We start from the raw sequence: 72,089 nt of genomic DNA, 5'->3' as shown, positions 1-72,089 counted from the left end.
AATATTCATCAAGAGACACCCTATGCATTGTCTAAATATATTACATATGACAATATATCACCTAAATATAAAGATTATACAATAACTATCTCTTCAACCATAGAGCCTACAAGCTATTCAGGCTATCAAGGATCCTAGATTGATAAAAGCAATGAAAGCTGAAATTAAAGCATTACAAGACAACCATACATGGGACATAGTCAACCTACCAGAAGGCAAATATCCAATAGGATGCAAATGGATCTATAAAATTAAATATAAAACTTCAGGGGAAATTGAAAGATCCAAAGCCAGGTTAGTAGCAAAAGGATTTAGCCAACACGATGTCATTGATTATCAAGAAACTTTCAGCCCAGTAGTTAAAATGAAGACAGCCAGAATAATACTTGCTATTGCTGCCCAAAAAATAGTGGCCTATACATCAAATAGATGTATACAATGCCTTTCTACAAGGGGATCTCTATGATAAAATTTACGTGTGAATGCCACAAGGATTTACTAGTCAGGGGGAGAAAACATTAGCATGCCGACTTGGTAAATCCTTATATGGTTTGAAACAGGCTCCGAGACAATGGAATGCTAAGTTAACAGAGACTTATTGGGGTATGCATTTTAGCAAAGTCAGTTTGATCATTCTCTTTTCTTCAAGAAGACTTCAGAAGGCATCACTATAGTGTTAGTGTATGTTGATGATATGCTTATCATAGGAGACAATCTCAATTTGATACAAAATACCAAAACTGCTCTACATAAGGCTTTCAAAATGAAAGACTTAGGTGAGCTAAAGTATTCTTAGGCATTGAAGTTACGAGGTCTAAGCAAGGAATCCTAATGCACCAAAGGAAATATGCACTAGAGCTTATTTCTGAAACTGGACTAGGATCTGCTAAACCTGCTATCACATCTCTAGATTACAATATAAAGCTCACATTAAAGGAATATGATGATTGTATAAAGATGTCTGAATCAGACACATTTACTAATGATAAAGAACTGGAGGATCACACTCCTTATCAAAGATTGATAGGTAAGTTGTTGTACATTATCATGACTCGACCTGATAAATTTTTTAGTGTTCAGACTCTCAGTCAATTCCTTCAAAATCCTAAAAGGTCTCACATAGAAGTTGCACTTAGAATTGTAAGATATTTGAAAAAATAGCCTGGCCAAGGAATTCAACTATCTAATAACATCAGCAATACAGTCATGGGATTTTGTGATGCTGATTGGGCTTCCTGACCACATACAAGAAAATTTGTTATAGGTTATATGATTAAACTTGGAGATTCTTTAGTTTCCTGGAAATCTAAGAAGCAAACAACTGTGTCAAAAAGCTCAGCAAAAGCAGAATATAGAAGCATTGCTTCCACAGTTGCAGAACTAATCTGGATGATTGGCTTACTAAAAGAAGTTGATTTTCAGATCAAACTACCTGTTGATATTTACAGTGATAGAAAAGTTGCTATGCAGATTGCAGCCAATACGGTATATCATGAGAGAACCAAACACATCGAAATTGATTGGCACTTCATTAGAGAGAAAATACTACAATGACTGATCACAACTAAGTACATTCCAACCAAAGAACAACCAGCAGACCTTTTAACTAAAGGGCTCAACAAAGTCCAACATGAATACCTTAGCTCCAAGCTAGGAGTGTACAATATTTTTGCACTACCTAGCTTGAGGGGAGTGTAGAAAAAGGTATTACATAACAAGGAAGAATGGGTTAGTTTAGTCATTTCTTATTGTATCCGTTAGTGTTAATGAGTTAATTATAAGTTATTTAGGGTGTTAAGTAGTAGTTAATTCCTCTCTCGGTACATATAGACTTTATATATAGAACTTGTACTCTCATTTTCTTTTTTCAAGATGAATAACAGAAGATCAACTCCTTCGTCCTCTATGTCTTCTTCTTTCTTCTATCTTTGTAAAGTCTACTGCATTTCTCTGTAATTGCATAAACAATTTCATAGATTAATATGGCATCATTCAAAATCTCGGAACTATGAAGTCAAGTTAAGTTACTATTTAGCAAAGGATTTGGCGGGTAAGGCTATTGGGAATTCGGAAGCCCATGCGAGTTATCATTCTTTTCCTAAAAGCTTCTGTGATTCTTTGTGGAACTTAGAAATTAAAAATATATTTAAACATTTTCTAAGGAAGTGTGTGATTAACTCTTTACCCGTTAATGCTACCTTAGCTAAAACATTGCAGAACGTGGATAGCATGTGTAAGATTTGTGGTTTTGAAAGTGAATATATCGAACATATGCTATTTAGATGTCCTCAGTCTCAGCTTGTATGGAAACAAAGTCCTATTAATTGGCATGATATTGAAAAAATAACTCACTTTTCTGTTTGGTGTACAACTTATTTTTAACCGCTAAGCATTTTCATGAATATGTAGAATTGTTACATTTGAGTGTTAATATTATGTGACAAATTTGGAAAGGTAGGAATGCTTGGTGCTTTAATCAGGAAATGTTAGAACCAACTGATATTATTTCTAAAGATCTTTTTGAGTATGAAGAATATAAAGATATATTAACTAATTGCCTCGTAGTCCGGTCTTCAACTGGAAATCAACATCCGGCTAAACTAACAAATTTTCAAGATGGTACTTTACTATTTACCGATGCAGGATTACGGTGTGATGATAGATTTGTGAGTATTGATTTTGCGTCTTTCAATAGCCTTGAAAAACTACATCATGCCCATGGATCCCCAATTCATTATGTTGGAAAAATCATGACTGCTGAAGCGATTGCTATAAGAAAGGCTCTTGAATGTGCTATTACTCATGGATGGGAAAATGTGAACAAATTAAAGTAGCTCATAGTTTAGCTAGATTTTCTATTTCTTTGTTGAAGGACATCTCTTGAGAAAAGTTTTTCCCAAGTTGGATTGTCCTGAACTTTGTTGTTCGTTGATGCAGTAATATGAAGTCATTTGTTTTAGGACAAAAAAAATCACCAGAAATATTCTGTCCTACTAGCACCCTAGCTCCCAGTCCCTCGCAAAGAAAGGGAAAGGTGGGTGCGTGGGGGGGATGAATTAGTTAGTTGATGCATCTGCATTTTTTTGCAATTTTTTTATTTTAAGTACTAATAGCATAGCTTAATACACTAGAAAGCACATGCATTCGCTTATTCAGGGATTGAACAACTTTAACCTTTTCAATTATAGAGGGTAAAAATAGCTATCATGTTTATTTCCGTCACATTTGTTTTTGAATTCTTTTAAAGTCAAAAACATGTTCAATCCTTGTTAATTCCAATTACAAAAGAAAATGAATTAATTGGATGGAACTCTCTTATTCTATAACTCATCTACACGGGGTTGGGGGTAGGGGCAGATCCACCCCTTTACAATGGAGTGGCATGGCACCCGCTAAGATGATAAATTTTTTATATATTTATGTTAGAAATTTTCTTAAATTAGGTTAAATATCTGATCCTACCACCCGCAGCCGTAAATTAGACAAATGTGCCATGACTGGTAGATCTTTTTGAAAGCTTTTCTCACGTGTAAAATTCAAGCTGGAAATTATCTTGAAACTTGCCTGACTTTTCCTTTTCGTGTGCTTTTTATTTCTTTTTGTCCCAGTCATTTTCCTTTTTGGCTACCTCCCAATTTTTTATTTATCATTTCATTATTTTTTGTATGTTTCTTTTCTTTGTTCTATTATTTGTATGTGGTCTCTAACCAGAATACTCAAAAAAGAGACTCTGAAATTATAAAATTCTATAAAATAAATATTCCTCTTAATCTCAAATTTATGAGTTTTCTTCTTTCATATCCAAAAAATATTAGTCTTAATGGGAATTTCGATTGAGATCAAATTTTTTCATCCTTTTTTATTATATCATAAAAATTTGTGTTATTCTATGGTTATTAAATATAATTTAAATCACTTTACTATTAAATTATGACAAAAATTTCGTAAGCATTGCTTAAAAAATATGAGATTTATGATTTTGATTTTTGAGAACTTGTAGTTTATTAAATTCTATACTTGTGGGGTATAATTTAATCTATTGAAGATATTTTTAAAAAAATTCTTATTCTGATTGATGATTCCCTTATTGAAGATGTTATCTTACTTGTATAAATTTATTTTAGCATACAAAAAAAAAAGATGTAATTTCTTAGTGAAAATGTTGATTTTACTTGTGTTGTTATAATAAAGGTATGATTCCTTATTTAAAATGCTAATTACGTCTATTTTTTAATATCTGAGAAATAATTTTTGTATTTGCAATTAAAAATACATATTAAGTTGACACGAATAAACTCAAAAAAATTGAATAAACATTCATAACAAATTTCATATTAGTCATTACAAGGTATACATTAAAAAATATTATGGCACCCGCCACCTTCAAATTCTAGATCCACCTCTCGGTGGGGGAGTAAAAAAAAAAAACTCATCTACATATGCGATTACATACTACTAGAACTATACTTGCGTATTTTGAAAGGATTACATCGAACATAATGTTAATGAGATAATAGTGCAAAAATCAAAGTAACCTCTTACTAATTTTTAAGGGGCCAAGCAAATACTCTAAATGATAACTAACATGTATTAAAAAAGTAATTTAACACATACTATTTGTATACAGTCGAAGTCGAGCTCGACTTCAACTTGGTAGATTAGGTTTGGAACATGGCGACCACGGACTGAAGATCGACCTCGAGTTTCATCGAGCTAGAACTCGAGGTCGGAAAACTAACCTTCGAGGAAAATTGAGTCTGGTGTCGACCTTAGCCTCGAATGAGCTCGATGATAACTAACAGAAGACCGAAATATCCGCGACCGGATGAATATTACGGCGAGAATCTCGGCACATATCAGTAAGGAACTGATAATCAGCAAATTAAGAGATTTTTACCTTTTATAAAAATATACCTAGAATAAGACTCCTCTACTATATAAAGGGAGTTAGATAATTCATTAAAAATACTGTAACATGCATCCCTAAGCAATATATTGTTATTCCTAGTTCTTATTATCTCATCATTCTGTTCCGGTATCGATTCAAGCATTTTTGACTCAAAGGTGATCAACCTTCAAGGCTAAGATTGTTCAACTTGTGTGGTTTGCATTTACCTTTTCATCGTTGATTTTAATATTAATCTGATTTCTCATTTTTGTATCAAGTTAGAACACGTATCCTTAAAACTACGTATAAATTTAATTGTTATCCGATTTTGAGGTAAATAGTTTGGCGCCCACCGTGGGGCTAAGGATAATAGTGGCTATTTGATACGAATTTCCATAAGACACACTACTTTACACTTGCGCTTTGAAGTGTCTTTGATTCCAAGCTAAAATACAAAATGTCGAACTCTCAATCAGCACTCCTGCATGTTGACAACGAGTCCGGTCATCAAGGTGAAAATAACAACATAGCGTCCGGAAACAAGGTACCACCTGCTGATCCCATTAGAGTTCCGATCGCAGACCCGATTGAAGCTAATTCATATGTGGCTATCGATGCAAACTTGCCTACCGACCCCGAAAATAACGTTCGTGAGGGAGCTCGATCGGCAACTAGAAACACAGAAAACGTTGAAGGAGACGGGATTGGTCTACAGTTGATCTTCAAAATGCTACAGGCTGAACAAGCGGTATTAGCTCAATTACACAACCAGAGCCATGCAACGAGCAGGATCGAGCCCGATCCGCCCCGGGAAGTCACCCGTAGGGATGAACCGGTCATAGAAAGGTCAAATGAACATGAATCAGGGGCTAACCCCGAGATTATAAAGATGCTCGAGGAGCTGACAAAACGGATAGAATCAGGGTAGAAGAAAATCGAAGCTAACAACAAGAGGGTGGAGACCTATAACTCCAAGGTAGACCAAATACCAGGAGCACCTCCTATATTGAAAGGACTGGATTCCAGGAAGTTCGTGCAAAAACCTTTTTCTTCGAGTGCGGCTCCGAAGCCGATCCCCAAAAAATTTCGTATGCCCGAAATACGTAAGTATAATAGAACGGCCGACCCAAACGAGCATGTGACCTGTTATACATATTTCATCAAAGGGAACGACTTGGAGGACGACGAAATCAAGTCTGGTCTATTGAAAATATTTGGGGAGACCCTGTCAAAGGGAGCTATAATATAGTATCACAATTTACCTCCTAATTCTAGTGACTCATTTGCTATGCTTGCAGACTCTTTCGTAAAAGCACATGTTGGTGCCATCAAGGTCGATACTAGGAAATCAGACCTTTTCAAAGTTAAACAGAGGGATAACGAGATGCTCAAGGAATTTATGTCCCGTTTTCAAATGGAACGAATGGATTTGCCACCGGTCGCTGATGACTGAGCTGTTCAAGCTTTCACTTAGGGACTCAATATATAAAGCTCGGTGGCTTCACAGCAGCTGAAGAAGAACCTGATAGAATACCCAGACATTACATGGGACAATGTGCATAACCAGTATCAATCGAAAATTAGAGTCGAAGATGATCAACCCGAGGCCCCTTCGGGGTCTGTTTATCCCGCCAGAACCCTCGACAGCGTCAAGAGAGACATCGATCGTGAACCAAGGCTAAATAGGGATCGGTACCAGCCATATAATGTAGATCGGAGACGTAGTGGGTATGGGCGGAACTCCATAAGAAATGACCGAGGTCAATGAAACCGAGGACTCATGACCAAAAATGGCTTCGACAGGTCCGTCGGGCATAAGGAAGCACCAAGGCTATTAGAATATAACTTTAATGTCGATGATGCCGCCATTGTATCAGCTATCGGGCGCATCAAAGATACCAAATGGCCTCGACCTCTATAGTCCGATCCAACCCAAAGGGATCCTAACCAGATGTGTAAATATCATGGCACTCACGGTCATAGAACGGAAGATTGTCGACAGCTGAGAGTTAAAGTATCCAGTCTATTCAACAATAGGCACCTTCGAGAATTCTTGAGCGACCAAGCCAGGAATCATTTCAGGAACATGGATTCTAACAAATAGGAAGAACAAGAAGAACCTCAACACGTCATTAATATGATCATCGGTGGGGTTGATACCCCACAAGGGCCGACGTTGAAACGCACCAAAGTATCCATCACTAGGGAGAAACGAACTCGAGACTAAATACCGGAAGGAACTTTATTCTTCAATGACGAGGATGTGGAAGGGATCGTGCAACCCCACAATGATGCACTGGTACTATCTGTACTCGTAAATAAAATTCAGCTTAAACGTGTGTTAATTGATCGAGGTAGCTCAACCAACATCATTCTATCAAGGGTCGTGGAGCAGCTCGGTCTACAAGACCAAATCGTACATGCAGTCCGAGTTCTAAATGGGTTTAACATGGCATGTGAGACCACTAAGGGCGAAATAACGTTTCCAGTAAACACTGATGGGACTATCCAGGAGACTAAATTTTATGCTATCAAAGGAGACATGAGGTACACTGCTTTATTTGGAAGGCCATGGATCCACAACATGAGGGCAGTTCCCTTGACACTGCACCAGGCATTGAAATTCCCAACACCTGACGGAGTCAAAATAGTCTATGGTGAATAACCGACTGCAAAGGAAATGTTCGCGGTCAAGGAGGTGATACCGGCATCTACAATTTCAACACCGAAGGATCCGAATCAGATGGTAAAAAAACGGGGCCAAATAGCAATCACTGATACCATCCTCGACAGATTCGGACAAACAAAGGGAAACCGAGGATGATGATTATGGGGTTCCCAGATCTTTTATAGCCCCCGATGATTTCAACGCCACTAAATCGACGGTCGAAGACCTGGAATAAGTCATACTGTGAAAACGCTTGCCCGATCGAAAGGTATACCTGGGCACAGGGTTAAGCTCCGAGCTCAGGGAAACACTCATTCGATTTCTTATAACTAACAAAGATTATTTTACTTGGTCCCACCTTGACATGATAGGGATCCCACCGGATATAACCACTTACAAGCTAAGCTTGGACCCGAAGTTTTACCCGGTCAAATAGAAGAGGAGACCCCAGTCCGAGATCAAGCATGCTTTCATCAAGGACGAGGTATCTAAACTTCTTAAAATAGGGTATATTAGAGGTTAAATACCTGGATTGGTTATCAAACGTAGTGGTAGTCCCTAAAAAGGGAATAAACTAAGAATGTATGTAGGCTACAAATATTTGAATAAGGCATGTCCCAAAGACACCTTTCCTTTACTATATGGTCAATGCTACGGCCGGACACAAGATCCTCAATTTTCTCGATGCCTATTCCGTGTACAACCAAAAACGGATGGACCCGGGTGATCAGGAAAAAACTATCTTCATCACTAAATATGGCACATATTGTTATAACGTAATCCCGTTTAGATTAAAAAATGTCGGTGCCACATACCAATGTGTAGTAAATCGGATGTTTGAGGAACAAATAGGAAAATCAATGGAAGTTTACATTGACGACATGTTAGTTAAGTCCCTGCGAGCAGAGGACCATTTAAAACATTTACAGAAAACCTTCAGCATACTAAAGCAATACAATATGAAGCTGAACCCGAAAAAATATGCGTTTGGAGTTAGGTCGGGTAAGTTCCTCGGATTCATGGTATCCAATCGGGAAATCGAGATCAATCCCGATAATATCAAAGCCATCAAAGAAATCACGGTCATGGACAATGTGAAGGTCGTGCAAAGGTTAACCGGACACATAGTCGCCCTGGGGCGATTTATTTCAAGGTCATCCGACAAGAGTCACCGATTCTTCGCACTATTGAAGAAGAGAATAACTTCTCATGGACCCCGGAATGCCAACGAGCTTTGGAGGAACTCAAGAGGTACTTATCGAGCCCACCACTACTTCACACACTAAAATCAGATGAACAATTGTACTTGTACTTGGCGGTCTCGAAGATAGCGGTAAGTGGAGTCCTAGTTCGAGAAGAGCAAGGTACGCAATTTCCAATTTACTATGTTAGTAGAACCTTAGGTGAGGCCGAAACTAGGCACCCTCACCTAGAAAAACTGGCGCTCGCTTTACTAAGCGCCTCTAGGAAGCTAAAACTGTACTTCCGGTGTCACCCCATATGTGTCGTAACTACTTACCCGTTGAGAAACATTGTGCATAAGCCCGAACTCTCTGACCGGTTGGCCAAATAGGCCGTAGAAATAAGTGGGTACGATATTGAATACCGACCTCGGACCGCCATCAAGTCTCAAATTTTGGCAGACTTTGTGGTGGACTTTACGCTGGCCCTAATACCCGAGGTCGAAAGAGAACTATTGGTTAACTCAGGAACTTCCTCGAGAATGTGGACCCTCTTTACAGATGGAACCTCAAATGAAAAAGGGTACGAACATGGCATCGTACTAAATCCACCAACAGATAATATAATTAGAAAATCTATTAAGACTGTGAAATTGACTAACAACGAGGCCGAATATGAGGGCATGATTGCAGGCCTTGAACTAGCCAAACGCTTGGGGGCAGAGGTGATAGAAGCCAAGTGGGACTCCCTCCTCGTGGTAAACCAAGTTAATGGGACATTCGAGGTTAGAGAAGAATGAGTGCAAAAATACTTGGATAAGTTACAAGTGACATTATATCGGTTCAAGGAATGGACTCTACAACATGTACCTCGGGATCAAAACAGCGAGGCCGATGCCCTTGCTAGCTTGGGGTCGTCGATCGAAGATGACGAGTTCAACTCAGGAGAAGTCATACAACTCATGAGATTGGTGGTGGAAGAAGGCCATGCCAAGATCAACTCAACGAGCCTAACTTGCGACTGGAGGAATAAGCACGTGGAATATCTAAGAACTAGTAAACTGCCCTGGGATCCAAAAGAATTGAGGGCCCTGCGTACAAAGGCAGCCCGATTTAGCATGTCAGAAGAAGGAACTATGTTCAGAAGAACGTTCGATGACCCACTTGTAATTTGTCTAAGGCCGGGTGATACTGAGTACGTTTTGAGGGAAATCCACGAAGGCACATGTGGAAATCACTCGGGAGCCGAATAGTCCGTCCGAAAAATAGTCAGATACTACTGGATCGACATGGAAAAAGATGCGAAGGAGTTCGTTCGAAAATGTGATAAATGCCAAAGACACGCTTCGATGATTCATCAACCCGGGGAGATGCTGCATTCGGTTTTGTCGCCATGACCGTTCATGAAGCGGGGAATGGACATCGTTGACCCCCTCCCATAGGCACACGGTAAGGCTAAATTTATATTGTTTATGACTGATTATTTTTCTAAATGGGTGGAAGCCTAGGCGTACGAGAAGGTCAGGGAGAAGGAAGCCATTGATTTCATTTGGGACCACATCATATGACGATTCGGAATGCTGGTCGAGATTGTATGCGATAATGGGAAATAATTCGTCGGCAACAAAGTAACCAAATTCCTTGAAGACCACAATATCAAAAAGATCCTATCAACACCTTATATCCCTAATGGGAATGTACAAGCTGAATCTACCAACAAAACCATACTCCAAAACCTCAAAAAGAGGTTAACGAATGCCAAAGGAAGATGGAAGGAAGTGCTACCCGAAGTCCTATGGGCATACCATACGAGCTCGAAGTCCAGTACCGGGGCTACCCCGTTCTCTTTGGTTTATGGCGCCGAAGCTTTGATACCGATAGAGGTCGGAGAACCAAGTATCATATTCCGATATGCAGCAAAGGAATCAAACAACGAGGCTATGAGTACGAGCCTGGAACTATTAGATGAAAGGCGTGAAGTCGCCCTTGTCCGGTTGGCCGCAAAAGAATAGCGGATCGAAAGGTATTACAATAGAAGGGCCAACCTTCGACACTTCAATACCGGGGACTTGGTACTAAGAAAGGTCACACTAAACACCCAGAATCCGAACTGAGGGAAATTGGGACCGAACTGGGAAGGACAATTCCAAATTATCGAGATCACTAGAAAAGGATCCTACAAACTCGGAACAATGAACGATGAGCAACTACCGAACTGTCACGACCCAACTGGAGGGTCATGACTAGCACCCGGGCCATACTTGCCGAGCACCAACGTACATTTTATCTAACCTTCCTTATTATCTTTAAGGGCCGACAAGATCAATATAAATAGTAGACATGGATCATGAACATCCAACAATGAAATATAATGTCATGAACATACATAACATGGGACGACAAGACTGTCAAGAAACTATATATAAGGTACGAGCTATCAGGATGCCATGAAAGACTATACAACAAAAACCAGCCGAAAAGGCATTCTAAACCATACATAAGTCGACACCTGTCTATGAGCCTCTAAAAGAACATAAGTGCTACAACATTGCCGGAACAGGGCCCCGACATACCCATAAGGTCTATAACAAAAATGCATACCAAGACCACGGCAAGTCCGGAGAAGGGATCTCGCCAATAACTGCTGAACTGGACAGCCTACTGTGGTGGGGGAGCTACGTCTACCTGTCTATCAGGACCTGCAGCACGACATGCAGCGTCCACAAATAAAAAGGACGTCAGTACGAATAAAGTACTGAGTATGTGAGGCAAGAAAGCATAAGTAAGAACAGTAATGTAAACATGGATAGAGAATATACAACCTGTGACATCTGGGTACCTCTGAGGGCTACTGACATGAAATACATGATACATACATATATATACATAAACTTTTAAAACATACGCCTTTGTGGGCATCACCATCATCATATCGTACCCGGCCATAATAGGCTCGGTAAAACGTACCCGGCCATCATAGGGCTCGGTAGAATCGTACCCGGCCACGTGGAGCTCGGTAAAACCCAACTGATCAGTGGTTGCACAATAGGTGCCATACCCGGCCAACTATAGCGCGGCTCGGTAGAGTAAAATAAATACATATATATGATGCATGTTGGACTCATTGGAATCATATTTTGAACCTTTCGGAGTGACGTAAGGTCAGTATCCTTCGTACACGTTATTAGGATTAACTCTTCGTCAAGAAACTTATAAGAATTAGGAACTACCAACAACATTGATAATATAAGAATAAGAGAAGTAACATCAATACCAATCGTTTCATAAGAAGGGCAGCAATGTAAGTACTGCTAGCTTCTAAGAGTAGAGTATCTTTGGGAGCTCGTTCATTACATTATGTACAATCGGAGTCGTACAAAAGAATGAAGGGGATAGACTCACATACCTTGTATATACTGCCCAACCTCAAGCTATGCAAATATCACGACTCCTTAGTCTACAATAAGACAAATGACACTATCATTATCGTTTAAGCGTCGTAACTATTATGTATCGACCACAACCTATTTTACGATGAAACGGACAGCACCTCCCCTATTTATATGACTTCCCACAAGTCAATACAATCACCAAACAGCCCAAACAACATCATTAATAATCATATTGAGCCTCCAAAACAGTCCACCAACCAACAACATTACTACCAAGCTTTTCGATATATATTTCACAAGTTCTAGCTTCAACGACTTAGCTGCAACTTGGATAATCTTAAATATATATATAGAGTAAGAGGTTACTTACCTTTAAACAGAAAGAACAACTCCAATTTGACCTTAATTTTCCACGAAATATCCCTTCAATTCTGCCACAAGAACAAGGAAGCGAAACTAGCAATTAATTCGGGTTTTTCGGCACTAGAATTACTTTAGAAGACTTGAAATCACCTAGGGTTGATATTAAAAACTTGAAGGTGTATTTACAGGACATAAAACACTTAAAACAACCTCCCACACGAGCTGGAACAACACAAAAATCAGCAACAACAAGAAGAACAAGAAACTTACTAGCGCCACGGGATTCCCGACATTTGATTTGTGTTGTTTGCCCTTTGTTTGGGTCTTGGATCATGAGAGAACCTTGAGAGACTGTTTTTAGGGTTATAAGGTCTGAATATACTGAAAAATAATGACTTAAAACGGGGTTGAGGTATCTTATATATGTCCATATGTCTTAAACCGCCTTTGTGGGCCCCATAGAGAGCAGCTTGGCGCACTCTCGCGAAAACGCGAATATCTCTCTATTCCGAGATTGTATCAACGAACGGTTTAATGCGTTGGAAACTAGACTCATAGATCTTCAATTTGATAGGTAGATCACCCCATAATTCCAAGCACATTGGGAGAAAAATGCAGTAACATTTGACCTAAAGTTTAAGTAAAATTATAAACCTAAGTTGCGACAACTTTTATCAACTTTTGTTTCATAACTCGCTTGACTTCAAGACTTATGATGCGGATATTATATGATTCAAATACATTAAAACAAGACCTCTTGGGACAGTTAATCACCTCTAGTGTTACCCGAAAATACGGGTTATAACATCCTTGATTCGTTTAACTTCTAATATTTGTTAACCACTCTTATACACCCTTGTATCGTTTAAGACCAATAGGATTAACTTCTTATCATCTCAAAGATAATCTCTTCTTGGATTTACATCGACTAACTTACGACGTGATCTATGGTATGCGAATTTGGGTTGTAACACCCTCTCCCCCTTAGGAACATTCGTCCTCGAATGTAAGGGTTTATGGGGTGTCTAACTCATCGTGGATTCCGACGGAGATTTCCGGCTGAGTTTCCCCCATAAAATGGACACTAGCCAAACTTGCAAGCAGTTAAACCCAACCTATGGCCTTACAAGACTATACAAAGCATTATGGATATGTACATTATCTGCATATCACCATTTTGTATTAAAAAAAAGAGTATTCACAAGCTATTGCTTACCTCATAGAGCCGTTTCACCTTATAATGCGTCCTTCTTTCCCCCGGCATCCTCGTTATCTTCACTCTGGAATAGGTAAGGGTATTTAGACTTCATCTCCTCTTCTGCTTCCCATGTCATTTCTTCTATATTCTTGTTCCTCCATAATACTTTCACGGAAGCTACATCCTTTGTTCTCAGCTTGCGGACTTGTCGATCTAATATAGCCACTGGCACTTCATCATATGATAGATCCTTTGTAACTTGTACATCTTTGATAGGGACGACCCGAGAAGGGTCTCCAATACATTTCCTCAACATAGATACATGGAATACCGGGTGGACAAATTCCAATTCAGATGGCAATTCTAACTCGTAAGCAACCTGTCCAATTCGTCGAAGAATTTTGTACGGCCCAATATACCGTGGACTCAACTTACCCTTCTTCCCAAAACGCATAACACCCTTCAATCGGCGAGATCTTCAGGAAAACCCAATCACCAACCTCAAATTCCAGATCACGACGTCGGACGTCGGAATAAGACTTTTGCCTACTTTGTGCCATCCTCAGTCGCTCTTGTATCACTTTCACCTTCTCAATGGCTTGGTGAATCAAATCTGGCCCATATAATTCTGTCTCACCGACTTCGAACCATCCAACTGGTGATCTACATCTCCTCCCGTACAGTGCCTCATACGGGGCCATTTTAATACTGGAATGGTAGCTATTATTGTAGGCAAATTCTATAAGTGCCAGATGGTCATCCCAATTCCCCTTGAAATCTAGAACACATGCTCGTAGCATATCTTCAAGCGTCTGGATGGTACGTTCAGCCTGTCCGTCAGTCTGCGGATGGAATGCAGTGCTGAGATTTACTTGTGTGCCTAAACCCTTCTGAAAAGACCTCCAAAAGTTAGCCGTAAATTGAGCTCCTCGGTCTGATATAATAGATACCGGCACACCATGAAGCCTAACAATCTCCTTGATATACAACTTCGCATAATCTTCAGCCGTGTAAGTTGTCTTAACTGGCAGAAAATGGGCAGATTTTGTAAGTCGATCAACTATCACCCAGATGGAGTCAAACTTATGATAAGAGCGAGGTAATCCAATAATGAAGTCCATATTAATCACCTCCCATTTCCAGGTCGGAATCTCTATATTCTGAATCAATCCACTAGGTTTCTGATGCTCGATCTTTACTTGTTGACAATTAGGACACTGGGCTACAAATTCTGCAATAGACTTCTTCATGTTATCCCACCAATATTGCTCCTTAACGTCATGATACATCTTTGTCGAGCCAGGATGGATAGAATATCGGGACTGGTGAATCTCAATCATAATCTTCTCTCGCAACCCTGCCACACTAGGTACACATAATCGGCCCTGGTATCTCAGTGTCCCATCTCCTCCGATCTTGAAAGCTGTAATCTTACACTGCTGAATTCCCTCTCTCAATCTTACTAAGGTAGGATCTTCATATTGCCGTGCTTTTACCTCGGCTACCAAAGATGATTCTGCTGTATTCTGTACAGTAACACCTCCGTCATCAGAGTCCAACAATCTGATTCTCATATTGGCCAGCTGGTGAAGCTCTTTGGTCAACCCTTGTCTACCTGCCTCAATATGTATTAAGCTTCCCATTGACTTACGGCTGAGAGCATCTGCCACAACATTAGCTTTACCGGGATGGTACAATATCTCGACATCGTAGTCTTTCAGTAATTCAAGCCACCTACGCTGCCTCAAATTCAACTCCTTCTGCTTGAAGATGTATTGTAAACTCTTGTGATCTATGTAGATGTCAACATGGACGCCGTATAAGTAGTGCCGCCATATCTTCAAAGCATATATTACTGCAGCCAATTCCAAATCATGAGTCGGGTAATTCTTTTCATGCTTCTTCAATTGTCTTGATGCATAAGCAATCACCTTCTCACGTTGCATCAATACGCACCCCAAACCTATACCTGAGGCATCACAATATACCACATAACCTTCTGTTCCTTCTGGGAGAGTGAGCACTGGCGCGGATGTCAATCGATTCTTTAGCTCCTGAAAACTATGTTCACAAGCATCAGACCACTGGAACTTGGTAGCTTTCTGTGTTAACTTAGTCAATGGTGCTGATATAGAGGAAAACCCTTCTACAAACCGCCTATAATATCCTGCTAGCCCCAGGAAGCTGCGGACTTCTGACGGTGTTGTAGGTCTCGGCCAATTCTTCACTGCATCGATCTTCTGAGTGTCGACACTAATACCCGCATCAGATATCACATGGCCAAGGAATGCTACTGAGTTCAGCCAGAATTCACATTTAGAGAGCTTAGCATATAACTTATGATCCTGAAGGGTCTGTAATACTATCCGCAAGTGGCCCGCATGTTCCGCCTCCGAACGAGAATACACCAGAATGTCATCAATGAATACGATCACGAACACATCAAGATAGGGCCTGAATACACTATTCATGAGATCCATAAAAGCTGCTGGGGCATTTGTTAGCCCGAACGACATCACCAAGAACTCAAAATGCCCATATCTTGTCCGGAAGGCCGTCTTTGGAATATCCTTCTCCTTAACCCTCACCTGATGATACCCTGAACGCAAGTCAATCTTGGAGAAATACTTGGCACCCTGGAGTTGGTCAAACATGTCATCAATTCTTGGAAGTGGATACTTGTTCTTTATTGTAAACTTATTCAACTGTCGATAATCGATACACATCCTTAACGACCCATCTTTTTTCCGCACGAACAAGACTGGCGCACCCCAAGGTGAAGTGCTAGGCCTAATGAAACCCTTATCCAGCAAGTCCTTCAACTGTGCCTTCAACTCTCGCAACTCTGCCGGGGCCATCCTGTATGGAGGGATAGAGATCGGTTGAGTGTCAGGCAATGCATCAATGCTAAACTCAATCTCCCTTTCAGGAGGAAGGCCTGGGAGTTCATCTGGGAAAACATCTGGAAATTCATTGACCATGGGGATTAATTGTAGAGTAGGCGGCTTCGCCTCCGCATCCCTAACGCGAACAAGATGATAAATGTAACCTTTTGAGATCATCTTCCTTGCCTTAAGATAGGAAATAAACCTACCTTTCGGCGTAGCAATGTTCCCCTTCCATTCAATGGCGGGTTCACAAGGAAACTGAAACCTAACCATCTTCGTACGACAGTCAACATTTGCATAGCATGAGGCCAACCAGTCCATTCCCATTATCACATCGAAATCAACCATTTCTAACTCAAATAAATTTGCCGAGGTTTGACGACTACAAATCATCACAGTGCAACCTTTATAAACCCTTCTAGCAATCACAGAATCTCCTATCGGAGTGGATACCGCAAGTGGTTTACTTATCAATTCAGGTTCAATGCCAAACTTATTAGCCACAAAGGGTGTAACATATGATAAGGTAGATCCTGGATCAATTAGCGCATATACATCATAAGAAAACACAGACAATATACCTGTAACAACATCCGGAGATGACTCGAGATCTTGTCGACCTATTAGAGCATAGGTTCGATTTTGAGCACCACTCGAACTCGGCACTGAACCTCTACCTCTACCACGACCTGTCGACTGTTGAAAACCTTGTGCTGGAGGTCGAACTGATGAGGAAGAACCAGACACAGATCCAGTCGGTTGAGCCATACCACCACCTCCTCTGTTAGGACAATCCCGCATCATATGGCCACGCTGTCCGCAAGAATAGCACGCATCGGAACCTCGACGGCACAGTCCAAAGTGGGCCTTGCCGCACTGATCACAACGAGGTGTTGGGGGTCTCGTCTGACTAGTATCTCTATGAAATTGTGAGCCTGATGCCCTCGAACTCTGACCTGAACCAGAATAGGTAAATCGATCATACCGAGGCCTCTAAAACTGTGGAGGAGCACTAGCTACAGGTGGTGCCGAACTCCTCGAAGATTGGGGCCTGATACTGCCTCTGAACTCATCAGAATACCATGCAAATCTTGCCCTCTTATGCTGGCCCCTATCCTGCTCCCTATCTGCCCTTTGCTGGCGCTTACGATCCTCTAGGGTCTGGGCATAAGCCTGAATACGGGAAATATCCATGCCCTCTACCAAGGAGGCTGTTGTGCACTCATTTATCAGATGTGGTCCCAACCCGTTCACGAACAGATGCACCCTATCACTCATCTCTGACACCATATGGGGAGCATACCTTGCTAAAGAATCAAACTGTATACTATACTCTCGTACACTCATATTACCCTGTCGAAGGTTCAAGAACTTATCAGCTCTAGCTCGTCGTATCTCAACTGGCAAGTAGTGACGAAGAAAGGCCTCAGAAAATTCCTTCCACACGGCTGGAGGAGCGTTCGGACCCCTAGATCTCTCCCAACTATCATACCAGAAAACCGCTAAATCCCGTAACCGATAAGAAGCCAACTCTACTGCCTCCGTATCACTAGCATGCATAACCCGCAATGTACGATGAATCTGATCAATAAATATTTGTGGGTCCTCCTTGGGGTCTGATCCGGTAAACACTGGAGGGTCTAGATTAATAAAATCACGAACTCTCGCACTAACCGATTTATCAGCAGCACCGGTATTCTGCCTCTGAGCCTGAGCAGCTACCAAGCTAGTCAACAATTGCACCGCACTGCGCATATCATGGTCTGTAGTGCCAGACGGAGGAACTGGATGTACTGGGTGCCTCCTAATATCCTCGGGAGGAGACAGAGAGGTATGAGACGGCATCTCACTCTGAGCCTCACTTTGGCCTGCTCTGGCTGGAGGCACCTGAATGTTACCCTCTCCCACAGCTGTATCAAGCCGTTTACTAATCACTTGCTTCCTAGTCGAAGGCATCGCTGAAAGAAAACAAGGTGAATATTAGATATGAACACTTACTACTCAACTCTACGCACGATCTAGATTCAGGAAGAAGGTAACAACCCTAGATGTCACGTAGCCTCCTGATTATAAATGTGGCGCGCTACACATCCATAATCAAAACTCTACTAGACACGGCTCATAGACAACCCCTAGGATAGACTTGCTCTGATACCAAGTTTGTCACGACCCAACTGGAGGGTCATGACTAGCACCCGGGCCATACTTGCCGAGCACCAACGTACATTTTATCTAACCTTCCTTATTATCTTTAAGGGCCGACAAGACCAATATAAATGAAAGACATGGATCATGAACATCCAACAATGAAAGATAATGTCATGAACATACATAACATGGGACGACAAGACTGTCAAGAAACTATATATAAGGTACGAGCTATCATGATGCCATGAAAGACTATACAACAAAAATCAGCCGAAAAGGCATTCTAAACCATACATAAGTCGACACCTGTCTATGAGCCTCTAAAAGAACATAAGTGCTACAACATTGCCGGAACAGGGCCCCGACATACCCATAAGGTCTATAACAAAAATGCATACCAAGACCACGGCAAGTCCGGAGAAGGGATCTCGCCAATAACTGCTGAACTGGACAGCCTACTGTGGTGGGGGAGCTACGTCTACCTGTCTATCAGGACCTGCAGCACGACATGCAGCGTCCACAAATAAAAAGGACGTCAGTACAAATAAAGTACTGAGTATGTGAGGCAAGAAAGTATAAGTAAGAACAGTAATGTAAACAGGGATAGAGAATATACAACCTGTGACATCTGGGTACCTCTGAGGGCTACTGACATGAAATACATGATACATACATATATATATACATAAACTTTTAAAACATACGCCTTTGTGGGCATCACCATCATCATATCGTACCCGGCCATAATAGGCTCGGTAAAACGTACCCGGCCATCATAGGGCTCGGTAGAATCGTACCCGGCCACGTGAAGCTCGGTAAAACCCAACTGATCAGTGGTTGCACAATAGGTGCCATACCCGGCCAACTATAGCGCGGCTCGGTAGAGTAAAATAGATACATATATATGATGCATGCTGGACTCATTGGAATCATATTTTGAACCTTTCGGAGTGACGTAAGGTCGGTATCCTTCGTACACGTTATTAGGATTAACTCTTCGTCAAGAAACTTATAAGAATTAGGAACTACCAACAACATTGATAATATAAGAATAAGAGAAGTAACATCAATACCAATCGTTTCATAAGAAGGGCAGCAATGTAAGTACTGCTAGCTTCTAAGAGTAGAGTATCTTTGGGAGCTCGTTCATTACATTATGTACAATCGGAGTCGTGCAAAAGAATGAAGGGGATAGACTCACATACCTTGTATATACTGCCCAACCTCAAGCTATGCAAATATCACGACTCCTTAGTCTACAATAAGACAAATGACACTATCATTATCGTTTAAGCGTCGTAACTATTATGTATCGACCACAACCTATTTTACGATGAAACGGACAGCACCTCCCCTATTTATATGACTTCCCACAAGTCAATACAATCACCAAACAGCCCAAACAACATCATTAATAATCATATTGAGCCTCCAAAACAGTCCACCAACCAACAACATTACTACCAAGCTTTTCGATATATATTTCACAAGTTCTAGCTTCAACGACTTAGCTGCAACTTGGATAATCTTAAATATATATAGAGTAAGAGGTTCCTTACCTTTAAACAGAAAGAACAACTCCAATTTGACCTTAATTTTCCATGAAATATCCCTTCAATTCTGCCACAAGAACAAGGAAGCGAAACTAGCAATTAATTCGGGTTTTTCGGCACTAGAATTACTTTAGAAGACGTGAAATCACCTAGGGTTGATATTAAAAACTTGAAGGTGTATTTACAGGACATAAAACACTTAAAACAACCTCCCACATGAGCTGGAACAACACAAAAATCAGCAACAACAAGAAGAACAAGAAACTTACTAGCGCCACGGGATTCCCGACATTTGATTTGTGTTGTTTGCCCTTTGTTTGGGTCTTGGATCATGAGAGAACCTTGAGAGACTGTTTTTAGGGTTATAAGGTCTGAATATACTGAAAAATAATGACTTAAAACGGGGTTGAGGTATCTTATATATGTCCATATGTCTTAAACCGCCTTTGTGGGCCCCATAGAGAGCAGCTTGGCGCACTCTCGCGAAAACGCGAATATCTCTCTATTCCGAGATCGTATCAATAAACGGTTTAATGCGTTGGAAACTAGACTCATAGATCTTCAATTTGATAGGTAGATCACCCCATAATTCCAAGCACATTGGGAGAAAAATGCAGTAACATTTGACCTAAAGTTTAAGTAAAATTATAAACCTAAGTTGCGACAACTTTTATCAACTTTTGTTTCATAACTCGCTTGACTTCAAGACTTATGATGCGGATATTATATGATTCAAATACATTAAAACAAGACCTCTTGGGACAGTTAATCACCTCTAGTGTTACCCGAAAATACGGGTTACAACATCCTTGATTCGTTTAACTTCTAATATTTGTTAACCACTCTTATACACCCTTGTATCGTTTAAGACCAATAGGATTAACTTCTTATCATCTCAAAGATAATCTCTTCTTGGATTTACATCGACTAACTTACGACGTGATCTATGGTATGCGAATTTGGGTTGTAACACCCTCTCCCCCTTAGGAACATTCGTCCTCGAATGTAAGGGTTTATGGGGTGTCTAACTCATCGTGGATTCCGACGGAGATTTCCGGCTGAGTTTCCCCCATAAAATGGACACTAGCCAAACTTGCAAGCAGTTAAACCCAACCTATGGCCTTACAAGACTATACAAAGCATTATGGATATGTACATTATCTGCATATCACCATTTTGTATTAAAAAAAAGAGTATTCACAAGCTATTGCTTACCTCATAGAGCCGTTTCACCTTATAATGCGTCCTTCTTTCCCCCGGCATCCTCGTTATCTTCACTCTGGAATAGGTAAGGGTATTTAGACTTCATCTCCTCTTCTGCTTCCCATGTCATTTCTTCTATATTGAACCATGCCCCCATATACTGCTCGAACCCTGACACAAAGCATGTACACATGTATTACTATTATGCACAAGAATAAAGAGAAGTATCTTCCTTGAAAAACATCTTGTCCTTTAAAATTTTTCCTTTGCATTTCTTAAGGAATTACCTACTTCCGATCCCCTAAAGGTTTCGAGCCCAAGGGCCGCCTTGACCTGAGTTCGAACAATCACTCGGGGACTACCATCCGAAAACAAACTCGGATGGTCCAAGCTATTAGACCTCGGGAGTATAAGACCTATATGGCAACCCCCGAATTTCAAAGGCCACGACCGCCCCCATTCGGGGACTGTTATCTTAGGCAATCTCGGATAACTCAGGAAAGCAAGCCCATTGGGTGACACCCGAACTAAAAAGGCTACGTCCATATTAACACGGCTCGGAGACGTCCGAGACCCGTAACAAAAATAAGGCCTTCAAAATCTTTTTCATAACCAATTCTAAAGGCTACCCTCAACAGATTATAATCTAAATTGCTTACTTTGGGAGAAAGTCTTCGATAACACCGAACTCCCAGGATGCGTTAAAATAGAATAATGTAGAGGCGAGATTAGTTCGAACCTTCAAACATAACCTAATTATTTCATACTAAGGCATTTCGATCTTTGTGAATACAAATAATAAAGCAAAGGGAAAAATCCAAAAGTTGTGAAAGGGAAAGAAAGCCTTATATATTCATATCGAAAATTCTTTTTACAAGGGCCAAATAGCCCCGATACAAAATGTTACAATGGCCAAACAACCTAAAAAAGCAAAAGACAAAAACATCCTAAGTGGCCTAGTCTTTGCCGGGGGCCACATCATCGCCTTCGAGGTCTCCGTCACCTTCGGACTCACCTGAATCTTCAGACCCCACGAAATCTTCCTCCTCTGGGAAAACCAGCTTCCTGGCCTTGGCTTCGAATACCTTAGCATTCTCGATTTTAGCCAACAGGTCAAACCCCCGAGCATGAACTCCCTCGAGGGCCTCCCTTTGGGATTTCCACTTCATATGCTCCACCATATTTCTCACTTGGTCCTGAGCCACCTCAGCATCAGCCTTGTGCCGGGCCACCCTCTCATCAGCCTCGGCCGTGACCACGGCAACCTCAGACTTCGCCGCCTCAAGTTCCTTAGCCAAATTTTCTTGACCGTAGACCGCCGAGCTCAACTGAGTCTGGAGCTCCTCGATCGTTTTGGCCTGTACCAAGGCCTTTTCCTTTGCATCCCGGAGCTGGACCTCAGTCGAATCTAATTATGCCCGGGCAGTTTCTTTTTTCGAGGCCAAGCGGTCCATGTTTCTTTTTCATTCTTCGTCCTCAGCTTTCACCGTGTCCACCTCCGCCTGGAATTGCTCGATCTGGTCAAGGTTTTTTTGAACTTACGGGTTCATACCGTTATTCATTGTGTCTGACTGATCGTTACTAACTTCGAATACTCTTCTTACCTTCTCGACCAGGTTGACATGCTCCTTCCGAACCGCTTCTAGCTCGGCCTGGAGTTTCTCATTGAGAAGCCAATAAGCATCCCTTTTCTCGACCTTGAAATCGGCACCGGTTCAATACCCCATAGGAACGAACATCTTCAGAAGACGTTCCAGTGTCGGTTCCTCAGTAGCAACAGATGAAATATTTTCCTCTACAGACGGTCGCGAAGCAGAGGGAGTTTCTTTTTGGGGAACAAATTTTGAGGTCTTCGCCATTTCTTTAATAGGTGAAGGAAAGAGAGGAAATTTAAAGATTAAGTTTGATGGTAAAAACAAATTCGAAGTTCACGTGAAAAGATTTCAGAATAGCCAAAGATTTAGTACTGGAAACTGTTGAAATTTCTAAGAAACAAGGGTAGAGAAGATTTGGATGTAAAAAGTTTGAATGAATGAAGAAGGGGATATTTATAGTTTCCAAATGACGGTTCAAAGCCGTAAGTGGCCGACCAGCGACTGACGAGCATTTAATTCCATGAAGATGTGACTGACGAGACCTTTCGTTCAATTTGTCGTTTCTGACGAGGAACACCGAAGAGAGATATCGGAGGTTCATATCGTTTCTCGTCGATTATTCTCCGAAAAATAAGGGGACTATCTGTATACGGTCGAAGTCAAGCTAGACTTCAACTTGGTAGATTAAGTTTGGAACATGGCGACCACAGACTGAAAATCGACCTCGAGTTTAACCAAGCTAGGACCCGATGTCGGAAAATCTGCCTTCGAAGAATATTGAGTCTGGTGTCGACCTTAGCCTCGAACGAGCTCGAGGATAACTAACAGAAGACCAAAATATCCACGAGCGGACGGATATTACGACGAGAATCTCGGCACGTATCAGTAAGGAACTGGTAATCAGTAAATCAAGAGATTTTTACCTTTTATAAAAATGTACTTAGAATAGGACTCCTCTACTATATAAAGGGGGTCTGATAATTCATTAAAAATACTGTAACACGCATCCCTAAGCAATATATCGTTATTCCTAGTTCTTATTATCTCATCATTCTGTTCCGACATCGATTAAAGTATTTTTGACTCAAAGGTGATCAACCTTCAAGGCTAAGATTGTTCAAATTGTGTGGTTTGCATTTACCTTTTCATCGTTTATTTCAATATTAATCTGATTTCTCATTTTTGTATCAAGTTAGATCACGTATCCTTAAAACCACGTATAAATTCAATTGTTATCCGATTTTGAGGGTAAACACTATTACTTAAGTTATATTCTCTTAGTGTCAAACTTAAATTAGGGGGTTCGTGATTTAATTTGACTTATTTTTTATCGCAAAAATAAAAATAAAATATATATATATATATATATATATATATATATATATATATATATATATATATATATATATATATATATAACAACAAATCAATTGTATGTGTTTACTGAATAATAAAGCAAATGAAACCATCATACCATATTTTTTTGTTTATACGAAGCTTTCATTTAGAGGTATGACTCAACTATAAATCAAATAGGATTAAAATGAGGCAGAACAACAATAAATTTAGTCATAGTTTGTTTCAGTTATCGGATTCATTATTAAATATTTGTATATATTTAATAAAATATTTTTAATATAAATATAGAATCAAGCAAAACTAGATTTGTGTATTTTTGGCCCTTTTCCTGCAACAGAAAAAAACGTTATTAGTCACAGCTGTTTTTGGCGTGTCGTACGACTCCAAAAGTGTCTATATATTAGTAGTTCAAAGGGATATTCATAAACCCATCTTGGCCTCGTGAATGCGCTCTTTCTTTTTTGTGTCATTCACGATTCAAGAAAGTGTTTTCTGTCGTTGTTCTTCAAATGCTTCAAGAAAGAACCAAACCCATGGAAAAGATTGCTCGATTTCGTCCCCCCTCTGACACTGATCTGATAATGCAACTGTTGAAATTTGTGGCTGGAAAATGCTTACCAACTGAAGGATTGATTGGCTTTGCAGATATTTACAGCAATGAGCCATGGCAATTAATTGGAGACCTGAGTTCCAAGAAAACCCATTACTTCCTCACCCAATTGAAGAAGAAGAAGCCCACTGATGCCAGATTCAACAGAACTACTGGTAATGGGACTTGGACACAGCAGAATAAAGGCAAGAAAATTCTTGATGAAGATGATAGTCTGATTATTGGGTATAAAAGAAGCTTGACTTACAAACACAAGAAAGACTCCTCTTTGAATGGCCGCTGGTTGATGATGGAGTATTTCTTGGCTGAGTCTCTTCTTCAGAAGTTGAAATCTAAAGAAGCAAAAGAGTTTGTAATCTGTGCGATTAAGAAGAACCCCAGATCAGAAATCAGAGGAAACAGTATTGCTACTATTGTAGAGTATAAGAGGTTCATTGATCGTGTCTTGCAAGAAGGGGTTCTTCTCCAAACCTCAGGACCCTCAGAACAGAGTACTATGATTTTGTCTGAGAACAGTCCTGTGATGGTGGAGAGTACCTCGTCTGATGGTGGAGAGTTCTCTATGGGACAACTAGTATCAAAAGATGGAATGTTGGTTATTGTAAACCAGACTGATTCTGATGAATTCTTTGGAATGGTGAACGTGGAAAATCAAGAACGCTATTATCAGGAAGGTGATGAGGAGGAAGTTGATTGGGAATCTATATTGGATTTTGGGGATCATGGTTTAGTGCAGAATGACTTGCTTTACTAATTCTGGAAAATTGAAGCTTGGTAGATTTTTGAAAAGGGTATTTTTATTCTTGAGTTTCTTTGAAATCCAAGATAACTTTTTTAAATTAGGGTACTTTTAACTGGGATATCTGTGAAATCTTAAGAGCATGATTCTGACATTGACTTATTGGATATTTAGATTATGTTGGTGTTAGAATAACAACCAACACATTTTTTCATCATCGATTTTGTGCAATGTAGATGATGTTGTCATTTTCTCTGTGACTCTTAGAGTCCATTCTTATTGTTTATAATGAAAAGTTCAATTATGAAAGATGCTCTTTTTTATTTTGCTTTTGCTCATTGTTTCTTTGATATGTTTGACATTTTCTCTTGATGTTCTGTTTTACGTTTTGCTGTTTAAAGAATTTTGTTGCTTCACTATTTTTCGGTTGTTGGTATAGGATCACTCTTCTTATGATCTGTAATATCAAGCTGCTAAAATTAAGACAACAACAGCAAATTAGAGGAGTCGAATTAATTTAGTACCTGAACAAAAAGTTCCATTTGTAACAATGAGTGTAGGAGATTTTAAAATTAAGGAGTGAAAACAGAATGCATTGACCATTGATGTTAAGCTATGCATTTTTTGGCATCTGAAAGTAATACTTCCTCAAGTTCCCTCTCCGTTTATAACATGGAAGTCGACGGTTAGTCATTTTTGTATGTCTTGTTGGCTAAATGGCTAACTTATGGAATGTTTTCTCTTGTACACTTCATTTGTGCATTCTATTTTACCTTAAGTTGCTCCGCTGGTTGCTGTATATGCACTTTCAGCTTCTTTGACTCTTCCCTAATACTCTTCTCAGCAACAATTTTATAAGGTCGTATTTTCTCTTGTACACTTCATTTAGCTCTTGATGGTTTATACTTTCTATCCTCCTTTTCATGTTCTCTGCTACCATGATATCCAGAAGCTATGCACAACCTGCTATTTCAACAAATAACAACTTAATGGGGAACTTATAGGCCCAAAACAGTTCAAAAAGTTCTTTTCTTCTCTTCTGATCGATAGTCGCTGATTCAATTCTTCATCCTTAGACCAATCCACCTCATTAATTCCAGCACTCCCTATGGAAACATTACAAAGAAAATCTGACTAACTGGATCAATTTCCTTGTCTTGAGTTTTCTCATTTCGAATCAGTGTATGTATGCATCATACTATTTAAGAACATACATGCCAAAATACTACAGATAATCGAAGGTGCAGGTGATCAACCTGCCCCATCTACAATTTTTATGATAACGACGACAGCAAGTATGACTGCAACCTTCCATAGTTCCATAATAGTCAAATGAATATGTACGTACTTCATGAACTGGAACGTTTGTAACTTTGCCCGTAGGAACAGAATGAGGCCACTAAAAAGACACAATGCGCAGAATAATGTTCCATTTTCTCTTGATCTTCTGTTGCCCTTTTCTTAATTAAAGAATTTTGGCGTTCATTATTTTTGGTCCTTATGTATGGAAAACATTGAATTTAGTCAGTTAATATCTCTAAAGATAACTTCCAAACACCTTATCAAAAAACTATATGTTCTTATCAAAATAGAGATAGCTGCCAAATAGCATGAGGAGTTGGACTGGGCGATCAGCCAATCACATATGCAAGGAGCAATAACGCAGTAGCAAAAATCCATAGGATGTCTCTGGCAAGGTGCATCTATTTTTCCTATTTTGGGAAAATAGGCGACAAAACAAAGCTAGTATTGCTGCAACAGCCACCAGACTGGAGAAATACGATAAGTCAGCTTAAGTTGATGTTTCTGGTTCTGCTTGCATTGTTCTGTGGTGCTGGCCAGTTTTATCTGGGACTTTTTAAGTGCTTGAATGTTTTGAATTGAATATTGGTTAGAACTTATATCTATTGTCATTCTTATTGCATTTCTAAACTACCTGTTTATGTTTACCGTTAACCAAAGAAAGCTGCTTGTTTACATTAGGCTTGGTGAATGTCGGAGAATGTATCTTCCCCCTGCATCTCCGGTTGATTAAAAGATGATAATTATTTAGGGTTTATGTACTTGTATGTACTCTGTGAAACCTTTTGTATGTATTCTGTGAAACCTTTTGATAAGGTTGTCAGTACAAGTAAGCTGTGAATAATTTTGTCCTGAAAAATTTCAAGTTAAATTTGATCTGAATGCAGTTTAAGGGCAAATTTATTGATAGATGAAACCTAGAATCTGAGATGGTTTTTTAGGTCGTAGATTATGCTGTCGCTGCTCAAAGATTATAAACTCCTGACTGGTCTCTGTTGTTTAGTTGAAGACACCTACTTGGATGATGTTTTGGTAATTTTATTTCCTCACTGGAATAGTGAACTTAAAAGGCAATAGTGTGCAGTGTACTACTCTATCATTTCGGCCAGCACGACTTGTTAGAGTTAGATGATGCAGTTTCAGCTGGAGAAAGAACTGTGTAATGCCGGAAGTTTTGAAGAATATAGGATGAAAGAACACCTTCTATACCTTCCGGTATACCAGCTAGTAGAATAAGAGTAGGATCACCTTGCTTTTGATATGTGGTATCAAACTGCTAAAGTATTAGTTTAAAAAGGAAAATTAAAAGTTCATTTAAAATGTAATCTATAGCCTGCACTATTTCATGTTACTATTGTGCTTCTCTCACATAGGATCAACTGAAATTTATTTTGATGATCGGAGTGTTGTCGCAATGATACAATTGCCTTCCCTCCAGGTAATTTTTCTCTTTTTCCTTTTTTAGTAGTAGCTTCACTTCTGTACACTTTATTGTCATGAAAATCTACTTACTCACCTGTTCACAACAAGAAGCAATTGCTGCCTGATGATGGTGTTTCACCCATTAGAATCACTATTTGTCATGTGTTTAACTACGACGGCCAAAAATAGTTAGAGGGGAAGTACCATTGAGATCTGTTAGCTGTCTATCTACAGGGTTATGCATTATTTCATCCACATAGTCCCACAAGAAAGAAAAAATAAGACGTTCTGTTTGACATCTTGCAGAACTCCTTTACAGCTTTTCCAGTGAAGCAAGCAAGCTACAGAACATTGGCAACTGCATGTTTAAAGAAGATTACCAAATCAAAATGCCTACATGCTTTTAAGACATATTCACTTCAAAATGATATGTGATATCTATATTCTTTCTTGTCAAACTATGATCAACATTACAATTGTTGTCATCTCTGCGACATAATTCTTGTAATAACTGAAGGATTTCTCTTGTCCTAGAGTTAATGATTTTGGAGTTCATTTCCCATTATCTGCATTTGGAGAAATTGCCTTTTGTTTCTTCATTGATCCTTTCCATAAATTAGTATGTTTTCTCAATTCCTCATGACTGACCACCCTAGTATGTTTTCCCTCATCCATCAACAAAAATGTAGTATTCCGAAGCACAATAGTAACATGAAATAGTGCAGGCTATAGATTACATTTTAAAAAATGTAGTATTCCTCGCTGGTGGCTTCATTGACTCTTCTTTAGAAAGTTATATTTTCCTACATGACAATCATGAGCTCATATTTCCTCCAAAGTAGCTCACAGTACGTACATGGACTCTCTCTCTCTCGATCCCACCCCCAACGACAGTCTCCACATACATGCTCACTTAACCATTTTTTCCAAGTTATAGCATTATAATTCAAAAAAAAGTTCATTTTCCTGTGTTTATAGGGACTTGTAGCCTAGGAACCACAAGGATAATACTTCTTCTTAGAACCAGAAAAGTACATATTCAGAAAGGATGTGGAAGGCTTAATATTTGTATAGGGATAAAACAGATTTGTGAATGAAAGAGTTGAAGCAACTAGGTACGTATATTGGACACTGAAGTGTCTTTAATGACACTATGTCCTCCATTTTATGGCGCTGGTTATCTATGCATGTATTATCATACCATTCTGGGAATATGATATTTTGCAATCTACTTTGCTTCTATATTTTCTGCATTCAGAGTTTCAAGCTATTGCATTTTCATATTCCTGGCTCCCAAACAAGAAATGAACATTTATACAGATCCACAAAGAAACTTCATTTAGTCTTATAACTGGTTTCTTCTGCACCAAACAACTGAAATCCAAGGTAACATAACAAGGATAAATTATCTCAAGTTAATCACTTTAGCAAGATATAGGTGAACAAATACGTTGAAGCAGAGCAAGTGTCTCATTTGCCATCCTAATGCCTCCAGTGTCAATCGTCCCACTGTAGAAAATTCTGGCTAAATGCAGTGAGCACAAAGTTTTTGTCGCATCAGCTTCTTCTAACGTGAATCAGGTACTGCCCTACAGTTTCTTGATTGTTTATACATTATACACTTAAGCTGCAACCAGCTATTTCAACAAATAACAACTTAATGAGGATTGCCAGTTGAAATATCCCAAATCATGCTCTTGGAGATTGTTTCATACCATACAATACCTTTTTTAACTTGCACACCATATTTGTATCACCTGGAGTATTGTAATCTGGGGCAAACTCATGTAGATTTCTTCGGATAAATCCCCATGTAAAAATGTATTTTTTTTATATCATATTATTGCAATGGCCAGTCAAAGTTTGCAGCAATAGATAAATGGAATCGAACAGTATTTTTAACTTTGGCACAAGTACAAAGGCTCTTGATAATCAACACCATATGTTTGTGTAAAGCCACGAGCAATTAACCTTGCTTTATATCGATCAATTGTACCATCAGGTTTATGTTTTATCGAGAAAATACATTTACAATCAGCAGGTTTCTTCCACTCTGGTAAAGTCACAATATTCCAGGCTTGATTTCTTTCTAATGCTTGAATCTCCTCTGCCATGGATTTCACCCATATAGGATCATTGAGTGCCTCTTGTAGGAATGGTACCATTTGACATATGATTAACAAAACCTTGAATTGTACAAGGTAAGTGCATAGTCGAGACATAATGAGCAATAGGATACTTCTGATTCTTCTATGGGCACTTTGATCATTCACTAACATATATGGTAGTACTACCATCCAATTCTGCTCTTTACCGGTCCTCTCCACCTGAAGAGAAGTATTGGAGATCTTTGGAGAGAACTGCATTTCTTTTTCAGAGAAAGTCTCATCCTTTTTTATGTGACAGAAACCCAGAAAACACACACATTAAAGCACAAGGATTTAGTTTTGTACGTTGGTATTTCTGGAGTTGAACAAATGCAACACAGCCAAAAACTCGAAGAGCCAAATTTAGATGAGAAGGGACATTAAAAAAGGCAGAAAGTTTTTCCAAGAGTGTTTTGAAATGAAGACCACTACTAGGTACACGGTTCATAAGATCAAGAACAGATAAAATAGTATCTTCTCAAGCATAAGATTCTACATTAGCACCAAGAGACAAGCACGTGTAATTTCAAGAATATGACGATCTTTTCTTTTCAGCCACGCCATTTTGTTGAGGAGTAAAAGAGCAGGTTGTCTCATGAATAATACCATGATCTTGAAAATAAGATTGTAATAGCTTCACTATAAATTCTCCACCATTATCTGATCTTACAAATTTTAGATTAGTAGAGAATTGAGTTTGTATCATCTAATGAAATTGACGAAAGCATACATACACATCACTCTTATTTCTCATTAAATATAACCAAGTCATACGACTGCAATTATCGACAAAAATCACAAACTTACAGTATCCAGATACAGTAGGGTACGGGTAGGATCCCATACATCAGAATGAATCGAAGAAAATGGTTAAGATATTTTAGTAGAACTCAACGGGTAAGAAGCATGATGACTATTTGCTAAGACGCAAATGTCACACTTAAAATCTAAAGGATTACAATCGGACAATAATGTTGGAAACAAATGCTTAATGTAACCAAATGAAACATGACCCAATCTTTGATGCCACATCCAAATCTGATGTTTCTTAGGACATGAGAGCCTTGATTAAGTAATGCACTACTAGAGCACACATCATCCTCATAATAAAGCCCTTTTCTCTTAGTACCACGCCCAATAATCTCCTTGTTATTGATATCCTAAAGAAGATAATTAAAGTCGTAGATCCACCCCCCAAAAAAAAGCAGTCCGGTGCACTAAGCTCCCGCTATGAGTGGCGTTCGGGGAGGACCGGACCACATTAATACTAGAAAATTTAGTTGTTTAGTAATTATTTGAGGTACAGACAAAAGATTATTAAAAAGTGAGGGTACAAGTAGTGTGTTTTTCAAACACAAAGACGGTGTCAATAATATCGTGTGCCTGCATAAGTTACAAGAGAAGATGCATCGTTTGCATTAGATACATGTGAACTATAAGGTAAACTTGTAGTTCCCAAATTTAACTGATTTGGGTCATGTGAATCAATTATTTACTCAAGAGTCTTTAGCGGAATCAATATTTACTAAAGCAAATTCGATAGTACCTGAAGAACAAGAACCATTGGAAATGTCATTTGGTGGAGTTGATACCAAGGTTGGTATTACTGCAGTTGATTAATGAGAGGAAGGTGATATCACTACAGCAGCTTTTTCGTCGATCACGAGACTTCTTTTCGTTTAAGCTATCCCACCAATCTGGATATTCATTCAACTTGCAGCAATTTTTAACCCCCTTCTTTTTCACCATGAATTTTGATATAGATAGTCTGATTTGGGCTCAAAGAGGTTTTTATTGCCATAGTCATACTTGAAGTAGTATCACTATTGAGCATATTGTTCCTTCATAGTAAGTCTGAGATACAGTATCCCAAATACTTTTCGTAGTTGGCAAACGAACAAATAGACTCATTATGTCGGGTTACATGGCACTGACAAGCCACCCTTTGACAATGACATTCTCCATACTCAATTTTTCATATGTAATATCATCCACAATTGGTTCTTGAATTTTTCCAGTTAAGTAACCCAATTTTTCTCTCCCAGCAACAAAGGTCTGAACAACTTGCGACCAATGAGAATATTTCATACCATTGAGTTTTACACCATATGGTATCGCAACAGGTTCTGGTGCAAGATTCGGGTTTTGAGGGTTAGAAGCAATTAATTTGTTTCGTTTTGTTATATTGATGCAAAAAGAAATTTTAGAGAACCCCTCTGATACCAACTTAAATGGAAACAAAATTGTCAATATTATTCCTTTCTCCATGAGCTAATTTATCCTAATTAGAAAAAGAATAAAGCAGTTTAGTTTTTTCTTGTACAGAAAGAATCAATCATATTCTAGGGTAACAAATATCTATATATAATAAGAAGAGAGGCAAAGTTACCACGTTAAACTAAGTGGCATAACCATAAGATGACGAGTGTAAATTTTTAGGACAAAGCTCCAACACAGTTGGAGTTTTATAATATCTTAAAATTACAAAACGAAAAAAACTACCAATTCAAATTGGGGAGTAGTTTCGAGATGGAGTTTTAAAATTATTTTAAAATAAAAAACAAAAATAAAAAGATAAAAAACCGCCAAATCAAATTGGGGGATAGTTTCTTCCTAATATGGTAGTCTCTCTCATATATATATATATATATATATATATATATATATATATATATATGTGTGTCACGCCCTAAACCTGAAGAGGCGTGGTCGACACCCGGTGCCATACTCGGTCCGAGTGTACCACTCTATAACTGTCAACTCTGGAGGGGTAACCCTCAACTTAGGCCGATGAGGCCATATTTTGAATGATCTGAAAATATCATCTCTCTCATCTGAGGGGTAAATATACCCAAAAACTCATATATATATATATATATATATATATATATATATATATATATATATATAAAACTGTGCATGCTGATGAGGCCGCCATGAACATCTACTAATATACAAAATATACATGCCTCTATAGATGACTGAACTGTACCATGGTCGGGACAGGGCCTCAACCTACCCATCAAACTTGTATATATAAAATGGACTCCAAGGTCTAGACCTGGTAACTCCGAGGAAGTGGAGCTTACCAACCAAGCTGATGTTTGACTTTGTCTGTTTGGAAGGTCTATCCAGCTGTCTATCAGGACCTGCATGCATGAAATACAACGTTCCCGACAAAAGGGACATCAGTATGAAATAATGTACCGAGTATATAAGGCAACGGAATAAGTGAAAGCTATAACTGAACTGATAATATAATAACTGAAAGCAATTCAAAGCTGATATGAAGATATGCTTATCTGCTGATACTGACTCAACTCTCTCAATATTGTAAGTAAAATAGTTGTCCGGCCCTATAAGGCTCGGTACGGATAACTGCTCTGCCGTAGTAGGCTTGCTCATAGGCGCTCGGCCATACTAGGCTCTGTATCTCGGCCATTCTGGGCTCGCGCATAGGCGCTCGGCCACAGTAGGCTCGGCATATAACTTACCATCTGATTAGAGATTGCCCAATAGGGGCCTGCCCACCGATTATATCTCGGTGGTGGTTAAAATAATATATACTGATATATATATATATATATATATATATATATATATATATATATATATATATATACCATCTACCCTCTTGACTGAAAGAAGACAATACTTAACTGAATGGAAAGTCCCAATAAAGGAGAATACTATAACTTATGAGACTAGGATAATGTTAATAAATTCAGGAATACGAACTTCTCTTTATGTCTCGTTATAAAACACATGTAGTTATGACAAGCTTATTTTATAATAAAACGGGCAGTATCTCCCCTATAATCTTTACTTCCTCACAATTAAACATAACACCAATAACAACAAGAATACAAAAATAACAATATGTATACATTATTTTCCAACTTTATATCCATCACAAAATACCACAAAACAGCCCACACACTGCAATCAGTTCATACACAAAATGACAACTCTAGTAGTGTCAAACAACCCGAAAATATAACGACGAATGACCAACCAACCACCCTTCCATTAGGTGGTGTTTCTCCACACCCTTTATCCTCCCAAACTACATAAAAACAGTAGCAACAGAGACAACCCAATAGCAACACAAAACAGCCCACAAAACACTCCCACAAGTTCAACAACTCAAAACTGATTTTTCAGTTTACTAAAACACGTTTCGACTTGTGTTTTCTTTTATATTGAGTAACACAAATAACAGTACATAATTAAGCCTCTTATCCTATAAACTATCTATGAATTAAACTTAAAAATAAGTTCACAACCAGTAAATAGTGACACAACAACAAACAACATACCACTCTTTCGAAACTCGCTAGGTCTAGTCTTTACGATCGAGTTACAACTCGTACAAGCATAGATAATGGAAGGATAAGCATAACCTTATCTTGGACAGAGTAGAACCCACGAAACCTAGTCCTTCTTCATCAAAAATTAGTCCCCCAACGTAGCTACATGAAGGAGAAAGATAAACTAGCAAGTTGTCCGGGTTTTCGGCACTAGAATCACATCATAACACCCGAAATTACCTAGGGTTTGTGTGGAATTTTTTGGGAGGAGTTGCAGGGGTCAATATTGTTTTAATGGTCTGAATGATGAGTGAAATAAATGAGTTAATTATCCCTTAAAAGTCCCCTCTTGGCCGACTTAATTGAGGCCTCTCCTTTTGGCAAGAAGGTGATGCACCTACTTGTGACCTACCAGTCTGCGCAGTCTTGCGAACACGCAAATATCTCTCTACTCCAATGTTATATCAACGAACAGTTTAATCAATTGGAAACTAAACTCGTAGATATTTAATTTTGTAGGTATATCATCCCGTAATTCCAAGTACATTGGGAGAAATGCTCAGCTATATTTGACCTAATTTTAAGTATATTTATGAGTGTAACCTGTGATGATCTTAGCCAACTTTTGTTCCACAACTCGCTTGGCTTCAAATATAATACACGACTATCACAAGACTAAAATGACTCATAACATAACCTCTTTATCATGAGCACCCTAGTCTCACCCCAAAAGTACATGTTATAACATTCCTAACTTGTCGACTTTCGATGAAACTTATTTTTTTCAATTCGTTTAGTTTTTAAGCCTTCCAACCCTCTTGGTACTTGCAGTTCATGATCTTAAATATTTGTAACCTCCAAGTTAACATGATTAACTTACTTTATGTAATTTCAAAGATGATCTCATTTCTGAGCTTACATCAATTGACTTACGACGTACTCTTACGTACGAAAACATGGGGTGTAACATGATTCCCCCCTTTGGAACATTCGTCCTCGAATGTTGGCTGATGCGCTTATGAGTCTCATAACCCATAGTTGTTACGAATATTTTAATACTGTCCTTGCCATCTAGGCAACTGTTCTGTGAATAAATTCAAAGGACATGGCATTCCCCCCTTTAGGCCTCTTTCTCACACCATGACTTGTTGTCAGAATTCTTCCAATCTCGTACCTGTTGCGATCTTCTGTCATGCAGCCTGCATGACTTTGTCCTTGTATATTTATCCTTATAGCTTTACTACATCTAGGTAGGTTATACTATACCATAACACTTACTTTGGTTTATTATTACCGAGGTGTGCTGCGCAACTCTAGGTTACTCTTTCGTTGCTTATCCTATATGTATAAATCTAAGCCCTTTAATGCTTTTTCATTACTGTTCATCTTTAGAATGACAGCCTAATCTCATCTCATACTTTGTAACTTTTATCCATCTATTATTGATTCACCTTAATATTGATCTATAGTCTACCACTGATAACTTGAAACCTCTTACTTAATATATTTTCACTAGGGCTCATGTCTTATCGGGAATATCTGCAGCTATTTGCCTGATCCACGTAGGGATGATACTAAACTTCAATAACCATATTTCATAGCATCCCAACTTGATTCATCTTATGGGGGTATTCTAATCCCATGCAATTCATGAAATGACTTCTCTTTGAATCATTACTCAATCGAAGGCCTAAATGTCATCCTCTTATCATTTATCACAATTACACCCTTATTCTACTAACAATGTAGCATTCCCTCTTTTCCAAATGCTCCTAGTCTTAAATCCCTCGAGTTTATTCAGGTTGTACTGAGCTTTTTATAACTTACGGAAACTATCAGCTCTGTTGTTTTTATGGGTTTAATCGCGAGGATTTACCTATTCTCGTTACCTTCTCACTTATCTTTTCCTATCCTTACTCCCGTCTACCTAAAACCTTGTCTCTCTGCCATACTTTAGCTTGTGACCTATATATATCTATTTATACTACTCTTAACCTTCCTTTAACTTGATAGCACCACATATTTCCTTATATTATTCAGGAACCTCAAGCGAGATATCACATCGTCTCTAACTCTTCTTTACTCTCTTAACTAGACCTCTCGATACCTGGACACCATAGGCTAGAAGATATGCCACTGACGACACAAGATACTGAATCACAACGCTTCTAATCCTCTATTTGAAGTCTGGACTATTCACAACCTTCTGCACTTGAGTATCTCGTACCTTCTTCACCTTTACCTTACTTACCTTTAAATCTAGCATCGTATTTTCTATCTCTTTCATAACCACCCTTCCACATAGGTGGAATTCACATCCACAACTTAATACACTACCATAATACTTGCACCTCTAGTGCATACATGTAATGACATGACCGGTTGTTTTGGGCATTTACGCCCCTTTCTACTATTTGAAGTTTTGAATAGATTCATACGATGTATTATGACTTGTGTGAATTGTTGGTTTTAGTTTTTAGGTATTTCAGAGTTAGTTTGGAAGAATAAAATTCAAGGTTTAAAGCTTAAGTTGAAAAGGTTGACCGGATATTGACTTACATGTAAACGACCCCGAAATAGAGTTCTGATGATTCCAATAGCTCCATATGGTATTTTGGACTTAGGACCGTGTCCAAAAAATTATTTAGAAGTTTGACCGAGGAGTTGGCAACTTACTCATATTTTTGGCAACTTCGGTAAACGACTTGGGATTTTCACTGATACACTTGAAAGATAGATCTATTTTCAGAAATTATGATTTAGTTGAGTATTTATTATTTGAGTTACTTCTTTTATTACTTGCTTTATATTGTTATGAACTGTTGTTAGTTATTGGAGTTGGACTCTGACCTTGGTACAAGCTCGTCATTACTTTCAACCTAAGGTTAGGTTTGTTACTTATTAATTACATATGGTCGGTTGTACTCATACTACACTTATGCACCTTGCGTGCAGATGTTAGCTGCTGAGGTTGCTATGTTCGATGGGAGATGGATTTGAAAATGTACCTGCATTCCGATTGTAGCTTCCTCTTGTTCATGGTAGACTTAGATTCGTAAAACTCTGTTTATATATATTTCAAATAGATAATGTATTTTTATTTCACATCAGCTTTAAATTCTAATCTTAGAAGCTCATGATTTGTACTACCAGTCCTTGAGGAATGTATCAGATTAAGATATTTCTTTACTTAATTTCTTTATTAATTGTTATTGGAATTGGTTAGTGGTTAATTGGCTTACCTAGCGGGTTGGGTTAGGTGCCATCACAACTAGTCGGATTTTGGGTCGTGACGAGATGGTATCAGAGCTCCAGGTTCCTAGGTTCTACAAGTCATGAGCAAATGTCTAATCGAGTCTTGCGGATCGGTATGATGACGTCCATACTTATCTTCGAGAGGCTACAAGGCATTTAGGATAATTTCCCATCTTTCTTTTCTTATTGTGCGAAATTGATTCAGCTTGAGACAAAAATCTTTGAATTCCTTCCACGCATTCGTGCGTGCATGTGAGCGCTCGGTATCAGCTGTGCATCGTCGGCTTGTGATTCCATGAACGAGGTTCAAAATGTGTATTCTGTGTTTTGGTGATGGGCCAGTCTGGAAAACTTGAGGCCAGGTTTGGACTGTAGCTTAGGCTTGGTAGCTTTAGTTGTAACTTGTACATTTGGAATCATATGTCCGGTAATGTCCCTATAAGTGGAGTTTGTGGCTCGATGAGCGATCGAATGGATATGAGATAGGTATGATGTGACTACAGGATGTGTTAAAATGGTTTAAATGTGACGAGAAATGTTTCCTTGGAATGTAAGGAGAGCCTTTGGGTGCTTGATGTTCGTTTGATGTGACGTACGGTCTTGAGTTATGAGTGCGTTGAGGGATCTGTCATGCTGTTTAATTGTAGAGTGAAGTAGATTTTCATGTCGTGTTGATGAGTTCAAACTCAGAAATATTAAGTTAATCTGTAGTAATTGTGGCTGCGAAAGAGTTTAACAAGATGCCAATTTGAGGCTAAGCAGGTGGGTTATCTCCTGCGGAATAATCTATGTATGTGTGTTCCTTATAATGTTGAGTGAAGAGTTCCTTTTCTCCCAGCGGGGTATAGGTATTGAGATTTGAGTTTGGATTAATTGAGTAAGTTGACTTGACCGTCACGGGGATGAAGGCGAGCTTAGTAGATGATTTGAGGTATTTTATGGTTTGTGTTACCTGAGTTTGTGAAGAATATTCGTGGAATTGACTGCGGGATTATGACAATAGTAGATTATGGGTATGTTGAGTTATCATATGTTTTGTTATATGGCTTTGAACCAAGTGAGAGAGTCTGCTATCTACGAATTGATTGCACTATTATGTGCGGTATTGGTTTTGGTCCGAAGCATACTTGTTGATTAGTTATGACTTGCAGAGGTCGAGATCGAGGATGACTCGAGTAAGAAAATTTCATGAATACGGGATATAATGCACTTATGAAAATATGAAAAAAAAAATCATGGAAGGATTAAGTTGTTAATTGCGAAGAATGTATCCTGCATGGAATATGAATTCGACTGGTGGTGTTAAGGCAGGATTACTTCTTTGAGTGTTGTTGTGCTAATGGGGCATGTGTCTTTTGGCTCGTCTAGGCTATGCAATTCAGGTTTGAGCAGAGTGGGTGACTCTCAAGAAGGTTCTAATGGGTCCGAAATTTATATATGACAATTGAAAATTTTTTTGGACTTGTGTATGGATAGAATCTGATATTTTCATTTGATGGTGCCGGGACTTACGGTAATTCTATATGACTATGGATTCTATATTCCAGTATAAGAAAGGTAAAAGGACAATTTTAAGTTCCCATAAGGTCTTTTCAGAGTGAGTGTCTCGGTTGTGGTATTTATGAGGGTAACTATGATGTGGTGAGGCTCTACAGATGTTTGGTGGCAATAGTCTTAGGTTTGGTAACCTACGTGGCTTGGTCGAGTTAGAGGAATTCAATCTTGATAGTTTGGTTATGTGTAAACAAATTTCAAAGTGTTCTTGATGGTTTTTACCATAGGTTTAGCCGGATTTTTTCTATCGGTGTGAGAAAGGTATTGTGTATTGTGATTTCCTCCTGGAAGGGAGCAAATGGAAGATTTCTAACTAATCGAGTATGTATTCTACTGGTGACTCATAATTGATATGAAATTCTCGTACTTTTCGTATGGTGATCTAATAGAGGCGGTGTGTCCTGTGGGATTGAGAATTGCATGTACAAGGTGGCAGTTAAGTTTTGAAGGGAAGGTTATGAATTATGGACAACATGATTAGTTTCGGACATTTAGATGAATGTTATAACTGTTCGGTGATTCCTGAGAATGGTGCGCATTTCAGAAGGCACTTTGTGTTTTGACTTACGAATGTTCATTGTTATTGCAGTACCTACCTGGTTGATAGACTATTGATATTCAAACTATTGTTATGTGGCACTGAAGAATCATAGAAGTATTCCTCGTGGAATGATCGTGTATGAGAGATGTGTTAGACATTCAGGTGGTGGAGTTGGGGATCAAATATGGTGATTCGTGTGTTCTATGGATTTGGAGACTGGGAGTTCTCAGAAGCAGGTTGTTTTGTGGTTGTGGACTATGAAGATGTGGCCAAAGCTAGTCAGATGATAGTATGTGTTATGGTTAGGTCGTTGTATACTTTTAGAGGGCTATTTGTCCATTCGGGGATGGCCGGAGTTGATTTGGGGGCCTATTGATATGCCCAATGAGGATGTGTATTCTACACCGGGTCGGATTTGTTGATTTTGAACTGCTATTGTTGAGGGATGTGCCATTCGGTTAGAATTGATTTTTATTCGTATCGGATATGTTCTATGTGTTACTATTCCATGCTACGAAAGGTTGTGATTCGTTGGTTATATGTACACATGGTACGATTCTGTTTGGGCCTTATAGTGGAATTCGAGTGAGATGGTGATTGGGGTGTGGAATGGTTGATTGCGCCTTAGTTATGGTCTTTTCGGATTGTGGTATATTGTGTTATTTGCTTCTCCATGGTTATGGTTTTGCACTTCATGTACTTGATGTCAAATTGCTTGTGGTTGTTGATTTTGAGCATTGTGGCTTGAGGTATTTCATATGGACCAGTACTTGGATGGGGTCACGCATTGCAGCTGGGTTATGTTGGGAGATGATCATTTGTGTTAGATTCGTGTGTCTTGGTTTTACTAGGTATGATGGGTTCGTAGCATTTCGGTTGTGGTGGTACTTGTTGAACTTGCGGGATTGTTCTCTCGTTTGAGTCATTTTCCATGATTGAGTATATTTGGAATGTTGCTTATTGGTGCACGGATTGCACGGGTTGTGGCTTTAGATTGTATTGATGTGGCATGTCACTAGAGTGGTTGTGTTGGATGAGATGAGGTCATTGGACCTAGAATGGATACTATAAGATTTGATTACAACGTGTTGGAAGAATAATTTAGAATTCGGCTTAAATAATTGGCTATGGTACTTGTTGAACGAGGGAAAGCTCTATGACTTGTTGATCTGGTAAGTGGTCATGAAATTTCGCGTGTTTCTTTCATTATCGGCAGTGTACGAAGGTTTTGGAACGAGGTGTTGTTTGATATGGGGTTTAATACCGGTATCGGGTTTGTTTTTAAGCAGCTACAGTGATTAGAAACTATTACGAGTATGTAGTATATCATGTGATTACATCTAGAGTTATGGCCAAGGCTTAATACAGCTTGTTAAGACTCATACAGTGTGTAAATGTGAGATTCAGGTATTTAAAAGAAATTTTTGGATGTTTGAAATTGGATTCCAAGGTTTATGGGCTAATGCTAAATTAGTAATTTTCAGTTATGTGATGTCATCAGGCCTATATGGAATAGGGTAACGTGGGATCATCGCCGGGTATGTGCGTGATAAGGTGAAATAGTAATTTGATGGTTTGGAAATGACTCTTGGCACGTTCGACAACGAACGTATGTTAAAGTGAGAGAGAATGTAACGACCCGACCGGTCGTTTTAGGCATTTATGCCTCTTTCTACTATTTGAAGTCTTGAATAGGTTCATACGATGTATTATGACTTGTGTAAATTGTCGGTTTTAGTTTTTAGGTATTTCAGAGTTAGTTTGGAAGAATGAAATTCAAGGTTTAAAGCTTAAGTTGAAAAGGTTGAGTGGATGTTGACTTACATGTAAACGACCCCGGAATAGAGTTCTGATGATTCCAATAGCTTCGTATAGTGATTTTGGACTTAGGAGTGTGTTTGGAAAATTATTTGAAAGTTTGATCGGGGAGTTGACTTTTTGATATCGGGATCAGAATCCAATTCTGAAAATTGGACTAGCTTCGTTATGTCATTTATGACTTTTGTGCAAAATTTGAGGTCAATCGAACTTGATTTGATAGGTTTCGGCATTGAATGTAGAAGTTCAAAATTGTTAATTTTCATTAGGCTTGAATTGGAGTGCAATTTGTGTTTTTGATGTTGTTTGATGTGATTTGAGGGCTCGACTAAGTTCGTATCGTATTTTAGGACTTGTTGGTACATTCAGACGGAGTTCCGAGTGGCTCGGGTGTATTTCCAGGTGAGTTTTGAGCGAGTCTGGGCATTTCAGCACTATGATGTTGTTCTGGAACTTTTGGAAGTACGGGGGCACATTTTGGAGTGCTGAGGCAAAGCCTTATGTGTGGACCACATGGAAAATTACGGACCGCAGAAGCAAAGTGCGGACCGAAGAATTCTTCTCGTGGCCGTAGAAAAGGGATTATGCAGGTTCAATAGTACGACTTTGGAAGCTTATATCTTTTAATCTACAAAGAATTTGGAAATGATTTTAATCGCAAGTTGTAGTCGTTTGAATCTAGTTTCCAGAAAGATATACCATTCATCATTTGGACATTTGTAGAGAAAGTTATGGTCAATTTACTGAAACCTGGTAGTGCAGAGGCTGTTGAAGTGCGGCCGCACAATTTGGATTGCGGCCGCAGAACCTGGAATGTGCGAACCGCACAAAAATTGTGCGGTCAGCATAATGAGGGATCAGAGTTTTGTTCTTTATAAACGAGGGTTAGAATATTATTTCATATTTGTACTTTAGGAGCTCGGTTTGTGGCGATTGTTCGTGGGATTTTCAAGAAATTCATCGGATTAAGTGATTCAAACTCGGATTTGGTTAACATACATGAATATATCATTGTTTTCATCATTTAATCAGTATTTTGAGATGGAAATTTGGGAGAAATTATAGAAACTTCATAAAACTAATTTTTGGGATTTGAATACCGATTCAGAGTCGGATTTTTGTGAAATTAGTATGGTTGAACTCGTAATTGAATGGGTTGTCGGATTTTGTGAGTTTCGTCGGATTTCGAGATTTGGGCCCCACGATCGATTATTCTAGCGGAGTTGGGATATTTCATAAATTGTTAATTTGTAAGTATTGGAGTAAATTGTGACAAGATTTGAGCCGTTCGGATGTTAATACGCATAGAATGGAGTTTCTGGGACATTGTTTAGCTTGCTCGATATTGGATTCAGCTTGTTCGAGGTAAGTAACTTTTCTAATCTTGGAGCTGAGGGTATGAACTCTGATTATACGTGTTATGTATTTGGTGTTAAGGAGACGCACTTGCTAGGTGACGGGCGTGTGGGCATGCACCGTGTGAACTGTGATTCCGTTATTTCTGTGGTACTATGTAGTTACATGCACTTATTTGTAATCATGAAATCTCCACGTACTAGAGTTATCGAGTTATGATTCGTATTAGAAACCATGTCTAGTCTACATGCTTATTTTATTGGGACCCACTGAGGTCATTACTACTGTTGAGTTATTTGCTTACATTGCAATGTCATACTTAGTCATATTCATTCATTACATATCATATCTCAGTCTCTGTTATTATTTATTGATACACCATATCATCATTTTCAGGCTAGTTTTATGACATTTTGAGCCCGTCTCTATGAGAGAGAGACTGGAGAGATTGATGACTGAGTGAGGCCGAGGGTCTGATTGTGAAGATATTAATGCTACAGCACATGAGTTGTCTGTGCAGCACGTGAGTTGTCCGTGCAGCACGTGAGTTGTCCGTGTAGATTCTGATATTGATACTATGTCACGTGAGTTGTCCGTGCGGATTATAGCGCTTGGGCTGAAGGAGCCCATCCGGAGTCTGCACACACCCCTAGTGAGCACGGTTGATTTATATTGAGGGATGGATCTTCCCTGGACATGGATCTTGTCCGAAGCATTTATATTGATGGATGGATCTTCCCTGGACATGAATCTGGTCCGAAGCATTTATACCTGGGGATGGATCTTCCCCATGGGCTGGATTGGCCCTACTCAGTACTGAGTGACTGATGGTCAGTTGATGTATATATTCCGGGATGGATCTTCCCTGGGCCGGATTAGCCGTATACAGTACTGAGTGATTGAGCATGGTGAGTGGAAAGTGTGAGATAGTGAGATTGAGTACTCTGAGAGTGTGAGTACATGAGTTCATCTCTGAGATACATTGCATTGGCATGCACACATGACATACAGGAATAGAGATGTGTTTTCCTCATGCTGTACGGTAACACGTCATTCATGACTTCTCACACATATTAGCTCATGGGCATAGTGATGCATTTTTCCACTAGCTATCTGGAAAGAAAATGAAATATCTTATTTATTATTGAAAGAATTTTTGGGAGAATTACTGTTTTCAAACTTACTCATATTTTTGGAAACTTCGGTAAACGACTTGGGATTTTCACTGATACACTTTAAAGGCAGAACTACTTTCATAAATCATGATCTAGCTAAGCATTTATTCATTGAGTTACTTATTTTATTACTTGCTTTATATTGTTATGAACTGTTATTGGTTATTGGAGTTGGACTCTGACCTTGGTACAAGCTCGTCACTACTTTCAACCTAAGGTTAGGTTTGTTACTTATTAAGTACATGTGGTCGGTTATACTCATACTACACTTATGCACTTTGCGTGCAGATGTTAGCTGCTAAGGTTGCTGTGTTCGATGGGAGCTGGATTTGAAGGTGTACCTGCGTTCCGGTTGTAGCTGCCTCTTATTCATGGTAGACTTAGATTCATAAAACTCTGTTTATATATATTTCAAATAGATAATGTATTTTTATTTCACACCAGCTTTGTAAATTCTAATCTTAGAAGATCATGACTTGTACTACCAGTCCTTGGGGAATGTATCATATTCAGATATTTCTTTACTGAATTGCTTTATTAATTGTTATTGAAATTGGTTAGTGGTTAATTGGCTTACCTAGCGGGTTGGGTTAGATGCCATCACGACTAGTTGGATTTTGGGTCGTGACAATACATAATCCGGTGGGAGCTTCATACTTACTCCTTATGAGGCTGGTACTTTTCTAACTGGCTTTATCGTAGAGTCGTTATAGAATATGGTTGTTGTACTATCTCTCTTGTACTTCTGATATTAAGAGTGATTCTGTAGTGTTTTTAATCACGATTTCTGTAATTATTTGGGTCTAATAATATGACTCCTGATTCACTTAGCTGATGTAACTCTTTAGTTTCCTCTTCTCTCTTATCCTTTAAGTAGGATTAAGCTATCTTCCGATCTGCGGTTCGGTGTATTAGTTATTACTTCCGCCTTTGATGGATGCTATAGAACATCCATCATATAATCTTCTAACAATTCACGCCTTTGTCTGTGAGGTGGACTCAATTCTTTCTTTTAACTTATACCGGAGTCTCCTATAGTTGTAGGAATATCAATATATATGTTGCATGAATAATACCTCGAAATATTAAATGCGTTCATAATGTAACTAACTATGGGTCATTGATCGAATAATTCCTTTCGTGCCTTCTCATCTTTCTTTAAAAGTAAGCAATTACTTTTCCTGGTTGTTCTGCCACTTGTTGCACGAATACTTGGCTTATCTTAGTGCCCACACCTATTTGAATTTTTTGCAACTCATATGATCTCGAATATTACTCTTTTATTTTTGTGATTTTTATTACTTCCCGTTCATTAGCCACGATAGGTGCCACTTTCTTATGGAGTGTATACAATGTTGTAGTGATTGTTGTTATAAGATCATTTCCTCTTTAGGTCTATATGCTTAGCTTGAAACCTTCTTCCTTATTTTCTCAGCTAGTCGTTCGTTGCAGTACTTTAGGAAGACCCTCTGACTCTTGTAAAGCTGCAAGCTTATTACATTGTATACCCTACGGAATTTCTGATGTTCTTACTCGCCTATCATTATCCTTAGTTACTTACCTTCATGCCTTTGTGCTCGTAAGGTTGCTTCTGATTTGAAATTTTGATTGTCTTCCCAGTGGCACTCTCTTTTATTTTCATAATACTTATACGGTACCATTAACTACCCCAACTCTTATCTTAATATTTCTTAATGATTACGATGTCGTATCTACGAGACTGAATTCCCTATGCTGGGGTTCACTAGGTTTATCTTGCACGATCTGCTGATTTATCTGTATCCTCTTGTCTAACCATAACTAGGCTCTTTCTGAATCAACTACTAACTACTCGTTGGTCCATTCTCACATCTATATCATGTGTACTGTCTCTTAAGTTATGTCCTTTATCTAACTTACCATTCGCACTAACTCGTTATATATCAAGTGTTCATTTGCACTTATTTATCAATAATATCCTATGAGGGAACCCTTACTGCATCCCCCGCCATCGTGCTTGCATAATATTCTCGAGTCATAACATATATGTCGGATCTGAATAAATGCAATCTCATCCCTTTTGCTTTTTTACCGCATTCTTTCTTTACTATTCCATAGTTACCACTTCATCTTTGGTATTTTTTTACATCTTCACTGACTCTTACTCGCCTTGCGGTAAACCTTCTATACCAAGGATATCTGAATTTCTTACGCACGAGAGTGACACCTAGTGTAACTGGGACACTTAGTCCCTTAAGTTTAACTCTGCTCACAGTGCTTGCTTTAGGGAAGCATATTCTTGAATGACCTTTAAAGGTTATTCTTTTGTTATCCATTCTATTTTTTCTAGAACGCGATCTCTAAAATTCTCACGATGTCGACTATTATCAAATCCTTTGGTCCCTAATTCATGTTTGATTTATTTTATTTACTAGCCCATGCTGATTTCTATTACTCCGAGGGGTCTAACTTAGCCTTCTGGTAATTACGTTGGAGTAGCCAACTCATTCTCTCGAAATAAGAATATGACTTCATGGATTATACTCTTTTATTGTCTTAAGGCATGTCATCTCTTGTCTTTTCCTTCACTTGACCATAGACTTTGTCCTCCTACCATATTTTGATTTACTGTTATCACCCATTTATCATACCTTAATCATAATGTTTCATTTAATATTTCTGTCTATCACATTATTCTAAAAATATCAACAAAGCATTGTTTCACTTTTAGCTCCCTTGTCTCAATCCACCTTTTTGGGTTACTCTAACCCAAGCTGGATCATGATATCCCATCCTTCTCTTAAACTATATATGTTAGCTTCTATAGGGAATAACTGAGATGGGTGTGGCCAATTGTACATACCTCTATTTCTGTTGAAGGTAACTTAGAATCCTTATATTTCTCTGCCTGAATTGGAAATTTGGATAATCTTCATTAACTAGGTACCTCGTACCCTTCTTCACCTTGCTTCTGTTACCTGTTGAAACTTATACTTTTACCTTATGATACTCCCATGGCCTGCTATTCGCGGAGTATGTTAGATATTCCTATCTTAGGGTCTTAAGTAGGAAATTTGCACATCTAGTACGCACGATCTGATAGGGCATCAAACTTGGCCACATTTTCATGAATTCTCTCTCTACTAGTGCCCTTACCTGCTGCTGTATTAGCCCTCTGGCTAGCTGTAATTTATCTAATTGCAAGTATCTCTATATCATTAGCAAATATAAGTCATGGCTCGAACTCTTATGACTCAGCTCTATAGCACGATTTAGATTTGAAAGAAGGGTAACAAACTCTTAAATGCCTTGTAGCTTCCTGTTTATATAATGTGTTGCACAACACATCTATAAACAAGGCTCTACTAGACACGACGTGTAAACTCCCTAGGATAGAATGACTCTGATACCAAGTTTGTCACGCCCCAAACCTAAAGAGGCGTGGCCGGCACCCGGTGCCATACTCGGCCCGAGCGTACAACTCTGTAACTATGCACTCTAGAGGGGTAACCCTCAACTTAGGCCGATAAGGCCATATTTTGAATCATCTGAAAATATCATCTCTCTTATCTGAGGGGTAAACATACCCCAAAGCTCATATATATATATATATATATATATATATATAGAGCCGTGTAGGCTGATGAGGTTGCCATGAACATCTACTGATATACAAAATATACAGGACTCGTCTACAAGCCTCTAGAGATGACTGAACTTTACCATGGTTGGGACAGGGCCTCGACCTACCCATCAAACTTGTATATATAAAATGGACTCCAAGGTCTAGACCTGGTAACTCCGAGGAAGTCGAGCTTACCAACCAAGCTGATATTCGACTCTGTCTGTTGGGAAGGTCTATCCAACTGTCTATCAGGACATGCAGGCATGAAATGCAGCGTTCCCGGCAAAAGGGACGTCAGTACAAAATAATGTATTGAGTATGTAAGGCAACATAATAAGTGAAAACTATAACTGAACTAATAATATAATAACTGAAAGCAACTAGGAGTCAAAGATGATCTGAAGATATGCTTACCTGCTGATACTGACTCAACTCTCTCAATATAGTAAGTAAAATAATTGTCCGACCCTATAAGGCTCGGTACGTATAACTGCTCTGCCGTAGTAGGCTCTCTCATAGGCGCTCGGCCATACTAGGCTCTGTATCTCGTTCATTCTGGGCATGCTCATAAACGTTTGGCCACAGTAGGCTTGGTATATAACTTACTGACTGATCAGAGGTTACACAATCGAGGCCTGCCCACCGATTATATCTCGGTGGTGGTGAAAATACTGTAATACTATATATATATATATATATATATATATATATATATATATATATATATATATATATATATATATATATATACTAACTACCCTCTTGACTGAAAGAAGACAATACTTAACTGAATAGAAAGTCCCAATAAGGGAGAATACTGTAACTTATGAGACTAGGATAATGTTAATAAATTCAGAAATACGAACTTCTCTTTATGTCTCGTTATCAAACACATGTAGTTACGAGATCATGCCAAAATGAAGAAAAGATTTAGCCTTAACATACCTTATCACAATCTGTCCAATAACCCCGTTAAACTCGTCTTATTGCACCTTAATCTACAATAATGATAACAATACTATCATCAAGTTATAGAAGGTACAACTATCACACAACGACAAGCTTATTTTATAATAAAACGGGCAACATCTCCCCTATAATCTTTAATTCCTCCCAATTTGACATAACAACAACAACAACAAGATCACAAAAATAACAACATGTATACATCATTTTTTAACCTTATATCCATCACAAAATATCACAAAACAACCCACACACCCCAATCAGTTCATACACAAAACGACAATCCTAGTAGTGTCAAACAACCCGAAAATATAACGACGAACGACCAGCCAACCACCCTAAAATTAGGTGGTGTTTCTCCACACCCTTTCTCCTCCCAAACTTCATAAAATATAGTAGCAATAGAGACAACCCAACAGTAATACAAAACAGCCCACAAAACAGTCCCACAAGTTGAGTAACTCAAAAAACTTTAGTTTACTAAAACATGTTTCGACTTGTCTTTTCTTTCAAATTGAGCAACACAAATAACAGTACATAATTAAGACTCTTATCCTATAAACCAGCCATGAATTCAACTTAAAAATAAGTTCGCAGCCAGCTAATAGTGACACAATAACAAACAGCATACCACTCTTTAGAAACTCGCTAGGTCTAGTCTTTATGATCGAGTTACAACTCGTACAAGCATAGATAATGGAAGGAGAAGCATAACCTTACCTTGGATAGAGTAGAACCCACGAAACCTTGTCCTTTTTCATAAAAAATCAGTCCCCCAACGCAGCTACAAGAAGGAGAGAGAGAAACTAGCAAGCAGTCCGTGGTTTTCGGTACTAGAATCACATCGTAACACCTGAAATAACTTAGGGTTTGTGTGGGATTTTTTGGGAGGCGTTTCAGGGGTTCAATCTTGTTTTCATGGTCTGAATGATGAGTGAAATAAATGAGTTAATTATCCCTTAAAGGTACCCTCTTGGCCGACCTAATTGAGGCCTCTCCTTTTGGCAAGTAGGTGATGCACCTACTTGTCACCTACCAGTCTGCGCAGTCTCGCAAAAATACAATTATCTCTGTACTCCAATGTTGTATCAATGAACAGTTTAATCCGTTGGAAACTAGACTCGTAGATATTTAATTTGGTAGGTAGATCATCCCGAAATTCCAAGTATATTAGGAGAAATGCTCAACTATATTTGACCTAATTTTATGCATATTTATGAATGTAACTTGTGATAATCTTTGCCAACTTTTGTTCCACAACTCGCTTGACTTCAAACATAACATACGACTATCATAAGACTAAAATAACTCATAACATAACCTCCTTATCATTTTGAGCTCCCTAGTCTCACCCCAAAAGTACATGTTATAATATTCCAACTGGTCGACTTTCGACGAAACTTATTTTCTTTAATTCGTTTAGCTTCTAAGCCTTCCAACCCTCTTAGTACTTGCAGTTCATGATCTAAAAAATTTTTAACCTCCAAGTTAACATGATTAACTTACTCTATGTACTTTCAAAGATGATCTCATTTCTGAGTTTACATCAATTGACTTACGACGTACTCTTACGTATAAAAACATGGGGTGTAGCCAAAATAAATAAATAAATAAATATATATATATATATATATATATATATATATATACACACATCAAATGGGAACAAAATTGTCAATATTATTCCTTTCTCCATGAGCTAATTTATCCTAATTAGAAAAAGAATAAGGCAGTTTAATTCTTTCTTGTACAAAAAGAATCAATCATATTCTAAGGTAACAAATATCTATATATAATAAAAGGAGAGGCAAAGTTACCATATTAAGCTAAGTGGAATAACCATAAGATGACGAGTGTAAAGTTTTAGGACAAAGCTCCAACACAGTTGTAGTTTTATAATATCTTAAAATAACAAAACGAAAAAGAAAACTATCAATTCAAATTGGGGAGTAGTTTCGAGTTGGAGTTTTAAAATTATTTTAAAATAAAAGACGAAAATGAAAAATAAAAAATTGCCAAATCAAATTTGGGGGTAGTTGAGAAATTCTCAACATTAATTTCAAGAGTTATACAAAATTATATTTATTGCATTATACTAAACTAGTAATTTACTAATAATTCATATGAAAGTTTAATAATATTAAATAATTGATAATACAATTAGATAAGTAAGGAACAAAAAAAGATATAAAATATAAATTTATGAAAAAAATTAAAAATATAAGACTTATAATTAGAATTATGATGAGAAAAGTCATACATAAACACATAACTAAACCATAACCAAGTAGTTAGAGAAAAAAAATAGTTTTTTTTTCGATCACTTTTTTCATAACTTTAAAGGTAGAAAAAATGATTGTTAAAGTTAAAAAAAAAAACATGTCTCATTCTTGCTTAATTCATCTTTAAAAAAGAAAAGGGATTAATAGGACTCTCTTGTTCTATAATTCAGTTACACAAGCCCTACTATTACATCTACACTTTACCATATATTTGACCAAAATAACGTTAATGAGATCATGATAATGCAAATTCCGCTAAAAGATAGTATTCAACCAAAATATTCTCTTACTAATCTTTAAATGGACCAAGAAGATACTTGTTATGATCTAGAAGTTCTAATTTTTATTCCCCAAATAAAGTGTAGTTAGTGAGGTTCGAAGCTGAATTTCGGAAGGTAGTCAGTTCACTCAAACGAAGGGCCAAGATTATAAGTTCGCTAATGAGCAGGAAGGGTAATGATCGTGCCACATCAGCAAGTTGTCATAAAACCCCAACTACATGAGAGAGACGATAATAAATTTCCAGTAATTCATTCTCCCCCAATTTTTTTCGACCTCCTCTCTTTCTATTCTCTCTCTCATCTCACTATAATTCTCTTCTCATCTAATTCTGCAGATTCTCAACGGCAATGACGTCCTTCTTAACTATGTTCTCTTAGTTTAATTCTGTTATTTTTTCTCTTGTAATTGAGCTCCAGTTTTACAGTTTATAAAATACAGAAAATTATCCCACAAAAAGTGTTTATTTCGATTCTAGCTTGCAATTGAATTTAGATCCATAGTTGGCTCCTAACAATTGGTAACAGAGTAGCGATTTTGCGACCTGTGTGGTAGGAATGGCAGAAGGTACTCATTTGAAGCTGATGGATGACAAGCTTGCTAGGCATGATGAACTATTGTGTGATGTGTTGAACAACCAGGAGGAATTTCGAAATACTCAGACATGGATTCAAGGTACTTTGGAGCTGATCCTCGAGAGGTTGACAGCACTAGAAAGAGCTCAAGCAGGCCAAAATAATGGAGGAGGATTACTACCTATTCCAATTCTGGAAAACAAGCAAAACAGACCTCAGAATGTGCCCATACCACCGCTCGGCACAGAATTTAAGAACTAGAGTGCAACAAATAACTGTAAAATGATATAATGCCGCTCGGTATGTACAAGTAACCTAGAACTAGAGTATACACAGAGTTCCTAACAACAACAATAATAACAACAACAACAACCCAGTAAAATCCCACTAATGGGGTCTGGGGAGGGTAGTGTGTACACAGACCTTACCCCTACCCCGAAGGAGTAGAGAGGCTGTTTTCGAAGGACCCTCGGCTCAAGAAAACAAAAAGACAAAAGGACTAAAAGGAGACAATATTAGTATCACCACAACAATCATAGAAAAAATAAGAACACCATGAAATCCTGAAGAAAGATGCAAAGCAAAAGCGATAGCTAGTAAATAGGTCCTTCACTGAAAAGCGAAATAGTAAGACACAATATTGTCACTAGTTATCTTAGACAAAAACCCTACCTGGCTAGTCCTACAATGGTACAAAGTAAGGCAAGACTCAACTATCTCCTAACCTACAACCCTAATACTCGACCTCCATGTCTTCATATCAAGTGTCATGTCCTCGAAAATCTGGAGCCTCACCATATCCTGCCTGATCACCTCTCCCTAATATTTCTTAGGCCATCCTTTACCTCTTCTTGTGCCCTCCATAACCAGCTTGTCACACATCCGTGCCGGAGCATCTGGGCTTCTCCTCTGAACATGTCCGAACCATCTAAGCCTCGCTTCCCGCATCTTGTCATCAATGGGAGCCACGTGCACCTTCTCCTGAATATCATCGTTCCTTATCTTATCTATCATAGTGTGCTCGCACATCCACCTCAACATCCTCATTTCTGCTACTTTCATCTTCTGTATATGTGAGTTCTTAACGGGTCAACACTCAGCCCCATACATCATGGCCAGTCTAACCACCTCTTTATAAAACTTACTTTTGAGTATCGATGGTACTCTCTTGTCACATAGGACTCCAGATGCTAACCTCCACTTCATCCATCCTACCCCAATACGGAGTGTGACATCTTCGTCGATCTCCTCTCCCCCCTAGATAACCGAACCAAGGTACTTGAAGATGCCTCTACTCGAGATGACCTGTGATTCAAGCCTCACATCCACGCCCACTTCCACCGGCTCGACGCTGAACTTACACTCCAGGTATTCCGTCTTCGTCCTACTCAGCTTGAAACCCTTAGACTCAAGAGCCTGTCTCCAAACCTCCAGCCTTTCGTTAATACCGGCTCGTGACTCATTAATCAGAACTATGTCGTCGGCGAATAGCATGCACCATGGCACCTCCCCATGAATATGGTGTATCAACGCGTCCACTACTAGGGCGAATAAGAACGGACTGAGCGCAGAACCTTGGTGTAACCCCATTATAACCGGAAAATGCTCAGAGTCGCCTCCTACTGTTCTAACTTGAGTCTTAGCCCCACCAAACATGTCCTTAATCTCCATAAGTCACAGAGTTCCCAAAACCCGAAAAATAATAACTCACAAGCTACAGAAGAAAACTAGTATCTCTATACACCAGAGTCTAAGAAAAAGAAGTACGGAAGGTAAATGACAAAGGGGAGAATAGAGAGGGACTCCGAGGTCTATGGACGCGGCAGATAGACCTTTAAGTCTATAAAGTCTCACTGGTCACTGATAACGGGGCTGATACGAAGTATCTGGATCTGCACACAAAATATGTGAAGAAGAGTAGCATGAGTACACCACAACGGTACCCAGTAAGTGCCAAGCCTAACTTCGGTCGAGTAGTGATGAGGTCAGGTCAGGGTCCCACTAGTATATAATAAATAAGGCAGAAGAATGTAACAATGTAATAAGAGACTGGAAATCTAACAAGAGGAATCTATAGAAAAATAATAGCACAACATAAAGGAATAACAGCAAGGAATCTCACGAGATACCGTCTTGTAGTCCCAAAAGTAAATATGCAAGGAGAACTCCCGAGGTACCGCCTCGTAGTCTCAAAAGTAAATGTGCAGGAAGATCTCCCGAGATACTGCCTCGTAGTTTCGAAAGTAAATTTGCAGGAAAATCTCCCGAGGTACCGCCTCGTAGTCTCAAAAGTAAATATGCAGGGGGATCTCTCGAGGTATCGCCTCGTAGTCCCAGAAGTAAATATGCAGCTCGAAACCGATGAATACAACAATTTACAACAAGAAAACTACAGTTAAGGCTGATACCGATAAAGGAAAAATAGGAAATCAAATAAACATGCTGCACATAGTTCAAATAAGAATTTAAGACATGTAGACATGCGAAATTAGGCTAAACAGGATAACTACACATGCTGGTATAACTCAATTAAGATGAAATAGGTTATTTCTCTGTAAAAATCGGATGTTATAACAAATAGCTCGTGTATGCACTTGTCACCTCTCGTACACGACGCTCATATATTACAGAAGTATCACAACAGTACCAAATCCTAAGGGGATTTTCCCCACACAAGGTTAGGCAAGCCACTTACCTCGAGCCAAGCTCAATCAATCAGTAAGAATGCCTTTTTCACGATTTTCCAACTTCGAATGGCCCAAATCTAACCAAAAGCAATTACATACCATAAATATAACTATAAGAAACTAATATAATTAATGAAATCAAGACTTTAGCAAGAAATTAGAAATTCTTCCCAAAAGTTGACCCGGGCCCACGTCTCGGAATCGGGTAAAAGTCACAAAATACGAACACCCATTCACTCAAGAGTTCACTCGTACCAAAATTACTCAAATCTGATATCCAAAACCAAATCAAAACTCCAAAACTTGGTTGATGAACTTTCCAACAATTTCCCCCATTTTCTCAACCCAATTCCTCAATTAATGATGAAATCAACTATAGATTAGTGGAATATAACCATAAAGGAGTTAAGAATCATTACCCAAAACTTTCTCTGAAAATCCTTCAAATAATCGCCGAAATCTGACCTCTCAAAGTCCCAAAATGAAAATGGGATAAAACCCTTGAGCTTAGCCTTTTCTGCCCAGCGATCTCGCACCTATGAGCTCTTAATCGCACTTGCGACGCCGCACCTGCGGAAAAACATCCTAGGTGCGGATTCCACTTATGATCAGGGTTTCCGCTTCTATGGACCAGGGATCGCACCTGAGATCTCGCTTCTGTGGAGACCCTTCCGCTTCTGCAATCCCAAAGCCTCCCAGGCCTCTCCGCTTCTGCGTTCAAGCTTCCGCATAAGCGACTCCGCTCCTGCGGCCTTCATGTCGCACCTGTGTGCCCGCACCTGCGGTCAACCACCAGAAGCTGCAATGCTTCAGCCATTCCTCCAACTTCCAATTCGATCTGTTAACCATCCGCAATCAACCCGAGGCCCCCGGTACCTCAACCAAAGGTATCAACAAGTCCTAAAATATCATACAAACTTAGTCGAGCCTTCAAATCACATTAAACAATGCTAAAAACACGAATCACCCTCCAAATCAAACTTAATGAACTTTGAAACTTCAAACTTCTATAACCGATGTCGAAACCTATCAAATCATGTCCGATTGACCTCAAATTTTGCACCCAAGTCATAATTGACATTACGGACCTACTCCAAATTCTGGAATCAGAATCCGACCCCAATATTAAAAAGTTCACTTCCGGTCAAACTTCCTAAAAATTCAACTTTCGCCATTTCTAGCCTAATTCAGCTACAGACATCCAAAACACAATCCGGACACGCTCCTAAGTCCAAAATCACCAACCAACAGAGCTAACAAAGCCGACGAAACTCCATTTCAAAGTCGTCTTCACACGGTTCCAACCACGGTCAAAATCCTATAACTTAAGCTTCCGTTTTAGGGACTAAGTGTCCCAACACACTCTGAAATCAAAAATAGAACCTCCCGGTAAGTTACATAAGTAGAAAAGGATACGGGAAGGCCAGTAAATAGGGGATTGGGGCTACTACTCTCAAAATGATCGACCGGGTTGTTACATCCTCCACCTCTTAAAATAATCGTTCGTCCTCAAATGAGTATAGAGACATACCTGAAGTGGTAAAAAAATGAGGATAGCGGTTGCACATATCATGCTCCGTCTCCCAAGTCGCCTCCTCGACCGACTGACCCCTCCACTGAACCTTCACGGAAGCAATATTGTTTGACCTCAGATTTCGAACCTGCCTGTCCAAAATAGCCATCGGCTCCTCAACATAAGAAAAATCCTTGTCCAACTGGACTGAGCTAAACTCCAACACATGAGACAGATCGCCGTGATACTTTCGGAGCATAGAAACATGAAATACCGGATGGACTCCTGCCAGGCTAGGAGGTAAGGCAAGCTTATAAGCAACCTCCCCAACACGCCGCAACACCTCGAGCGGACCAATAAACCTTGGGCTCAGCTTGCCCTTCTTCCCGAACCTCATAACACCCTTTATGGGTGACACTCGGAGCAGGACCCGCTCTCCAACCATGAATGCAACATCACGAATCTTCCAATCCTCATAACTCTTCTATCTGGACAGGGTTGTGCGAAGTCGATCCTGAATCACCTTAACCTTCTCCAAAGCATCATGAATCAAGTCTGTACCCAATAGCCTAGCCTCGCCCGGCTCAAACCAACCCACTGGAGACCGACACCGCCTACCATACAAAGCCTCATATGGTGCCATCTGAATGCTCGACTGATTACTGTTGTTGTAGGCAAACTCCGCAAGTCGTAAGAACTGATCCCAAGAACCCCCAAACTCCATCACACACGCACATAGCATATCCTCCAGTATCTGAATAGTGCACTCGGATTGTCCGTCCGTCTAAGGGTGAAATATTATGCTTAACTCAACCCGAATACCTAACTCATGATGTACGACCCTCCAGAACCATGATGTAAATTGTGTACCCCGATCAGAGATGATAGATACCGGCACGCCATGAAGTCTGACAATCTTGCGGATATAAAATCGAGCCAACTGCTTGGAAGAATAAGTAGTCATCACAGGAATGAAATGAGCTGACTTGGTCAGCCTGTCCACAATCACCCAAACTGCATCAAACTTCCGCTGAGTCCGTGGAAGCCCAACAACAAAATCCATAGTGATCCGCTCCCATTTTCACTCTGGAATCTCTAACTTCTGAAGCAACCCACCTGTCCGCTGATGCTCATACTTCACTTGTTGGCAATTTAGACATCGAGCTACATATTCCATTATATCCTTCTTCATTTTCCTCCACCAATAATGCTGCCTCAGGTTCGGATACATCTTCGCAGCATCTGGATGAATGGAGTACCGCGATCTGTGAGCCTCCTGGAGAATCAACTCATGCAATCTGTCTACATTGGGCAGACATAGCCTGCCCTACATCCTCAAAGCACCATCATCTCAATAGTGACTTCCTTAGCATCACCGTGCTGAACCATGTCCTTAAGGACAAGTAGATGGGTGTCATCATACTGACGCTTCCTGATACGATCATAAAGAGAAGACTGAGAGACCATACAAGCCAACACTCGACTCAGCTCAGAAATATCCAATCTAACAAACTGGTTGGCCAAGGCCTGAAAATCTAAATCCAATGGCCTCTCTGCTGCTGCTAAATATGCTAAGCTCCCCAAACTCTCCGTCCGACGATTCAAGGCATCAGCTACTACAATGGCCTTCCCGGGATGGTATAGAATAGTGATATCATAATCCTTAAGCAGCTCCAACCACCTCCATTGACGCAAGTTAAGATCCTTCTGTCTGAACAAATGCTGTAAACTCCGGTGATCGCTGTAGATCTCAAAAGGGACATCGTACAAATAGTGCCGCCAAATCTTCAAGGCATGAACAATAGCTGCTAACTCAAGGTCGGGGACATGATAGTTATTTTCATGCACCTTCAGTTGTCTGGACACGTAGGTAATCACCCTACAGTCCTGCATTAACACCGTACCGAGACCAACCCGCGATGCATCACAATATACAATATAAGACCCCGAACCTGAAGACAATATCGATACTGGGGCTGTAGTCAAAGCTGTCTTGAGTTTTTGAAAGCTCTCTTCACACTCCTATGTCCACCTGAATGGAGCACCCTTCTGGGTCAGCCTGGTCATAGGTGCTGCAATAGATGTGAAACCCTCTACAAATCGACGGTAATACCTTGCCAACCCAAGAAAACTACAGATCTCCGTAGCTGAGGACGGTCTGGGCCAACTCTGAACTGCTTTAACCTTTTTCGGATCCACTTTGATCCCTCACTTGATACTACATGACCCAATAATGCCACGGAGTCTAGCCAAAACTCACACTTCAAAAATTTTGCATATAGCTTCTTTTCTCTCAAGGTCTGGAGCACGGTCCTCAGGTGTTGCTCATAATCCTCCCGAGTTCGGGAATACACCAAAATGTCGTCAATAAATACGATGATAAAAGAGTCAAGATAGGGCCGGAACACACTGTGCATCAAGTGCATGAATGCTACTGAGGAGTTGGTCAGCCCAAATGATATCACAAGGAACTCGTAGTGACCATACCGAGTCCTGAAAGCAGTCTTCGGGATATCTGGCTCCCGAATCTTCAATTGATGCCAGCTTAAATGCAAGTCAATCTTGGAAAACACCCTGGAACCTTGTAACTGATCAAATAGGTCATCAATACGAGGTAATGGATACATGTTCTTCACTGTAACTCTGTTCAGCTGGCAATAATCAATGCACATACGCATAGAACTATCCTTCTTCTTCACAAACAAGACTGGGGCACCCCAAGGTGACACACCGGGCCGAATGAAGCCCTTATCAAGAAATTCCTATAACTGCTCCTTCAACTCCTTCAACTCAGGAGGAGCCATACGATATGGAGGAATAGAGATGGGCTGAGTACCCGGCAACAAATCAATACCGAAATCAATATCCCTGTCGGGTAGAATGCCCGGAAGATCAGCTGGCAATACATCTGGAAAATCCCTCACTACTGGAACTAACTCAACTATATGAGTATCAATAATGACATCTCTCACATAAGCTAGATACGCGTCACACCCCTTCTCATCCATTCGTTGAGCTTTGAGAAATGAAATAACTCTGCTAGAAGTATAATCTAAGGTACCTCTCCACTCTAACCGCGGTAAGCCTGGCATAGCCAGCGTCATGGTCTTTGCGTGACAATCAAGAATAGCATAATGGGGCGACAACCAGTCCATGCCCAAAATAATATCAAAATACTGAGCAATAATAGATTAGCTATGGTCTCAAAACAACTAAGAACAACCAAACACGACTGATACACAAGGTCAACAACAATATAATCTCCTACATGTGTAGACACATAAACAGGAGAACTCAATGAATCATGAGATACGCCCATATACGGGGCAAAATAATATGACACATAGGAATAAGTGGAGCCTGGATCAAATAAAACCGACGCATCTCTATGACAGACCAGAACAATACCTGTAATGACAGAGTCGGATGCAACTGCCTCTGTACAAGCAGGAAGAGCATAATATCTGGCTTGGCCTCCCCCTCTAGGGCGACCTCCACCTGCTCGACCTCCACTTCGAGCTGGCTGAGCAGGTGGAGTGGTAGCTAGTGTTGTAATCACAGCCTGAGGACCCGGTGGAGCACGCGGTGCCTGAGAAGTTTATGGAGGTGCACCCCTCCTATATCTGGGGCAATCCCTCACCATATGGCGAGTGTCACCACACTCAAAACAAGCTCTCAGAGGATATGGCAGTTGTGGCTGGCTCAGTCCAGGTATGCTGGAATGACCGATGAAAGCACCCCGTGTAGGAGGTACACTAGACACTGCGGTGCATAATAAGGCTCCTAGGGCCTAGGAGTAGCCGGAATACCACTGGCGACTGGAAGTGCTAAATGAAAAGGGCGGCTCACATAGTCCCTACCATGACGAACTACAGTTGGGGCACGAGTACCACTATAAGTCCCAGACTCTCGAGACCTTTTGGCCTCCCTCTCTTCTCTCTTCTGAGCAAGCATGCCTTCCACTCTCCTAGCAATACTCACAACCTGCTGGTACGAAATATCCATCTCCAACTCCTGGGCTATGCTAATCCTGATGCTGGGATGGAGCCCCTCGATAAACTAATAGACTCTCTCTCGACTGTAGCAACCAAGGCTGGTGCATGCCTAGCCAAATCACTAAAGTGAACCACATACTCTAACACAGTCATGGCACCCTGGCGCAACTACTCAAACTCGGCGTGCCATGCATCACTGAGACTCTAGGGAACATACTCCCTCAAGAACATATCCGAGAACTGAGTCCAAGTAAGTGAAGCTGCCTCAGCTGGACTACCCAACTCATAATCACGCCACCACTGATAGGCCGCTCTTCTAAGCTGGAACGCAGTGAAATAAACCCCACTCGACTCCGCTACACCCATAGTACGGAGGATACAGTGGCACTCCTCAAGAAAACCCTGGGCATCCTCTGACGCCAATCCACTGAAAGTAGGAGGGTGGTACTTCTTGTACCTTTTAAGCCTGAGCTGCTCCGCCTCAGAAACTGATGCCCTAACCTCAGGCTGAGCTGGGACTACCGGCTGCATCGGTACTATTTTTGGAACCTGGTCGACATGAACCCGATGCTCTAGGGTACCGGCAATGGGAGTCTCTGCTCCTCCCCTGGCCTGAGATATAGAAGGAGCAAGTGGAATCAATCCATCCTGAGCCAATGTGCTGAACATGCTCAGGAAATGTTTAAGGGTCTCCTGAAGAGCTGGTGTAGTTACAGGCATCTCAGGTGCTTACGCTCTGACTGGAGCTACTGGTGGCTCCTTTGTAGCAGCTCGTGTAGGTGCTCTGGCTGCACCACGTGGACGTCCTCGGCCTCTACCCGGCCCCGGCCTTTCACTGCTCTAGAAGGGGGCGCGGGTGCCTGGTTATTAGATCCGCTTGTACGCGTCCTCACCATCTGTTAGAGAATACAAAACAAAAGTTTAGACTTTCGAAGTCAACAATTTCGCACGACAAGGAATCAAAAGAAGTGAAACTTTCCTAACAGTTCCATAGCCTCCCGAAGATAAGACGTTTCCGTACCGATCCGCGAGACTCTACTAAACCTGCTCGTGACTCACGACACCTATGAACCTAGAGCTCTAATACCAACTTGTCACAACCCAAATCTCCATCCGTAAGACATCGTGATGGCACCTAGTCTGTACGACTAGGTAAGCCTAACAAATTGCGGAATAACAGAAATAAAAATCGAATTTAACAACTAGACTGCAACAAATAATTGTAAAATGATATAATGTTGTTCGGCACGTACAAGTAACCCAGCACTAGAGTATACACAGAGTTCCCGAAACCCAGAAAAGCATAAGTCACAAGCTATAGAAGAAAACTAGTATCTCTATACACTAGAGTCTAAGAAAAAGAAGTACGAAAGGTAAATAACATAGGAGGGAATAGAGGGGGACTCCGAGGTCTGCGGACGCGGCAGATATACCTTGAACTCTCCAAAGTCTTACTGGTCACTGATGACGGGGCTGATACAAAGTACCTAGATCTGCACACAAAACATGTGTAAAAGAGTAGCGTGAGTACACCACAATAGTACCCAGTAAGTGCCAAGCCTAACCTTGGCGAGTAATGACGAGGTCAGGTCAGGGCTCCACTGGTATATAATAAATAAGGTAGAAGAATGTAACAATATAATAAGAGACTGGAAATCTAACAAGAGTAATCTACAGAAAAATAACAGCACATCACACATGAATAATAGCAGGGGATCTCCAGAGATACTGTCTCACAGTTCCACAAGTAAATATGCAAGGAGAACTCCTAATGTACTGCTTGGTAGTCTCAAAAGTAAATGTACAGGGAGATCTCTCGAGGTACCGCCTCGTAGTCTCAAAAGAAAATGTGTAGGGAGATCTCCCGAGGTACCGCCTCCTAGTCTCAAAAGTAAATGTGCAAGGGGATCTCCCGATATACCGCCTTGTAGCCCCAAAAGTAAATATGCAGCTCAAAACTGACGAATACAACAATTTACAGCAAGAAAACTATAGTTAAGACTGATACCTATAAAGGAAATACAAGAAATCAACTAAACATGCTGCACAGAATTCAAATAAGCATTTAAGACATGAAGACATGCGAAATTAGGCTAAACAGGATAACTACACATGCAGGTACAACTCAATTAAGATGAAACAAGTTATTTCTCAGTAAAAATTGAATTTTACAACAAATAGCCTGTGTATGCACTCGTCACCTCGCATACATGGTGCTCATATATCACATAAGTATCACAACAGTAGTAAATCCTAAGGGGATTTCCCCAATACAAGGTTAGGCAAACCACTTACCTCGAACCAAGCTCAATCAATCAGTAAGAATGCCTTTTTCACGATTTTCCGACTCTGAATGGTCCAAATCTAACCAAAAGCAATTACATACCATAAATATACCTATAAGAAACTAATCTAATTAATGAAATCAAGACTTTAGCACGAAATAAGAAATTTGCCCCAAAAAGTCGACCCGGGCCCACATCTCGAAATCGGGTGAAAGTCACAAAATACAAATACCCATTCACTCATGAGTTCACTCGTACTAAAATTACTCAAATTCGATATCAAAAACCCAATCAAAACTTCAAAACTTGGTTGATGAACTTTCCAACCTTTTCCCCAATTTTCTCAACCAAATTCCTTAATTAATGATGAAATCAACTATAGATTAGTGGAATATAACCATAAAGAAGTTAAGAATCGTTACCCAAAAGCTTTCTCTGAAAATCCTTCAAATAATCGCCCAAATCCGAGCTCTCAAAGTCCCAAAATAAAAATGGGATAAAACCCTCGAACTTAGCCTTTTATGCCCAATGATCTCGCACCTGCGGGCTCTTAATCGCGCCTGCGACACCGCACCTTCAGAAAAATCATCGCATGTGCGGATTCCATTTATGGCCAGAGTTTTCGCTTCTATGGACCAGGGATCGCACCTGCGATCTCACTTCTGCGGAGATCCTTTCGCTTCTGCAATCACAAAGCTTCCCAAGCCTCTCCGCTTCTATGTTCAGGCTTCCGCAAAAGCGACTCTACTCCCGCAGCCTTCATGTCGCACCTGCGACCATAAGCCAAGCTCCTCCAGACCGTACCTGCGATCCTACTCTCGCACGTGCGTGCCCGCACCTGCGGTTAACCCCACCGCATGTGTGATTACACCAGAAACTGCAATGCTTCAGCCATTCCGCCAACTTCCAATTCGATCCGTTAACCATCCAAAATTAACCCGAAGCCCCCGGGACCTCAACCAAAGATACCAACAAGTCCTAAAATATCATACAAACTTAGTCGAGCCTTCAAATCACATAAAGCAATGCTAAAAACACTAATCACCCTCCAATTCAAACTTAATGAACTTTGAAATTTTAAATTTCTAGAACCGATGCCGAAACCTATCAAATCATGTACGATTGACCTCAAATTTTGCACAAAAGTCATAATTGACATTACCGACCTACTCCAACTTCCGGAATCTGAATCCGAACCTAATATCAAAAAGTCCACTTCCGGTCAAACTTCTCAAAAATTTAACTTTTGTCATTTCAAGCCTAATTCAGCTACAGACCTCCAAAATACAATCCGGACACGCTCCTAAGTCCAAAATCACCCAACAGAGCTAACGGAGCCGACGAAACTCCATTCCGGAGTCGTCTTCAAACGGTTCGAACCACGATCAAAATTCTAGAACTTAAGTTTCCATTTTAGGGACTAAGTGTCCCAACACACTACGAAATCAAAAACAGAACCTCCCGGCAAGTCACATGAGCAAAAAAAGTAAATAGGGAATCGAGGCTACTGCTCTCAAAATGACCGACCGTGTCATTATACTATCCAACTTTGAAGGACATGAACCCAAGGTATGGATCCACAAATATGAGAGATACTATAATTTATATAAAACTCAGGAAGGTCAAAAAGTAGAAGTTGTTGCTCTCTATTTGGATGGACTAGCTGAGGTGTGTTGTCATTCATTGTTACTGAGTAAAGGAGTGTTGACATGGGCTTGATTTAAGGAGGAACTAGTTATTATAGGTTTGGGGTGTTGTTGGCCTAGGATGTAGTAAAGGAGTTTAATAAACTCTCTGAGAAGAGAATTATGGATGAATTTCTAGGGAAATCTAAAGACCTCAAAGCTCAAATGCTTGATAGAAATCCTCTACTGGATGAATCTCGATCACTTGTTATCCAGATTTATAGGGGCTCTTAAGGAGGAAATTAAGTTTTGTGTCAAGTTGTTCAAGCTTGAGACATTGAAGTTTGCTATTGAATAAGCTAGGCTACAGGAAAAAGTTAATGAAGCTGCACAGAAAAAGGAGAAGGCTAATGCAAAGAGCCTTCCTACCGTGAATAACACAACTACAGCTAGAAACCTGCCAGCAAATAGGACCACTTCATTAAGGCTTAGCCCTGAGGTATATGAGCACAGGAAGCCCTGAGGTATATGAGCACAGGAAGAACAATCGCTTGTGTTACAGATGTGGAGAAAAATATGCCCCTGGTCACCAGTGTAAAAGAAGGCAATTGAATTGTCTCAAAGGAGAAGTGGAAGCTGAACCTCAACTAAATGACTTTGACATTACAGAAGTACCAATACCACATGATTTGATTATTAACGGAGGGGTGGAACAAGAAATTCAGGAAGCCATCTGTATGAATGCTCTCTCTGGCAATAACCAAGGATAGAATACTATTTTGGTAGGGGGAACTTTGAAGAAAAGGTAGATAAAAGTGATGATTGGCTCGGAGAGCACACATAGTTTCATAGATGAGCATACCGTGAAGGAAACTGGCTATCAAGCTAGTTTTTGTCCACCAGTGAGGGTGACAGTAGCTGATGGAAATTATGTTATGTGCACTACCCACTACAAGGGATTCATATGGAAAATGCATGGCAGGTCATTCCAAGAAGATCTGCTCATCATTCTATTGGAGGGATGTGTTCTGGTTTTAGGTAACAATTGGATGAAAAAGCATAATCCTACCAAATATGATCACGAAAAGAAGTATGTTACTATTGGTAGGAAGAACAACAAACTGGTGCTGCATGGCATTACAGAGGAAGATAGATTAAGCATGATGACTAGTAGATCAATGGGTAAGGTGCTGAAGAAAGGGCAAGCTCTCCTAGCTCATTTGTTCATGACGAGTGTTGAGGTGCAAAATGATAAGAAGCAAACTGATGAAGCTATTCGGGAGCTGTTGATTTATAGGGTTGGGGGATTGTGTTGTCCGAGACAAATATTCATGTATCACACCATAACAAACAACTAAATTGCAAACATTGATGGCTGAGAGATTAGTATGCTAAATTAGTGTCACACCTTACCAAACAATTTGGATGCTCTAAAGTTAAGTCACTCACATAAATTCTCCTTTCATGTTTTCCACTTTCAAGATACATTTAAGCTGCTATTTTGACGAAAAGAACAATGTTTTCATTAATTATAGGGAGAAACAAGCTTATGAGTGGTGCCAGAAGATAGTTGAATTATAACTTTTAGATCAAAATTCATACAAATGCAAGTTGGTTATTCAACTAAACGGGAGGGAGAGATCAACGAGTTTAACAATGGCAAAGGTGAAAGCTGAGGCAACTAAAAGTGCACTCCCTTACCTAATGCCGAAGCGCAAGATTTTGATTAGACAAAGATAGCATAAAAATAATGGAGTATATAAAATAGAAAATAAATAAAAATAGAATGAATTCAGCAAAACTGAGAGCGGGAGCATTATCAAGGAAATATAAATATAACAAGAACTTGAACATGCACTCCTGCACAGTTTTATGAGTAAACAATGCTTTCTTTGTTCCAATTAATATAACATGTTTCCAATTTTGAGATTCCTTCAAAACACTAACGCAATTCTATTTACAATTTTATTTTGTGCATTTGCAATCTTTAAAGTTTTACATTCTCTTAATTATACAGAGTTTTGAGACATATATTAATAATATTTAATAATTACTTCCATATTGTTTTTTAAATTAGTGACTAAGATTCATTAGCGTGTTTACATTCTTTTAGCTTGATTATTAACTAAGATCAAGTGTATTTGTTACATTCAAGTTTCATTAAAGAATAGGTAGCCTTTTTTCACTCTATTCTCATTGAACATTCGATCCATTATAATTAATCGATAGTCGTACAGCTTTTTATCTGTCTTCTAGAATTAAAAGATATGGTGAGGTAGGGCCATGGATAGCTTATTTGGGTTGAAAAGTCACAAAACACCAAATTCTTAAAATTAGCTTATAATATAAAGAAAGATAGAGTTGGAATTAAGTGAAATTTTCTTTACTGCTATTTCCTTGTTAAAGTTTTAAATTTCCCAACATTCAAAAAGTTAATCTATTAATTAGCGTATAATGATTTGGCATTGTCTCTTTATATATTACAGAGTAAATACATATAAATGTTGAAAATTATTGTAATAACTTCCTTTAATCACAGAAAAGAATACATATATGGAACTATGGCCAAATAGGAAATACGCATATGAATATGAAAAAAGAATTCAAGGTTTTCCATGTATGATTGGGAAAAGAAACGTTTCCATAAGTAATTAACCAACGTAAGCCCTACTTAATTGTTGCCTAAGTAATAATTTCCTAAACGGAGTCACTTCATACTGATATCTATAAATACTCTCAAACCTCATTCGCTCTCTTCAACTTATTACATTACGTTCTTTTCATATAAAGGTTGCAAGGTATTCAACTTCTTCAGAAGAAAGTTACATTCTTGTGGAGATTCATGGAGTAGTTACAACAGCTTGGTGAAGAGGGTTTCCGTTTCCGTCCTACAGATTCAGAAGGACTTAAGTTCTTGTTGAGATTCGTCGCTGGACAAGAGATGCATGATTCTGGATTTATTACCACTAACATTGATGTCTATGGCAAACAAGAACCCTGGGAAACATATTATAATGGAGTATCCTGTGGTGATGATGAGGACAACAGTAGTTATCGTTACTTTAACACAAAGCTGAAGAAGAAAAGCAACACGAGGTATCATCGTGCTGTCGGAAACAAGGGAACTTGGAAACAGGACGCCAAGGGAAAACCAGTTCACTACAAAAAAATGGGAAACGCATCTTCAGTGGTTAATATTGGATACAAGACAAATTTGTCTTACAAGAATAAAGAGTTTTACCCTGAAGATCAGAAAGATGGACATTGGCTCATGAAGGAGTACGAGCTTTCTAAGGTTATTCTTCACAAGTTCGACCAAGACTGTAGAGATTATGTTCTATGCGCCATCAAGAAGGTGAAGCACATTAACAGTTCATCCGAAGTTTCCATAATTACGACGTTGAATAATGATTCCGATGGAACTGATGAGGTAACGAGTTCTGTTGATGGCTTGTTGGCTACTAACAATTGCAAGAATTATTATAATATGTGCAAGAATTTGGAACACTCTGAAACGATGGCTTTTCAAGAATCAATGGTGATGAATAATAGTGTTGACGAAGCAGCTGAATGGACTACTTTTGAGATGCCAGAACTAGAAGTGCCAGATGACTTGTATCAATGGGATGGAAAGGAATTGGACAAACTAAATCAGATATTAGATGGTGTACCCGAGGTTGATGTAGCAGTTGAGCCATTAGCAGCAGAACCAGAGGCGACTTATACAACTTGGGGGCAACATTCTATTGAAGCCACAACCATGCTCAATTTGGATCATTCAATGCCAGATATGAGCAGCAATTCAGCGCATATTGAATATTCTGAAGTGGCTGATATGTCTCAAATAAATTTGGAACACTTTGACTCTGCAACTATGGCTTTTCAAGAATCACATAAGGTTGTGGAACCAATGGTGATGAATAATAGTGTTGAACCAACTGAAGGGACTACTTTTGAGGTGCTCGAATTAGACGTGCTTGACTTGTATCTATTAACCATCTTATCTTATGGTTATCTTGACTAAGTCATAGGATAATATCTTCTTAATCTCTTGTTACTGATTGGTACAGTTTGAATAAGTCTCCTCATAATTTGGAGCATCTTTAGGAGTAGATATTAGTTTCTATTATATAGGAGCTTCTGTAGAAGACAATTAACTTTATTTCAGCTCTAGTTTGTTATAATTTATGTATTTAAGGCTTGTTATCAGATTCAATACAATCATCCTTTGACCTCCTTATCAACTGAACTTTATATGGTATCAGGGCATCAATAAACTCCACCGAGTTAGATCCAATTCATTCCCTTTAAACTTCCTGCATCCATGGCTTCAGTCATCAACTCTGGTGATGCTACTGCTGCCAGCAGCAATCCTGCAGCCTCTGCTACCACTCATGTGGTACAATTTAATCCTGTTGCTCAGTTACCTATTAAACTACAAGGTAACCTCAAATTCGCAACTTGGAAAGCTCTACTTGTGATGCTATTAAATGGTCACCAACTCATGGGACATCTTGACGGAACCATAACTGCACCTTCACCTACTATTATCCAAAATAATCTTACTGTACCAAATCCCAAGTATCAAATCTGGTTCTCTCAGGATCAATTGATCCAACAAGCAATGATGGCATCCGTCGATCCTACTATTGCTCCAACTATTGCCACAGCTTCATCTGCTTACAAAGCATGAGAACTTCTCCACACGGCTTACGCCAGCAAGAGTCATACTCGCATCTTTTGCTTGCGAGATCAATTGCAAAACTCCAAGAAGGCCTCAAAATTCATTGCAGAGTATTTACAGGAGGTCCGCTCTCTCTCTGATGCTCTCAAAGTTGCCGGTTCACCTGTCACTGATGACGAACTTGTTGTCAAAATTCTAAGTGGCCTTGGCCCTGAGTTTCACGAAATATCTGCTGCGATACGTGCACGAGACTCCTCTCTGAGCTTTGAGGAATTATTTCACAAGCTCACAGATCACGAGCTTTTCCTCAAACAACAAGACCTTGAGAAATCATCTTCTATGATTACAGCAGCTGAAGCCCAGAAAATCAACACGCCTCCTCAGTTCAACAGTAACAACCGTTGTTTCAACAATCAGCCATGGAAATCATCTCAGCCTCGACAATGGCATTCCAATAATCAACAAAATTCGAGACAATCTAAGCAATATGTCAAATGCCAATTGTGCCAAAAGATTGGGCACACGGCAGATGTTTGTCGCTCCAAGTCGCACAATCACTTTGAAGCTAAAGCTAACTTTTCTTCTGGCATGCAGTCAACTGGAAACTCCTGGGTTCTAGACTCTGGTACAACGCACCATGTCACTGCAGAGCCTCACAACCTTGAGGAGTATACAGGAAACAAGGAAATATCCATGGGTGACGGTAAAACTATTCACATCACTCATACTGGTTCAATTCAAATACAAGCATCTAAAACTGCTTTCAAGCTTTCTAACACTCTTTGTGCTCTATCAATTAAAAAGAATCTGATTTCAGTTGCTAAGTTTTGCCAAGATAACCTAACATCTGTTGAATTTTTTCCTTTTACTTTTGTTGTGAAGGACCTGCATACTCTGAAGCCGCTGGTACAAGGCCAGAATAAAAATGGACTCTATGATGGCCGCATCTGCAACCCACACCACCATCAGTCAGCCTTAAGTTATTTGGTCAATCTCCTAACTATACCACACTAAAAGTTTTTGGTTGTCTTTGTTACCCATGACTTAAACCTTACACCAAAAATAAACTTGAATCCAGATCCACCCCGTGTGTGTATTTAGGTATTTCTCACACTCACCACGCTCTTATCTGCTTTGACCCGGCACAGTCTAAAATTTTCATAAGTCGTGATGTTCAATTTTTTGAAAAAAATTTTCCTTTTAAAAAATTGTTCATACATTTACAAAAAAATGCTTCCAAAGTATGTTGGGAAGTGGTTAACTCAAAAGAGAACAGTCCAAATACAATTCAAATTCCACCTCCCTCTATCCCATCGCTTATTCCAGTCTTTTTAGAGTCCAACTTTCAACATTCTACTAATTCCAATAGAGATATTCACTCCAACAACAACAGCCAAGTACCAGCAGCTGCAGAGAATTCAGGTAATACACAACTCACTGCTCCTTCTTCTTTGCAACTCCCCGCACTTTCTCCTTCACAAAATACTGCTAGAAATAAGCAACAACCTCCTCCTTTGCTCACATATCAGAGACGCAGAACCACAACCAGCAACATGCCATCCCAACAACCATTATCAACCACCAGAGAAGCCCCTCCTCCAACCTCCACTTCGTCACTCTCTGACAGTCTAAATACCACAAACCCATCTACAATTGATCCCTCCCCTGCGATACCACCAGAACCAACTCGCATTATAACCAGGTCCCAGAATAATATTTTCAAGCCCAAAAGAACATTCTCTTTTCTGACCCATTTGTCTCCTACGCCTGTAACATTCAAACAAGCTGACAAACATGAAGAGTTGAGACAAGCAATGAAAGCCGAATATGATGCTTTGATGAAAAATCAGACTTTGGAATTGGTACCGCGAGATTCAACCACAAATGTTGTGGACTGCAAATGGTTGTACCGAATCAAAAGAAAATCGGATGGTTCCATAGAACGTTACAAAGCTCGTCTAGTTGCAAAAGGGTTCACGCAGCGTCCTGGCTTAGATTTTCATGAGACATTCAGTCCCGTTGTTAAACCAACAACGGTAAGGCTAGTGCTATCAATAGCTGTGAAACATAGATGGCCAATCCATCAGCTTGATGTCAATAATGCTTTCCTGCAAGGGAAATTGGATGAAGAAGTTTTTATGTCTCAACCTCGAGGCTTTGTTAATCCCCAATTTCCATACCATATTTGCAAACTGAAAAAGGCTATTTATGGCCTCAAACAAGCCCCCAGGCTTGGTATACTACCTTGCATGAACATTTACAGAAGATGGGCTTTGTTAAATGTCAATCTGACACCTCTTTATTTGTATTGAGGCATTCGGCTGCAACTATTTATGTGCTCGTCTATGTTGATGATATTTTGGTCACTGAAAATCATCCACTATTGATTAAATCTGTTATCAGTTCCTTGGCAAATCGATTTTCATTGAAGGATCTTGGCCATTTAAACTATTTCTTGGGTGTTGAAGTTAAGCAAGTACCAGATGGTCTCATTCTCTCTCAATCTAAATATATTTTGGACATTCTTTCTGAACTGGATATGGATAATTGTAAAGGTGTTTCTACTCCTATGTGTTCCAGTCAACTACTTCGGGTAGTCGATGGTTCCCCCCTACTGATGCAATGTGCTACCGACGCACCCTTGGCAAATTGCAGTATTTGTCCTTCACTCGGCCTGATATATCTTATGCAGTCAATAAATTATCGCAATTTATGCATGCTCCGACTGATGAACATTGGAAAGCGGTTAAAAGAGTACTACGGTATCTCAAAGAAACAGCAAGTTCAGGCATTCGCATCCTTCGCAGCTCAGACTCTAATCTGTATGTGTATGCTGATGCCGATTGGGTAGATGACCCAAACGACAGAATATCTACATCAGGTTATATCCTTTTCTTTGGTCCGAATCCAGTCAGCTGGTCATCAAAAA

General features: G+C 39.4%; 1 protein-coding gene and 2 long non-coding RNA genes across 3 annotated transcripts; 1 reads left to right on the top strand and 2 right to left on the bottom strand.

The window, feature by feature from the left end:
• Positions 1-24,855: 24,855 nt before the first annotated feature.
• LOC104114737 (NAC domain containing protein 52-like) lies at positions 24,856-25,872 on the top strand. The gene has a single exon (XM_009625252.3). The coding sequence runs from the start codon at positions 24,946-24,948 to the stop codon at positions 25,798-25,800; it is 855 nt and encodes a 284-aa protein (XP_009623547.1). The 5' UTR covers positions 24,856-24,945; the 3' UTR covers positions 25,801-25,872.
• Positions 25,873-30,454: 4,582 nt separating this feature from the next.
• Positions 30,455-33,256, bottom strand: LOC104114738 (uncharacterized). Its single transcript, XR_011414578.1, has 2 exons — positions 32,203-33,256; positions 30,455-30,899 (listed from the first exon to the last, which is right to left on the bottom strand). It is a non-coding gene; the product is annotated as an uncharacterized lncRNA (long non-coding RNA).
• A 329-nt stretch (positions 33,257-33,585) lies between these two features.
• LOC138908706 (uncharacterized) lies at positions 33,586-50,149 on the bottom strand. Its single transcript, XR_011415108.1, has 3 exons — positions 49,956-50,149; positions 49,215-49,267; positions 33,586-33,805 (listed from the first exon to the last, which is right to left on the bottom strand). It is a non-coding gene; the product is annotated as an uncharacterized lncRNA (long non-coding RNA).
• Between the last annotated feature and the right edge of the window lie 21,940 nt (positions 50,150-72,089).

This window comes from Nicotiana tomentosiformis, chromosome 3, assembly GCF_000390325.3.
Source record: "Nicotiana tomentosiformis chromosome 3, ASM39032v3, whole genome shotgun sequence".
Taxonomy (NCBI): Eukaryota; Viridiplantae; Streptophyta; class Magnoliopsida; order Solanales; family Solanaceae; genus Nicotiana; species Nicotiana tomentosiformis.
Note: the sequence above shows the minus strand (reverse complement) of the source record. Positions and strands in the feature narration are given on the sequence as shown.

What these genes read in the sequence shown, in the direction of transcription:
- LOC104114737 (XM_009625252.3), top strand. Translation starts at nt 24,946, where the DNA reads ATGCTTCAAGAAAGAACCAAACCCATGGAAAAGATTGCTCGATTTCGT.